General features: G+C 35.6%; 9 protein-coding genes across 9 annotated transcripts; 5 read left to right on the top strand and 4 right to left on the bottom strand.

Moving 5' to 3' along the window:
• The first annotated feature begins 3271 nt into the window (after positions 1-3271).
• Positions 3272-10931, top strand: LOC135128211 (zinc finger protein 239-like). Its single transcript, XM_064055106.1, has 4 exons — positions 3272-3342; positions 3397-3450; positions 3613-3660; positions 10055-10931. Exons 1-4 carry the CDS (start codon positions 3272-3274, stop codon positions 10929-10931), a joined length of 1050 nt encoding a protein of 349 aa, XP_063911176.1.
• Positions 10932-22502: 11571 nt separating this feature from the next.
• Positions 22503-26239, top strand: LOC135128210 (zinc finger protein OZF-like). Its single transcript, XM_064055105.1, has 5 exons — positions 22503-22575; positions 22677-22714; positions 22775-22866; positions 24141-24951; positions 25970-26239. The coding sequence occupies exons 1-5, from the start codon at positions 22503-22505 to the stop codon at positions 26237-26239; spliced, it is 1284 nt and encodes a 427-aa protein (XP_063911175.1).
• Positions 26240-26335: 96 nt separating this feature from the next.
• On the top strand, positions 26336-30888 carry LOC135128209 (zinc finger protein 468-like). The gene is made up of 2 exons (XM_064055104.1): positions 26336-26361; positions 30288-30888. Exons 1-2 carry the CDS (start codon positions 26336-26338, stop codon positions 30886-30888), a joined length of 627 nt encoding a protein of 208 aa, XP_063911174.1.
• Positions 30889-31746: 858 nt separating this feature from the next.
• LOC135128208 (zinc finger protein 664-like) lies at positions 31747-38411 on the top strand. Its single transcript, XM_064055102.1, has 7 exons — positions 31747-31820; positions 31865-32537; positions 34531-34723; positions 34776-34827; positions 34901-34989; positions 38001-38101; positions 38334-38411. Exons 1-7 carry the CDS (start codon positions 31747-31749, stop codon positions 38409-38411), a joined length of 1260 nt encoding a protein of 419 aa, XP_063911172.1.
• Positions 38412-54424: 16013 nt separating this feature from the next.
• LOC135128207 (zinc finger protein 354C-like) lies at positions 54425-56047 on the top strand. Its single transcript, XM_064055101.1, has one exon. The coding sequence runs from the start codon at positions 54425-54427 to the stop codon at positions 56045-56047; it is 1623 nt and encodes a 540-aa protein (XP_063911171.1).
• Positions 56048-56129: 82 nt separating this feature from the next.
• Positions 56130-57726, bottom strand: LOC135127985 (F-box only protein 39-like). The gene is made up of 5 exons (XM_064054741.1): positions 57452-57726; positions 57158-57404; positions 56726-57111; positions 56521-56679; positions 56130-56471 (listed from the first exon to the last, which is right to left on the bottom strand). The coding sequence occupies exons 1-5, from the start codon at positions 57618-57620 to the stop codon at positions 56164-56166; spliced, it is 1269 nt and encodes a 422-aa protein (XP_063910811.1). The 5' UTR covers positions 57621-57726; the 3' UTR covers positions 56130-56163.
• A 45-nt stretch (positions 57727-57771) lies between these two features.
• On the bottom strand, positions 57772-61165 carry LOC135128420 (lysosomal alpha-mannosidase-like). The gene is made up of 9 exons (XM_064055324.1): positions 61013-61165; positions 60140-60963; positions 59850-60087; positions 59603-59799; positions 59360-59550; positions 58820-59312; positions 58378-58766; positions 58071-58330; positions 57772-58022 (listed from the first exon to the last, which is right to left on the bottom strand). Exons 1-9 carry the CDS (start codon positions 61097-61099, stop codon positions 57819-57821), a joined length of 2883 nt encoding a protein of 960 aa, XP_063911394.1. The 5' UTR covers positions 61100-61165; the 3' UTR covers positions 57772-57818.
• Positions 61166-61322: 157 nt separating this feature from the next.
• On the bottom strand, positions 61323-64773 carry LOC135128419 (lysosomal alpha-mannosidase-like). Its single transcript, XM_064055323.1, has 10 exons — positions 64645-64773; positions 63910-64599; positions 63727-63860; positions 63243-63674; positions 63001-63191; positions 62457-62949; positions 62115-62403; positions 61926-62064; positions 61619-61878; positions 61323-61571 (listed from the first exon to the last, which is right to left on the bottom strand). Exons 1-10 carry the CDS (start codon positions 64729-64731, stop codon positions 61368-61370), a joined length of 2919 nt encoding a protein of 972 aa, XP_063911393.1. The 5' UTR covers positions 64732-64773; the 3' UTR covers positions 61323-61367.
• Positions 64774-65057: 284 nt separating this feature from the next.
• On the bottom strand, positions 65058-69433 carry LOC135128417 (lysosomal alpha-mannosidase-like). Its single transcript, XM_064055322.1, has 11 exons — positions 69297-69433; positions 69142-69244; positions 68867-68924; positions 68305-68483; positions 67771-68254; positions 67481-67718; positions 67229-67425; positions 66510-66900; positions 65742-66459; positions 65427-65686; positions 65058-65376 (listed from the first exon to the last, which is right to left on the bottom strand). Exons 1-11 carry the CDS (start codon positions 69387-69389, stop codon positions 65170-65172), a joined length of 2928 nt encoding a protein of 975 aa, XP_063911392.1. The 5' UTR covers positions 69390-69433; the 3' UTR covers positions 65058-65169.
• Between the last annotated feature and the right edge of the window lie 632 nt (positions 69434-70065).

Here is a 70065-nt window from a genome sequence, read left to right as displayed (position 1 = left end):
GTGTGTTCCAAAACTTACGCAACCTGGAGACAATATTCAAGACACATGCTCTACCACAAAGGCAGACGTTTCCCATGTAATTTCTGCGACAAGATGTTTTTCTCGCGGTTCGTTCGAGATCTTCACATTGCCTCACGCCATGAAAACAAGCGCAATTTTCCTTGCAACTTGTGTGACTACAAAGGAAATAGTGCCCATCATCTTAAAGTACATTTTACATACATGCATGTAAAAGACTTTAGTCACAAGTGCGATACATGTGGAAAAGGATTTCGTACCAGATTTGCAGCACTTACGCACCAACAGTCCAAACACGAGGGTATACATTATATATGTGAAATTTGCAAGAGAATGTACAAGTGTGAATCGCACTACAAAACCCACATGAAAAGACATTCTACTGACGCCGGTGAAAATAAATTCGTTTGTGAACTTTGTTCCAGACGGTGTCATGACGAAAGGGACTTAAGACGACATGTGAAATGTCACGTAGACCCTGGAGAACCCAAAGTGTGCGATGTTTGTGGTAAATTTTACAAGTCACTGCAAGCCCATAGACGAACACATAATGGAGAGAAACATCACGTGTGTGATGTGTGCGGGAAGACTTTTGCAAGTAGATATAGCCTACGAATTCACATTCGCATTCATACTAATGAAAAACCGTACAGTTGTCAATTCTGTGGGAAGGCTTTTACACAGCGTAGCCCACTTACAATACATGAAAGGTTGCATACTGGCGAAAAACCGTATAAATGTGACATTTGTAATAAGGGATTTATTTCTAAAAGCGCATTAAAGAGCCACGTTTGTCAGGGTCCTCGTGATTAGTGTAGCCATAGTTGATAGTTGTTGTTACTATTATCCAGTAGTTAGTACCTCTGTGGAAAACTTTTTACGGACTTGTCTTTAATAAAAATCTTACACCTTTATATGTTGCTTAATTCAAAAGTGCTATAGACAGCTTTGCAAAAAGAATTGTGCCTGCTGTTTTAGCTGAAGATAAATATTAATTGATTGTCTTAGGGAGGTAGAAAAATACCAACTATATGTTGTAACATATTGTGAATTTAATTTTGTAATAAATTACTCCCCTATATTTTTTGGGTTAGAAGAAACAGAACTCTGCATTTCTGTGGTAGTGTTTTAACTCTTCATATTTTGCAGATCATCGACCGAAATGAAGTTCAGGTATAGTAACAGCAATCAAACTGGAGAAATTACATTTGTGGCCGTTGATGGTGGATTATCAGACACGGAAGAACAATCGTCTTATGTATTAGCACCGAAAGCACAATCGAAACCTCAGACTCAGAAGTTACCTTCAGTAAAATCAGTATCGAGTTTAAAAGCTTCACCGTTGTTCCTTCAAACAATACAAGTTGTACCATCTCCAAAAATTTCAACAATACCACTACAGGTACAACTACCGCAAGCTACAAAGTTTTTCACATCTCCACAAACACGGCCGCTGGTGCATGTACCAACGTTAGTAAATGCTTCAACGTCATCATTAGCAGCACCGCTACAATCACAACTAGTACAAGGGTTAAACGTAGCACACTTTCAACCAAAATCAACACAATTTTCAAAATTTAGATCGTTAGCAGAAAAACCAAAAGTCTCAATGGCACCATCACAGGTTTCAAAGTTGCTGCAATTCAAAGCCCATCCACTGTCGCAAATGCAAGCAGCACCACTACAAAAAGAACAACCGTCACCAGCGACCTCTCATCTCCCTCAAGGGGCACGAGTGTCATGGGTACCCTTATCAAGCCCACTTAATTCTGAAAATGCGAAGAAAAAATACATTCTCGTATATCGTACGCGAGAAAGTTCTGCTACAATTGATACTACGTTGACCAACGGTGGTACTTACCGGAAACTACCTTCTCCAAAAATAGACGTGAATTATACGACAGATGATTCTTCAGATGTGATTTTACCACAAATAACATCTGTAATAAAAAAGAGCTTTTTAAAAGTCGTCAAATGTAGAACTTGTTCACAGCAGTTTCCATCGAAGATTGGTTTTCAAATTCACAAGAGTCTATTTCACAGAAATAACATTATATCGTCGCTATGTGAAGTTTGCGGTAAACTTTTCCAAAACAAATTCAGTATGGCTTCTTTAAAATCTCACCTACAAACACAACACGGTGGTCCTTTGAAACCTGTTTCCATGAACTGCAATCTTTGCAGTAAGCATTTCACGTCGAGGGGGGGTTTACGAAGACATGTTGAGGTTTTTCATAAGGGTGTTCTACGTCTGTGTGAGATTTGCGGTAAAAAATTTACGTCGCTATCTAGTTTGAAGAGTCATGAACGAAACCATAGAGGGGAGAAACCGTTTCCTTGTAAATATTGTAAGAAACCGTTTGTAGATAAGAAGCTTTTAATAGTGCACGAACGAGTTCATACTAAAGAAAAGCCGTATGTGTGTCAACTGTGTTCAAATAGCTATTCACAGATAACTTCTTTAAAGGTTCATGTTAGTACCGCACATGGTAAGGAAAGACCGTTTGCGTGTCTAGTTTGCTCAAAAAGGTTTGTTATTAAGTCTTTACTTAATTCGCATATGAAGATTCATGCTAATAAATCTGTGTAATTGTTTATTTGTATAAATAATAAAAACTTTTTGACATGTTTGTTGTTTTACTGTTGTTTTGAAAAATAGGCTGTTTTACCTACCTCAGATGACACTTGTGATAACCCAAACCTTCCGCCAAAAATTGTCATGTGAACAAAATTTGAAAAGTGGCCATGAACGATGATCATCTAGTGTGGGGTTTGAAATGGCGGAATGTGTTCCGATACAAATTGACGCAATCCGGAGCGGGAAGAGTGTAGGAAGTCAAAGTCAGCACTGATGGGAAACATCTTTTATTTAAATCGGACAAAGTATTTAGAATGCTAAATGAAGTTAATATATACCACAGCAACAAGCAAATTGCCGAAAAGGTGCTTCCTCCTTTCACAGAAGGGAAAATCTATGAATAGTTCTAGCGGTCCTAGGTTCCTAGCTGCAAAACCCCTGTATCTTTTAATCCAATCAAATCAAGGTTACAAATCCAAATACAAATATTTCAAATACTGTGAGTGACATACAAAAATTAAGTGAGCAAAATCTTAGTTAAGATAAATAGATGGCGATGCCCCGACTATTAAAATGTCGTGGTGGCAAATTTTGTTATTGACAACCGACAAAAAAAAAAATGTAAACCCAGCAATTTAAAAAGTCTCTTTGCACGAACCACAACTACCTATAACCATGCCGCGGTGCCCTCACAAGCTCCCACTGTGTTCGCTGGTACCTGAAGCGGCTGCTTTATGTTTAATTCCGTAACTATACTCCATCCCTCGCCTGAGAAACAGAGTTTGCTCTCCCCCCAGTAGAGTTTCCTTTATCAGCAGGCCATCTTTCAGAAGTGCCCACGTCAGTGGAGTCCGGTATTGCATGCAGTGATGTGTTAGTTTAACAATTCTGCTAAATTTGAGGGATTAATAGAGCTTCATAAGGTTAAAAGTCTTTAATACATTTTTTTTTCGTATTTGCAGTATGCGGCAGTAACTCGTACCGTAATTCGACCAATTTTACTGTGAAAATTGTAGACGTGTGAGGTGGTACATTATCATGATGAAACAGGACTTTACAAGACAGTAAGTCTACATAACACTACCCCGTCATTGTCCTGCCCTTTTCTAAATATTCTGTGAAAATGATACCTTACGAATTCTATAAAAGAGTGGCCATAAGTTTTCAGATCGAAGGAATCGTTTTCGCCTTCTTTGGAACAAGCTCTCCTGGTAAAGTCCGTTGTTTTGACTGTTCCTTCGTTTCTGAAGTGTAATGGTGGATTCAAGTTTTATCAACAGTCACTGATTTTGGCAAATGAGATAGCCTCTAAGAAAAGAGAAGGCGGGTGGGCGGGGCTAGTACCTGCTAAGATAAGAGTGATTTTGGCAAATAATATAGCCTGTAAGAAAAGAGAAGGTGGGTGGGTGGGGCTAGTAGTTGCTAAAATAAGACCGGTTTTGGCAAATGACATACCTTCTAAGAAAAGGGAGGGTGGGTGGGCAGAGATAGTAGGTCCCAAGATAAGACTGATTTTGGCAAATGAGATACCCTCTAAGAAAAGAGAGGGCGGGTGGGCGGGGCTAGTAGTTGCTAAAATAAGACCGATTTTGGCAAATGACACAAAATAAAGAGTAAAGTATGTATCATTTGGCAAAATCAGTCTTATGTTGGCAAGTATTGGTAGAAAAAACTGTTATATCTATAGAAACATAGATAATGCAGTGTCCCTATTGGTGATTGTGTACGTTAACGTAAAATACGTTGTACGGAACGTAATTTCGCTAATTGCCTAAAATAATAATTGTCAACGTAAACGCGCGGCCTTGAGGTTTGCTGCAACTCAAGACACGCACATCTATGACGCCAGGACTCCCCGATGTCTGCGCCCTACTTATGAGATATAACAAAAAAAAATAATAAAAACAAAACAAGTTTTTCCACGACCATGAGTAGAAGTTGGTTTCTATGGTCGCAAAATCATGTCAGAATTATCCATTCACGATCTTTATATAGCAAAGTAAGCTTTGATATTTTTTCTTTAAGTTGGATAAACTGATTGGATGATTTAGTTTTTTGTTTGTCAGTAGTCTGATTGACATTTGCTTTGAGCTGGATTGCCACTTTTCTACTTCATTCATTAGATCAGAATTATTAGACACAATTTGTTAATCAAGCAAACAAATGTTTTAATTTTGTCAACATAGATAATTTGTCATTGTGACAGATTCACAGATCATTGTGACATTATTTAAAAAGAAAATGCCTAAAATAGTTTTACCGCAACAAAAAATAGCAATAAAAAGATGTTTTTTCACTAGCAGCCATGAAGCATGCAAATGTCGACTCATTTAGAGGTAGCAAATTCAACTTTTGCGACCACGGGTTCAAAAAGAAGATTGAGATTATGTACGCAATACTTAATGTGATTATTTCTTAAAAAATGAATAAATGTGTGCTACTAACATTACTTGAGTATCCGCATGGTAGTTGGTAGACGGTAGAAGATAAAATGATTAATTCAGCGACGTGTAAACGGTTTTCTTTGTGTTGAAGATTTAAATTAAGTTTGATTAGAAATCAAAACAAAATCATGTTGCGTCAAAAAATTGAACGTTTATTTTTTCAATTTATTGTCTTATGGTTTCTACTAGTGAAAAAAATAGTATATTAACCACGGTTGTAAAGCCACTTCTAGACCTCGCGCTTCAGAGCCCTCGACGCTGTGCGTCTCGGGTTCCAATTTGCGCTCGGTCTAGAATACTTGGCTTTGCAACCTTGGCTAATAATATACTATTTTTACAATTTCGAAAACACAGGCCCCATTTTTCTTTGAAGAAGTAACTATGAGGGTCTCGAACATATTTTCTGTAATGTAAAAATACGCTGCAAAATATTTTTTAATTTTTTTTCTCATAGGTGGGAACATCAACTGTGGCGAAAATTTTGTCAACAGGGGATCAAAATTTAAAAACATCACTATCTGGCAGGCGAAAACCAACCGATTTATTAATTTATATGTTACGACAAATTTGGCAACTTAATGAAAAAAACGAATATTTCACTGTAGATACTCTTTTGGCATATTCTAGGGAACAGTTGGAATTTAAAGGGGGGCGAACCACATTATACAAAATTCTTAAGTCAATGAGTTATAAACACAGAGAAGTAAATGGTCGCAAAATTCTATGTGAATAAAAAAATGTCGTTGCAGCCAAAATGACTTTTTTCAGAACATATTTACAGCTTCTAAATTCTTGTGAAAATTTGACTTTCGTGTATTTGGATGAAACATGGATCTGTCAAAATGGTTCGTCTATTCGTCGCTGGGTGCACGATAGTGATCTTAAAAGCAATCCCACCAAAATTAAAAGTGAAGGATCAAGGTTTGCTATTCTCCACGCGGGTTGTTCAACGGGGTTCTTGGATGGTTGTAACAATTTTTTAAATTCAAAAAATAACGATAGAGACTATCATAAAACGATGGCCGGGACAATTTTTCAAAATTGGGTGGTTAATCGGCTCATTCCTGCTTTAGCAAAGTTGAACCAAAAATGTGTGGTGGTTTTAGACAATGCACCGTATCATTCGGTTCAGTTGGATAAACCACCCACTTTTTCTAGTAAAAAATGTGAAATGCAGGAATGGCTCTTTAAACATAGTGTTGAATTTGACAAAAAAATTTTGAAAAAACAGTTGTGGGATTTAATTAAACCCTTCAGGAACAATAGAAAAAAAAGATATTTGGTAGACGAGACATTAAAAGAAAGTGTCTATGAAGCTCTTAGATTACCTCCGCATTGTCAATATAATCCAATTGAAGTGGCGTGGGGATTTTGTAAGAACTATTACAACAAGCATATAAATTCTCAACCTTCATTAAAAAATAGGGTGGAGAGTGTATGGCTTGAGGCGCTTTCTAAATGTACTCCAAGCATGTGGCAACATTTTTGTAAACATTCTGAAAAACTTATTTTGGCAGATTGGGAAAAAATATGGGAAATCTTTCGTACGAATCTTTACCTCCTTTCATTATTTCGCTAGATGAATCTGATTCAGAATCTGAATTTGCAAATGACGGTGATGATACAGATTTTCATAGCGAAATAATGGAAATGGAGTGAATTGTAGCTTGTGGGGGGTGATATTTTTACGCATCTTTCGTTCTAAATTTACCAAGGTAGTGTGTGAAAAACTACCTGACGTACAACAAAATAAGTATAATTTTAGTTAGATCATCCACGTTGTTACTTTGCACCAAATTTTAAGCATTTTAATTTTTTTTTTGTAACTGTTCATGAACTTGGAGAAGGTGTATAGTAACGTTCTTATTAATAAGCGTTTGGAAGTACTTAGTAAAAGCAAATAAAGAGCACTTACATAAGCATTAGTAATAGCTATATAGATAAATCATTCAATTTAAGGCCGGAAAAATGTTTCAGAAGAGCTAAACCCATCAAAGCAATAGAGCAAGGTTGTTGTCTTTTACAAACCCTTTTAGTAATCTTAGAAAAGTGAAAAAAGAATTTGGAAGATATGGAAACAGGCTGTTCACAAAGGTCGAAATTTCCATTTCTAAGAAGAGTGGGCGGGCAGAACGAACTGATGATTGAGAATTAAAGATGAGATGCTAAATGTGGCATGCGACAATAGTCGTATGTAGAACCCCCATTCATATAAAAACAATGTTTAAGTGAAATTTAAGTGTTTGTTCCTTACATATGAAATAAACACTTACAAAAAGCCGAATAACTGTTTCAAATAGCGTAAAATTTTATACTTTCTAAGAAATGGATACCGTTAACTTGGTCATTGCTACTGAAAACTGAAAGTATCGGCAACAATGTTTATATTTCTGGCTTTTTTTTTAAGCTTTAACTTAATAAAACATAACCTAACGAAAAAAGTTCAGGGAATTTTTATTCTTCTGCATCGAATACCTACAAACTCACGAGATTTTCATAGCCCACCCTACTATATAAAAATCGTGAACGGATAATACATTTCATCCATAGAGAAAAAAACTCTCTAGGGAGTTTTATTTTTCAGGCAAGAGAAAACATTAACCACCAACTTTAATTCAATTTTTATTAACGTTAATATTAAAAGTAACATGTTTCACAGTGACATTGATGATACACTCGATGAAGCATTTAAATTTCCATCAGAAGAAACTATTCCTTGTAAAACATTGTTGGCAATATTTGTCGAGCAGTACGTTTTCTGAGTAGGTTTTCGCTTTCTTTTTTCTGCACCATTCACTGAAGCGGTTGTACGCTTTGTCGTACAAATCTCGCGATTTCTGAGGCTCTTTCATATCACAAAAACACTTGCTTGAACCGAAACTTGAACTAATTTCTTGAAACAATCACTTTTTTGATAGTAAACAAATTTTGGTTGTCATGGTATGCATTGAATATTTCCAAAACTCCCTAATAAATTTGTGAATGTTAAGCCCTTATTCCGTACAACTTTTAGCTGAATGAAATCTATCGTTTTGGTTCTTGGTTGTGAAAAAAATAGTATATAAACCACGGCAACGAAATGCATTTCGCCCTCAGCGCTTTGTCGCCCTTTGGCGTCAAATTTGCACTTCTGACGAAATCGAACATTTCGACCATTCATTTTTTTTTCGGCCGCTCATATTTTTATTTAATTTAAAAACACTACCAACGCACTTTCCTTAAACCATACACATATCAACAGAAAAATCATAAAGAGCTTGTTTCCGATAGGTGTCCCTATTTAAATAATCTTGTGTTCCTCTGGATGGTCTGCGAACGCTGCTTCGAGATTTTTCTGGAGCCCGGTGTCGAGACTTCCGGCAACCCGCTCCAGGTTTTTCTTTATACGAACGCCGCCCGGCCGCCGTCATCGGTGATAGGTCACCCATCATAGCCGTACATACTAGAAAGCCCTCGACAAAAACCCTTAGACCTCGAACCAGGGCGGCGTATAGGTTTATTAGGTGAAGTGTACACGCCAAATGCAGGAAGTAACCTCTATTTAAGCTTGGGATGGTAGGTGTCATCAATTTGCTTCGAGTAAGCTTCATTATTCGTTGTCAATGACAAGAGTAATGAAGGAGTCAAAGTCTTTATCTCTTGAGCTGATATATGAAATGTGGAGAACATTAATTTCAGTTAAAACCTTGAGAAAATTTGGATAATCCTTCTGACAGGTCCGCATCTTCGGAAAATTTTACAAGGATCTCTTATCACACAATAGATAATGTTATAAAGGTCTAAAACAGGTTTATTCAGATAATTTATCTGACGGTAGACTGGAATTTATAATTATTGCCGTTTGGGCTAGTATAGTTCTGGCAAATAGAAATAGCAACTTTTAAGGCCACAATAAAATTACCATATAATTAAGTAAGAACTTCTGTCGAATAATATTTATTAGGTACCTATTCTTCTACTTATGAATAAACATCTGCATAAGAAAGAAATGAAGATGAATCAAGCGAAGCGGCATTGAAAATAGGGCCGGTCTAGGTAAATGTTGTAATAAAAGGTGAGCTCGAAATACATTACAAATTTATTCATAACAATTACTTGAATATATATTTCAGAATAATTTTTGCAGTAGCAATATGAAGAGATTGCCCATGGCAAGTGTTACACATTGGAAAAAACGTCATCATTGTCAAATCTATACCAAAGCTTTTTCTTATTACCATGTATGATTGCATGTTGTGATGCATTTTCCCTGAGATTATAGCTAGCTAGATTTATTGTGCCTTTTAGTAAAATACTGTAGTCGGCTTGTCAAAAAGTTGGTAGATGGTATGATAATACATAAGACTGTAAGTAAAATAGTTATTACACAAGGATTACCGTAACCGCTAAATTTAGACTTGTTCATACTCACATCAGTAGGAGATGGCAGGTTATTATACGGTGGGGAAATTACTTATGGAATAAACTCAGTAATTGCAAAACTAATGATAATTGTCAAAAATGCCGAAATAGATCAATTTTTATTTATAATTATGCGATTTTTAGATTTATTTATACTTTTGAATGTAGTCCAAAAATAAAAGATATACAAGCTGTTTGATTAAACAAAAAGCTTGAGTGCATTTTCCACTGAGTCTGAAGTGAAAAAAATAGAAAATGTCATACGTAAAGTTCTTCATTGACCATATGCCTACAAAATTTCAAAAATAGCTGTTTCAGTGTCCAATTCCGGCACTTTTTGGGGCACCTGGTTATATACATGTGTATATTTCTTTTCTTTTAAAATTTGTACAATACATCCAATTTTACTGTTGTCTTTCTAACATTAGAAGAAAGTAATAAAGGGTAGGTTTTTCCTTTCGTATTACATAGAGCGCAAGAGGAACTATAAATTCGATCTTTGGGCTTCAATACACGGTTTGAAATTACCATCTGAACCGCATTTTTATATGTGAAGAAACTTTCATGTTTATTAAACAACTGGTATCTAACTTCACCATATTTTTTCTTTCAGATTATTTTTTTTTGAAGACCGGATGAATCAGCCCCCGTTTTTTTGTAAAATATGCCAACAACCCTTCAAAAACCGAAGACGCTTACGATGGCACGTAGTCACACACGGAGAAAAGCAGCATTGCTGCAGTTTATGCAACAAATCCTATTTTCATTTATCTGATCTGAAGAGACATCTTACCAGCCACAACCAAGACGAGAAGATCAACTGCCCCTTATGCGAAAGCGCATTTAGCTCGAAAACATATCTCCGTAACCACATTATTTACATTCACAACAGAAAATTCCCCTACAATTGTGATACATGCGAACAAGGGTACACCTCCAAAGAGAGACTGGAACTTCATCGCAGGACCGAACATGAAGGATTCCGCTTCGTCTGCGACGTGTGCGGGAAGATTTTCAAAGACCAGCGCCAGTTTAACATTCACACGAGGAAACACAATCCCGATCACGTGGAAACTGTGCACAAATGCGAAAAGTGTTTCAAGTTTTTCCACACGTTGGTTGCGTATAAACAGCATTTGAAGAGGCATGAGGGTGGTACTTGGATTTGCGAAGTTTGTGGGAAAACTTTAACTTCTAAAAGTGGTTTGGTTGTTCATAGGCGATTGCATTCCGGAGAAAAACAACATATTTGCCATGTGTGTGGAAAAGCTTTCGCTAAAAGAGAAGCGTTGATCGTGCATATTCGGGTCCATACTAAAGAAAAACCGCATCAGTGTAGCGTATGTGACAAAAGTTTTTCACAAAGAACTACTTTGGTTATCCATATGCGTCGTCATTCTGGAGAGAAGCCGTACAAATGTGATGTTTGTGGTAAAGGATTTGTTATCAAGTCTGGTTTAAATAAACACTCTTGCAAAATTAAGTCATGACTCCGAAAAAAGGAAACATTAGACTTGAATGTACCATTGGGTTTATGATTGTGTGCAATTTTGGTTTCGCTTTTCCATGTAATTTATGTTGATAAGAAAGTTTTACTCCATTGATAACTGGTCTGTTGATGTACTTTATAGCTTCTCAGTGTTCTATGTATTCTGATTCCTAAATAGAATAAAATTAAAAATGTCTGTATACATCGAAACGTGACGGAGTCTCCAAGTCAGTGCTGTGGTTGTTGTTTCGTTGGATATTGAAGAGATAGCGCTGAACAATAATTAGGTAAATGGTTATGTCAAAATTAAAAATTAATGTAATTATGATCATACAAGTTTTGGTTATATTTCGCATGAACGTTGAAAGTTGTGTTATATTTTAGGTTGTACCTAATAAATTCAGTTTTTCTTGAATTTGCAGTTTTGTCATTTATGTTTATGTATTTCTTATGATTGTGTTTGTTTAAAATGTATGAAATAGTCAAGACTTGAACGAGAAAAACAGGGCTATTGGAATGACCTACTTGAGCAGTTACTTAAAGTTTTTAAAATAATTTGCATGAAAATTACTGAGTTTTGCCAAGAATAACCCCATTAAAAAACAAAAGAAATTTCTTAGCAATACCATGATAATTTTCTTGATGCCGAAATTTTTGTGAAACGTAGATGGAAGGATGGCGAGCGAAACAAACGAAACACATTTTACAACTGAAGAATTTTACGGTCTTTTTATAGACATTTCTCAAAAATGTAAATTATACGTTCTAAAACTAGGACAGTATACTTACAGTTCGGTGTAATAAAAAATACGAAATATACAATTTCAATAACCAATTGTATAAAATCTGACTGTGAATAGGTATTTAACATAGAATGCAGCTTTCCATGGAACTAAACACAAATCTAGGCCGTGTGTTCTTATTTTACCATTACTTTTGTTACTAAATTATTCCCTCTTTTAAAAATACCGTCTGAAACTCCAAGTATGATAAAACATGTTCTGGGTACCTGTGTACAATTTTAAAACCTTTTAATTCCTCATTATTTACTTTGAAAAACCGAATTACGTAGAACAAAAGTAATTAATTAAATTCCCTTACATCAGAAAAGTTAGTACAAATACGATGAAATTTATTCCATATCGTAGAATTCTTACAATTTTGGCAAGGTGTTGTAAAACGATATATTCTTGTTTCTGTCTTCGTCTGACACAGTATGTCGGGGGAAAACAGAAACATACCAGATGTCGTTATTAGTTATTAGTTATACAGCACCTTGCGAAAACTAAAGGAAATCTAGTGTTTGTTAGAAATTCAAGTATTCAAACCAAAGAATCTGTAACTCAAAATAAACAATATTTACTTACGTTACCTCCTCCGTCCACTAGACCATTTTTGCAGTCAAACTTCAAGAGAATTTCAACTTTATAGTTATTATATAGTATACCCCGAGAAATTAGTTTCTATTCTAAATTCTAAATTAGGAAAATGTTGCCAGTTTATTGTGATATTAATTAAAACCAAATAACCTTTTAGTTGCTGAAAAACACGAAATAAAACACGAATGGTTGTACTGTAACCTCATTTGACATACACCTGTTAAAACTCTGGCTATTGTAAGCTTTGTGAATCCGAACCGCAAGATTATTACTGTCCATTGTTGGCATAATGTAGCTGTGAACTGAGTTAAGTAGTACAATAGTCAGTTTGACTTATAAGGGTGGTTTGGCGTAAGCCGCTTAGATCATAAAAGTTTTAAAAGGGGTATGTCAAATGAGGTTACTTTAGACAGAAGATTTCGAAGCATTCGGTTTTGCAGTTCTTGATTAAATCAATAAAGTAAATTCACGGATTCATTAATTTTTTTGTGTCACTCTGTATAAACCAATCCAAAAAAATATGAATAGAATGACAAATCCCAGGTACAAATTTTAGACATTTTAGGTAGGATTTATTTCTGCAAAATTTGGAGCTGACGGTAATCAATTTTTGGAGGGTAAGCAAATATATTTTGATTAAAAATTTATCATGCTTATCATAACTTTAAAATATCTGCAAGATTTGAAAGCATTCGGTTTTGCGAATTCAAAACTAAAATGCAAAATGTTCTTTCATAATTTTGATTTTTTTCCCCCAAAAATCTGGACGTTTCGGGTAAAAACTGAACACGACGTCATAAATTGCATGTGTAGGACTATGTTATTTAATACAATTTAAAACACATTTGCTATGTGCAATTTTGGAAGGGACGTCATCACATTCTGGTTAACGTTTTACCATCTACATTGACAACACTTGACCCAGTACTTTAGGTTATTATCTGTCTAATAAAAATCCGGGACGGCAGACAGACGAACAGACAGACAGACGGAAACGGGAGACCTATTTGTTCCTACTCTAGGGGTCATGAAAGGTCGAGTAAACGTAAAATTATAGAGTCGCTTACGCTCGTGAACAAATTCCACAGCGGTTAAAAGAAAATGAAATTAATTGATGTTGGATTGAGGACTGATTAATTATTTAAGCACACAGCATTCGGTTTTGCAATTTCAAAGTTAAATTATTGTAAAGTTTTGTTATGCAATTTTCAACTTTTTCCGAAGTCACATAACGGGAGTATGTGATTATATACAATTTATAGAACATTTATTCGAAAAAATCGCAAAACGGCGTCATCATTGTTTTGGGGGCATAAACTGCAAGATTTCGATTAACGATTTTCTATGTTTACGATAAAACTTCCAAGATTTCAGAGCATTCGATTTTGCAGTTTCAAAATAAAATTAAAATGTTATTATACAGGGTTTCTATAAATGATTATAGGGTCGTAGTAGGTCATGTAAACGTGCCGCCTCTTCGATTTGAACCGTACTAAATGCCCAAGGACGCATGACAAAGACCATACACATCTGTATAATTGGTTGCCTAGATGCTTCATATCTTTTTAAAAAATAAAACTAATTCATTGCAATAAAAAGAAACAAATTTATTGCGGTTAAGCATCACAGTAAATGTTGAAAATGTTCACCATTTTGTTCAAGGCCCATTGTTCAATTTCATGTTGCAACAGAGACTCGTGACTGTAGAGGAAATTTTGTCAAAGATGTTTGCGGATTCTGCTCAAGTTGTCTTAAATCATCAACAACTTCCTCAGATACTCAACGTCTTCCCCGAGATGTCTCTTTGTTGACGCTGCCAGTTCGAACAAATCTGTTGATTACATCTTTAATGTGAGTCTTTAACGATGTTTCTTGAATTATTAAATCTCGGTATTTGGCCAAATATTCTTGCTTACAAGGGGTTACAGAATACACAAACTTTTCGTTTACGAAGTCTCCTAGCACCAAAACAAAATTTTCGTACGCAACCATCAAGAGTTTTGAAAACGACTGTTTTGTTGTTTTGAGCTTCGATCAACGAGAATTACTGTAAATCACACTTGAAAAACTTTAAAACAATAAAAACGCCGACTTTAAATGACAGGTTACAAATGTTATTAATGACAAGTGAGAACGTCATAGTGAGGCATAATTTCGAAATCCATGGCCAACTACGCCCTTAGAATCATTTATAAAAGCCCTGCACAATTTTTTTTTTCCAAAAATCTGGGTGTCTAAGGTCAAAACTCAACACGAATTCATAAACCACAAGTACATCTTACTTTATAAAATCTAAATAACATTTACCAACGTAAATTTTAGAGATGACGTAATCCTATTTTTGGTAGAGATGATTAGCCAAAACTTGATTAGCGTTTTACCATCTAGACGATATTTCTACTAAAAATATAAAATTTCAGAACAATCGGTACAGTAGTTTCAAAGATTAGCTATTCTTTCTTTCGATGATGTAGAGCAATCATAATTAATGAATAGTCAGTCTTCAGGGAGGTATTTTTTTCTGCCAAGTGATTTAGTTTACAATTCAAAATTTACGCTTATTCTAATAAAAAAGATAATTGTAACTAACAAATTATTTTCAAACCGAGTGATATATACTTATTTTAAGTGTAATGATGCAATCGAGTTTACCTATATTTTCTTTTGCAGCTAAACGAAAACGACGATTTCTCTTCATAAATAATAATAATATAAGCGAAACGCAGATTCAACTACTTTGCATTTGATGTCTTAACATATTGTTAAATCTAACACCCCGAGATTTGTTTTGTGGCGCTATTAAAAAAAAAGTAATTTTATGCCTTTCACAAGCATGAGAGATTAACAAATCAAATCCTATTACAGTGTAAACGATTAAATCAAAAAATTTCTTTAATAACAAATATTCATAGTAAGTAAGTTGCGTCTAAGAACTTATAGAGATCGCTTTTGAATCTATCAAATTGTCTCAAATTAACATTGCTTTTTTTTTCCTTCATTAGTTAAACGAAAATGTCAAAACAATTACTTTCCAATTAGTGCCACTACAAAAGGAACAACAAACTGAAAAAATACACGTAATAATATAAGAGCATCTATATGAAAACAAAAAGTTGGTTGTCGATTTCAGAAAAACTTGATATAGTTGTAATTTTTCCCTGCATCAGCGTTCAGTTTACCTGAATTAGGGAGAGGGTGAGGGCCATTTTGCGCCCCGCTCCCCTTCCTATGGGTTTACTTGAGGCATGGCATTATAATCCGAGAGTTGACGACAGCACCAATACGTAACTGCCTACTGGGAATGGACAGTGTACATCCATGTGAAATTAACTCTTCGCAACCATCAGTGATTTTCTGCGTAACATTTTTGGTCCTTCGACCCGGATTTCGGACAACAACAGTGTCGGTGTTTATCGTTGATTATTATACACTCCACGACTAGGATGTGTTTTAGGTAGTATAAAGTTTTCACCACCAAGGCGAATCCCCGACAGCGTGGACATGTGCCATAGGGGTAAGTCCATTTGTTTTCCGAAATGAGCGATACCGTGATTTATACATGTTTATTTATATAATAACTGCACCTGATGTTCGGATACAACCATGCTGAACAAGTACCTGCGACAGAAAATTAAAAACTTGCGCACTTATTCATCTCCATACGAACATGTTGTGAAAACAACTCCTCATTGAAAGCTACATTAGATTTTCGCCTTTTATGACAAAATCTATTGTGTACAGAACAATCACGAAGAAGAAATTTAAAATATATATTTATATTTTATAAATTATTTAAAACTAAATGCGGATTCGTAAACTACAAGTGTAGGAGTATATGATTTAATAAAATTAAAAAAATATTTATTTTTAAACATTTTGGAGGGATGGCATTACGTTGTTGGTGGGAGTGATTAGCCAAACTTTGATTATTAGCGTTTCATGATCTACATGATATTTCGAATGTCCATACAAAATTTGACAACAATCGGTCCAATAGTTTCGGAAATTACGTGTATATTAAAAATGGATACATACACCAGACAGACAGACAGACAAGAGGTCATGAAACGTCAAGAAAACATAAAAGTGGCCATTCGTCCGATGGACTTGATTCCTACTATACTTCCTTAGCTTACGCTCGGGAAGTAAAAAACTGAATAAATAGGTGCGAAAACCAAACTGAACCACCCTATCGACACAATTTTAATATACATTTTTTTAGATCGCTTCCTTCTTGCAATAAGAAACAACCCCCATTCTACTGCAAAATATGTCACAAACCTTACAATGCCCGAAGAAGTCTGCGCCACCACGTAGCCACCCACGGAGAAAAAAAACACAACTGTGATACGTGTAACAAGTCCTATTTTCATTTATTCGATTTGAAGAATCACATCGCCACCCAACACGAAGGACGCAAAATCAAATGCACAATGTGCAATTCCGAGTTTAATTCAAAAGCTAATCTTCGTAGTCACATGGTGTTTGCGCACAGCAGAAATTTTCGCTACAAATGTGACGAATGTGATCAAGGTTACCTCACAAGGGACAAACTAGAATTGCACTGCAAAATCCAACACGAAGGATTCCGATATGTTTGTGAAGTTTGTAAGAAGACTTTCAAAAGCCAGAGTCAGTTCAACGCCCATGTAAAGCAGCATGATCCTGATGGTGAAGAGTACAAGTGTGACAAGTGTGTTAAAATTTTCAGTACGTTAGTTGGGTATAAGAGACATTTGAGGAGACATGAAGTGAGTCTGCGAATCTGTGATGTCTGTGGCAAACATTTTAAGACAGGAAATGGTTTTGCTGCACACATGCGTGCACATACTGGAGAAAAACCGTACGTTTGCCATGTATGTGGAAAAGCGTTTGTGAGTGCAAGTATTTTTACAACACACAAACTTAGTCACGCTGAAGAGAAAGCCCATAAGTGTAGTGTGTGTGAAAGGGGTTTTAATAGGAAGAGATGTTTGGTTAATCATATGCGTCTGCACTCTGGACAGAAGAGATATAAGTGTGATGTTTGCGACAAACGGTTCTTCAGACAAGATCATTTGAAAAAACATAAGTGCAAAGCAGTGTGACTCAAAAAAAAGAGTACAGATTGACTATTGTTTTGTAGATTTTTCTGTCGATGACTAATTTTTATGTAAAAATATAGATTTGTGTTATTTTAACTGTGTTTCTTCTATTGATAGGTATTAGTAAAAATTAAAGACTCTGCAAGTTCTAGTTTAAAATAGACCATTATTGCTAGAAAAAGTTTGCTAAATTTAACTTAGCTACCTTTATTTTTAACGTACCTCCTCAAAAATCCCTTGTTTTTTCCCTAAATGTATCTTCAAGACATTTTACGAAAACTTTTGCCACCAAAAAGGTGTCTGTTTTTTGCGACTTCGTTTAGCCTTGCCATTTGTTTGTGCAGAGGTGCACGTGCGGATTCTTATTGGACAGATAATCTCTAAAACTACCATGTAGATGATAAAACGCCAACCAAAATCGCATAGTGGTTAAAGTAAACAATTACCAACTATATATTGTGTCTATAGTGGTATTTAATTTAATTTTTTTCCTTGTGTAGGGTCTCATCACAAATAAATAAAGCTGTGGTACCATTGTTTCAATCGGACAGTGACAGCAAGAGCAGCGATGAGGAAAAAGAAAAAGAAGTGCCACTAGAAAAAAAGCGCCACTTTTTTTCCTGGATTTTCGTGAAGAAATTCGACAGTGTGATTGAAGCCCAAAAAGCTTTAAGTGAAGAAAATACTTGGTCTGTTCTCTATTCGAATGAATCGGAAGAGGGCAAGAAAACATATTATAGATGTAATAAAGTGAAAAAGCGCGGGCCTCAGTGCTCAGCTAAAAGGCACCTCTTATATGATTCAACCTCAGATGCTGTGTTTATGTATCAAACAGATGCTGATCATGACCACGAAGGTAAAGTTTCGTCAAAGTATGGAATACCTGAAGAAGTGAAACTGGAAATAAACAGATTGTTTGCTCTTCATATGAAACCCAAAGCTATAATGACTGCTCTCCAAAAACTACCGAGTATCCAAGTGCCGAAGATGACTCAATTAAGAAATTACTTAAGCGATCGACGTCGGGTTTTACACAGAAATCACACGATAAATTTGGGGGAATTAGAACGGTGGCTTCAAGATAATTCAGTCTTGCCAGAAAATCCTCACGAGGCATTTGTAATTGTACACGAAATTTCTGAAGATGCCTTTCGCTTTGTTCTCTCTAGCAAATACTTGTTAGAGTTAGCGTGTGATGTAGATATCTTACATGTAGATGCTATCCACAAACTCGTCTGGCAGGGATACCCTGTCCTGATTGTAGGAACCACGGATAAACAACAAAAATTTCATCCTCTATGTCTGACCGTTTCTACGACAGAGCAAAAAGACGACTTTCAACTACTATTCAAGAGCATGAAAGACAAAATCCAGTCTTTGTTCTCAAGTTCTTTCAAACCAACGATTTTGGTTGCGGACGGCGCAAAAAGCATCCAAGATGCTTTTACTGAAGAATTCGAAGATACCACAGTGCGTATGTGTTGGGCCCACGCAAAAAGAAAGATGCAGTCGAGAATTGAAAGCGATGTACAGAAATCTGTCCAAAAACAAATGTTGCAGGATGTAGATACTCTACATTCCATAACAGACAAAGATGTTTTTAATACAGCTTCTGATCTTTTTTTGCAAAAATATGACGACCAAAGTAAGTTCGTGGCGTATTTCAAAGAACAGTGGTTACTGCAAAATCAAAATTGGTATCTGGGTGCAGCTGCAATGTCACCCTCGACAAATAATGCTCTAGAGGCTTTCACCAAAGCCGTCAAAGATAGTAACACTCTTCGAGAACGTTTGCAGCTCTCTCGTTTCCTGGTAGTGGCCAAAGAAATGGTGAACGCGTGGTCTGTCAAATATATTAAACAGCCAGACGAACATTTTATTGCAAAATCTCCTACGATAAGTTTTAAAGAGTGGGCAGACTCGTATAATTGGGCCAAACTGCCGAAGAAGATTCTGGTTGTACCCCGTGATGATAAAAACTTCATCTATTATCAAATCCCAGGTACAGAAGCCAAAGAATGCAAAGTTTTTGATAGCCACCCCGAAAATTTTGACGAGTTCAAAGAACAGTATTTCAGTAAGTGGGAGGTTGCATTGCCGATAAATAAAGAACGATGGGCTCAAGGTACATGTACATGCCCAACATACTTCAAATTATACATGTGTAAACATGTTATTGGGCTGTCAATTCGCCTGGGGTACACCGTTGCACCTGTTGGGGCTAAAACTATCACCCACGGGCAAAAACGGGAAAGGGGCAGACCTTCTAAGGCAAAACCTGCTCTTATTATACAATAAGTTTAACATAGTTTTAAGGTTTGTATGGACCGTTTTGCATATTTTATTGATGAGTTATATCCGAAACTATATGTTGATTTTACAATAAAACAAATTATTTCCGCACCACAATGTTTTCTTGGTCGTTTTCCAGCGTGTGTGAAAAATTTAATTCACGAGCATGGAAAACCACTTTTTGCAATTAAGCTCCTTCCCTTGGCTCACGACGAATAAAAGAATCATCACAATTGAGATAGGGCGGGTGGGCGGGGCTACATTTTGTCTTTTTTTCTTGGTATATGTAGACTTATTTCGACAACAAGAAACTTAAAACATGTCTAAAACGGTAAATTTTTGTAGTAATCAACTTAAGTCCTCCACTTTTCTTCTACAACCCCCGAGATTCTTTCAAGATCGTTGTAAAATAAAAACATTAAAGAGTTTACGGAGATGCTTTCAAATTCGATGTAAAATTAACCATCATGCCACCCCCGAGATTCTTTTAAAGTCGCTATAAATTAAAACACCCAGAAAATCCCCGAGATTCTTTCAAATTCTTTGTAAATTAAGCACCAAGTAGGATTCTGAGATTCTTTCAAATTCTTTGTTTAAAACACCAGGAGGACCTCTAAAATTCTCTTAAATTCGTGGTTAATAGAAACGCCAAGAAGACCCCGAGATTCCAAATTCGTTGAAAATTAAGACATTAGGGACTTCCGAGATTTTTTCAAAATTATTGTAAAATAAAACAATAGGAGCCCCCGAGATTCTTTAAAAATCGTTGTAAAATTAAAACACTAAAAAGTTTACAGAGATGCTTTCAAATTTGATGTAAAATAAAACATCAAGCCTCACGAGATTCTTTTAAAATTGTTATAAATTAAAACACCTAGAAAATCCCAGAGATTCTTTCAAATTCTTTGCTTAAAGCACCAAGGACCTTTACGATTCTTTTAAATTTGTGGTCGTTAAAAACGCCAGGGAGCCCCCGACATTGTTTCAAATTCCTTGTAAAGTAAAAAGTTAGGATTTCCAAGTTCTTTATAAATAAAAACACCACGGGGAAGGGGGGGGGGGGCAAGATTCTTTCAAATACGTTTGAAATCAGAAGGAACACCATGGGGAATTTTTGAAATTCTTTCTTTAAAACACTAACAGCGCCCCCAAAAATCATTTCAAATTCTTTGTAAATTAAAACACGAAAGGGATTCCCAAGATTCATAGACCGAGTGTCTGGGAAATGGCGAATTAACACTCTGCTATGCTTTTATCAATCATCTGTTGAGTCTACGAAAAATAGTAAAAAAATTCCTTTTCACATTTTGGTGGAGTTATAATGATTTTAAAATTAGTTCTTTTCCTAACCGCCCGCCCGCCTTCCCTTTTCTTAGAGCATATCTCATTGCCAGAGTTAAATTTATCTTAGCAGATACTAGCCCCGCCCACCCACCCCCTCTTTTCTTAGATGATATTTCATTTGCCAATATCACTTTTATCTTAGCAGATACTAGCCCCGCCCACCCACCCTCTCTTTTCTTAGAAGATATTTCATTTGCCAAAATCACTTTTATCTTAACAGGTACTAGCCCCGCCCACCCACCCTATAATAAAATTTAAATGAATGGCAAAAATGTGTTTTGCAACGATCCCCCAAGAGACAGATGCGTATTACACAAATAAATAGGTACAAAATTTCACGATTTCAAATAACGAACGTAAAGGTCGTGGGTTTGCATATGAGAATATCGAACAGTACAACTGACAGCTGCTGCGAGCTCTATTTCAAAATTCAAAATTTCATGTGTGTTTAAACAGACAATAAAACATAAACAGTCGTAACGTAAATCTCTGGTTTTTCATAATGCAGTACCCAAATTGAGAATCTCTTTTGAAACAGAATATAATCTAGAAGGATTTTAACATGAAGCAATTGCTTTATTGTTTCGGAAGGCTTAGGAGTACTTGGTTGCAAAGGAAGTTTCGCTACAAATTTTGCTGCTTATGTCTAAAACTGTTCTGTAACCGTAGACAAAATAATGTGTAAAATGAATTTTATTTAGTCGTCGAACTTTAATATCGTGTGACACTGTCCATGACCACTACGGAATGAAAGACGTAATATAATAATATATAATTTAAAATGTCAAAAAGCGAGTATAAAGTATAACAAAAATGTCATAATTTTAAAACTAACAAAAATCAAACAAAATATATATTTTAAGTTTAAATACTACTACTAAGTTCGTAGTCAAAAGTGGTTGATTTTTCTAATTTTAGAAAACAAAATTTTGTTATAATTACCATGTTTATTTGTTACAACTTCTAGGAAAATTTGTTGTGTTTTTGTACGATGTCCACACATCTCCCGTTTTCTATTAATTAAAAGTTATTATGTGGGATCTTAAAAAAAATTATTCAGTCACAGTCTTATATCTCATATAAATTTTATCTTTTTCGTATTAATGTAGTATACTTAGAATTGGTACACTAAACCCATGGTAAATGAAATTCTAAAAATAACTGTATTGTATTCTGAAAATTTTTTGGGAAAATGAAGTAAGTCGTTCCTGATTTAATCAATAACATAAATTGATACATTCATTACTTTTTTTGAATCACCTGTATAAGCAAATCTAAAAAATATGAATGAAATGATAACTCATGATATTTTGCACATTTCGGGTAGATTTAGGAATTTAACTCGTCACTATGGAAATTTGCAATTTAACACCTTTAAATTTCACGAGTTTTTCCAAGATTAATAGGGACAAAATTAGTTTTATCTTAACAAGTACTAGGCCCGCCCACCCGCCGCCTATTTTCTCAGAGGATATGTCATTTGCCGAAATAAGTCTTATCTTATCAAGTACTAGTCCTGCCCACCCATCTTTTACTTTCTTAGAAGGTATATCATTTGCCAAAATCAGTCTTATATGGCAAACATTGAACATCAAAGTTACTATCAACGGAAACTTGGCAACGGAGTTTATAAATGACAATTTTCAGCTCTAAAAGCAACCTCAGCGGAAACAGCAACTGCAACGGTAAGTTTATAAATCCCACTGCTAACGTCATAAAAAAAGATGCTCATGGAATAGTTCCAGATCTACGATGAATTTTCGGTAGAGGACATAATTTTGGAAATGTTACCACTTGGAAGCAGCCAGTATTTCTTCCCACGAAGCGGTTCAGTGGAGTACTTTGGAGCTTTTCAGATTGATCGTAAAATAGGGCTATTCTGAGTGTGTTCCGAGTCTAGCGCTTTGTCTAAGATTTTTTTAACCATTTGCTTCGGTGACTTCATGTGAAAGAAACTTTTCAGAAATTGAATTGATAAAATTATGCTTAAGGTCCAAAATGAGCTAAGCGCGAATAAACAATGTTTCCATTTTATCAACTGAAAAAGAGAGGAAAGTAAATTTTGATGAAGCACGTTTGATATTTCTTGTCTTATTACATGGAGGGGTGCTCTTCCGGCTATTAACTGGTCTAAAATTGGAGAATTTTCTCAAAATGCGAACTCGTGGGGATATCCCCTTAAATTCGCGTATTACGTATGCATTTCCTATTTTTTCCTGTAGCAATTTCTTGAAACTCTGGTTTTGCTCAGCTGATGTACATCCCACGATCATGCCACCTTTTTTTGTACTCTTTAGTTTTTCAAACTGCAGATTGGTATCCAGGGGATTGATATGAGATGTGAGATCTGACTTTGTCTGGACGGAATCATGGTCAGAATTTTTAGATTCAATTAATATCGGGGGTGTAGTTTTCTTTTTCAATATATCTGAGAAGGATGTAACAGGTTTAGGCTCAGGAAGAGTATTTTTAATCTGATTTTCAGCACTTGTTACTAGTTCTATTTTTAGGTCTGAAAACACGTTTTTTAGGCTGCTAACCATCTCATCAAATTTTTTAGCTAAGAAATCGTTCAAAGATTCTGGATCTAGGAACACGCATTTTTAAGAAAGCTTTACAGTCTATGCATTTTAGAACAGTGGTTGCTCTGTCAGTTTTATAATACTTTTTATTACTTGGTAAATCCGTATTTCTAAAGCTGCAAAGTGAGCGTCCAAGCTATAATGTCAAAATTGAACATATGAAGATCTATGAGATGTTTGAAAAGATTGTTGACTGTTCACCTTATATTCTCTGTTTTTGAAATAACTTCCGTACTTTTTAGCGACCCTGTATACTAAGTGACATGGAAATCAGAACACCCGGTAAGAGTAAGAATATTTGAATAATTTTTTGATACATATGTATTAGTGTAAGATAAGTAAACGTAGCATAAACACGACGTCAGTTAGTACTCATTTCAATTGCCGACATCCCTCGACCAATAATATTATGGCTTTAAAAGAGCACGCACTTTTGCAACTCCATCTTTTCGGTAAACGGAGTATAGCATACAACGCTCTTAGAGTAGTTAATTTGTAGATCATTTGTACTAACATGTTGTTCTTTTAGGTTGATTTTTTTCAACGCTGTGAAAAGACTTCCCCGTTTTTGTCTAATATGCCAACAATCTTACAACACCCGAAATAAATGGCAACAGCATCTAGTTCGTCGCCACGGAGAAAAAAAACACCATTGCCATTTATGCAACAAATCTTATTTTTACTCAACCCAGTTAAAGAAACACATTGCTTCGCATAACAACGAGCGCAATTTCCACTGCCTTTCATGCAATTCTGCATTTTTTTCAAAATCGGATCTTACCAAGCACACCATTTCCATACACAGTAAACAGTTCCCGTTCAAATGTGACGTCTGTGATCAAGGTTTCTTTGAGAAAGATAGAGTAGAACTTCACCATAAAATTGAACACGAAGGTCTACGTTTTGTTTGTGCGGTGTGTAAGAAGATTTTCAAAAGCCAGAATAGTTACAAAATGCACATGAAGAGGCACGATCCCGATCATATTCAAACTGTGTACAAGTGTGAACAGTGCCTTAAACTTTTATCTTCACGCTGTGCATATAAAACTCACTTGAAGAGACATGAAGGTGAAACGTGGATTTGTGATATCTGTGGTAAAGCTTTGACTTCAAAAACTGGTTTGATACAGCATAAAAGAGTACATTCTGGGGATAAACGATACGTTTGTCACGTTTGTGGGAAGGGTTTTGTTAGTGCGAGTGGATTAAAAGTACATGTTCGAGTTCACACCAAGGAAAAACCGTATAAATGTAGTATATGCAATAAAGTTTTTACGCAACGTACCAGTTTAATTGTTCATATGAGGGCTCATACGGGGGAAAAACCGTACAAATGCAATGTTTGTAACAAAGGATATATTACCAAGACTATTTTAAAAAATCATAAGTGTGTGGTTAAATCATGATCTAAAAAATTTCCGACTTGTTTTTTGGAAATTACCAGAAATACTAAACTATTAAGATAGGTAGGAAAAGTGATGATCCACTTTTATTATTGTGTTAGTAAGTACCTTCCACCTTTAATTGTTATTTGTTTGTTTTATCTTTTAGTCTTTTTAGAGTCTGATACATAAATTTTACAACAAAAATAATTTTGTTTTTTATTTAGAAATGGTTTCTTGTTTTCTAAGCCAACAGTTATATTTTTATTATTCATTGTTTTTTTTTATTCACGTATGAGTGATTGTCTTTTTATTGCAAAATTAGTTTTGAGTTTAAGTTTTCTACATCTTGAATTTGTATTGTACGTTTAGTGAGACGAATAAAGTCTAAAAAAATTTAAATGAATTTTTACACCAAACTTTTATGATAAGTGACTCGGAGAGTGTGGCCTCAGATATAGAAGAACCTGTGACCAGTGTTCTATCTGCGTTATTACTAGCAAAATCAAAACTGAAGTATGAAAAAAGTATCTGAAATGGTGTAACCAATGAGAAGGTTGTGCTGGCGTACTTCGACAATCTGTTGAAAAAGTAGAAATCCTCCAGAGTTTGGGCTTTCTGTTTAATGCTGAGGGCACGATTTCTACGAAAAACAATGTTGATATAAGAAAATGCAAACAGTTGATTATATTTTTAAAAATGCAGTGAGAAGGGTACAAATCCAAGAAGTCAAAAATATTTACGAAAGATGAGATTGGAAAGTTCCTGAAAGAAGCTGACGGAAAGCAGTTTTTGCTTACTAAGGTAAGATATGCCTAAAATGTCTTCAAATTATTTTAATTCATATTTGTCCCAGGTTGCATTGATAATTGGCATCCAGAAATGAACAGCTCATTAACTTGTTCTTAGAAAATGTTAAGAATGAATCGTTTGTTTCCCATATACAAATCCCGAACACTAAAACCAAAATTTCCAGAGAAATTTTGTAACGGTTGGTGGCATCCAGGAATTTGGATATGGAAATAATAAAATTAGGAAATATTTGGCAATACGTCCTCAACATACCAACCATGAAAGACTTTTTGTTGAATATGGGAAAGGTTTTTGTAGAATACAACCTGTAGGCATTAATACGTTTGGCAAAATGTCAAAAAACATCGCCACATTTTTGAATTTATCAGATCCTAAAGAGTACACTGAGCATTGCTTCACTTCGATTCCTGCAGACTCTGGAGCAGACTCTTGACAGTAAAACGCCATGAAGGCTGAAAATCGAATACAGTGGTGGAGGGGTACAATAGGGCTTGCAAACTGAATGTAGGTGGCGTTGCGAAAAACCAACATGGATGATGTAAACGGGATAAACAAGTGAGCTCCCATTCAGTGCTTGTGTTGCGATTGTTTAGTGTTTTTTATCATTTTGTAAAGTTTATTTTGTTCGTTTCGGAACATTTTGTGTTTTTTGGTTTGTGTCTAGATTGAAAATGTAAGTTTATTTCGTTTGAGTTTCATTTCCGGGCGTTTTGTGTTTGTTTCTTTTGAGGTTATGGATATGTTGCTTCTGGTAAATTAACACTGAGAATTGTAGTTTTTTTAAATTTGTGTTTCTTTATAGCACACGCTATAAAGTTTTAAAGAGACAAATTAAGGTTATGCAAACTGTTATGGAGAGATTAAACTCACCTCTGTTAAAGAAAAAATCTTCAGAGATAAAGTGTTTGCTACACACCGTCATGGATGGAGATACTTCTTTGCCTATTTTTAAAGCGTGAATCCTTTTGCCGCAGTATTTTGTTGGACTTGGAAAGTGGTGCAAAAAAATATTTCCAGAATAGTAACTTTTACAATGCGGCACGTCGCAATAGTTGTTACACTTGGAGCGTTTTTCTTCAGCTATGGTAGAGAAGAGAGTCAAATACGTATTTTGACACAATAAATGGCCAATAACTCAGCAAGAAGTGAATTTACTGTAATTTGTTGTCTTCGAATAATGAACCAAATGAACTTCCACATGAATTAATCCCGCTTGTGACAGTTGGCGTTTTGTCCGCCAGAACGCGCATCGATCTCTCGGGCTGTCGTATGTGTCGTATTGTGATAAAGGTAGATTATGTAATGTACCAACTGTCTACCAGAGGGCCCTGCCTAACTTTCAAACGTTTTTTGATAGAAGATATTGATATCAGTATTTTCGGTTACAATACCGTTTCATTAGTGTCGTTTTAATGCCGATTTCTAATTTCCTCTCGGACCGTTAGAGTGGACTTTCCTAAAGTGCTAAAATTGGCGCGCAGAATATGAGGAAAATTACCGGCCTATTTCTGGTGTCATTAATTTTTCTAAAGTTTTTGATTCAATTATACTCGCAAGAATTAGTAAATCCCTTGATATCTGACTCACTGATAATCAGCTTTGTACATCCATTCAAATAGACATTCATTATATTGATTTGGAACAAGGTTCTGACAGATTAGATCATAAAACGTGAAATTTAAAATGTGTTTCTCATCTAGTCATCTGCACCAATTTTATTTAGAGTACCTGTTTGAAAAATTGGATTTTCTTTACTATTTTCATCTAGTAAATGACTGTTTCATCCAGAAGTTTATTAAAATTTTTGAAATAATGAGGTTTGAAAATTAATTTTAAACCGTCTCCACCATTTTTGTAAAAAAAATAGTTTGTCAGATTAATCTAAAAATAGGCCACTTTTGTCATATCCCTTCAAATAATGGAAAGACAAATCTTATGCTAATTTTAAAGCTGTTTTTTTGGGAAAGCTTGAATTGTATTCAAAATAACAGCACTCTAACGACACTTGAAAATTATGTTAAGCACATTTTTTACTTTTTTGTGGGGAGTGTTGTGGTGGATCTAGTCAGAAAAAGGTAAAAATTACGAAACAATGAACACCATAGTTTATCAAAATGATAATCCGATTGCAGTTTTTAAATTTTACATATGGTGTGCTGAAATAATTCAAATGTAACAATAATTTTCTGGTGAAGCTTGAATTATATCTTGTTGGTTTGTTCTTCTGCTTGCTTCCAGAAGAGTTTCCAGAAAAAATCTAAGTTAAAGACGTTTGAAAACGATGTAAAGCACTTTTTTTCTGTTTTGTGGGAAGTATTGTGGTGGATCAGGCATAAAAATGATAAAAATGAGCAAATAATGGGTGACATTTTTCACCAAAATACTAACCCGAGTTTCTAAAGTGAAATTAAGCAAAAAAATTGTCTGTTTGCTCTATTATTTTAATCAGAATAAAATTAATTGTTATACAATCGGATCCAGCATTTTTTTGCAGACTAAAAATATTTGTGAAATATTTATTCCGAAGTGCATAATTTCATGCAGTAATTTATGTATGTTTGAAAAAATTTGATTTAAAATCAATTTATCAGTTTTATACAAAAATTAGGTTTTTCAAATTCGTTCAGAAACTAACCAATTCTATTTAAAACTTTCTCAGGATCGCAAATCTGTGCGTATTTTCACTATATCTCTTCAAATAAACGAAGAACAGATTTTATACTAATTTTTTTATGCTCTTTAAATTAGTCTGGAATAAGTCAATTGACCCTGTAATTTCTTGCAAGTCCTTTTACACAGAAGTTTGTACAAATTCTACTTCTTTTACCTCAAGATTCTTAAGAAATTGCTACAACAATATTTATATTTCAGAAAGAATTATATATTTCTTCACATAATACCCTGATGTTTCAAAGAATTACTAAACACTTCCTTTCTTATCTGGAGGGACATGATGAAATAGTTACAGATTCGTGAAAATTTCGGAAAAGAATAACCTATTAACACTCAAATTCTTACAACTTTAATATTTAGAGTAAATTTAGATCAGGCACCGGGAAAACACATATTGGAAAAAAAACATTTACTTCAGGATTCTTAAGAATTTTCTACAAAAAACTAATTTTACAAAACGTGCGCCAAAATTTTAACGAAAAAATTAGTTTCTGGAAAAGCTTGAATTTTATTTTCTTAACTTGTTCTTTGCTTGCTTCCAGAAAAATATACCACGCCTATTATCTATCAAATCGCTTTCAGTACGTTAAATGCTGTCGTCATACTTAAAACTACTATCATCAAAAATCTGGCATTCCTCAAGGGTCTCTCTTGGGGCCCCTATTCCTTAATATATTTATAAGTGACGCCGACACAGGGATCGATGTTGACGATTTACAACTATTCAGCGAAATACATACAAAAGTTTTTCAGTGGTGTTCTGACAATAACATGCAAATCAATGGACGAAAATATCGTATAATGAGCTTTTCTAAGAAAAAACTGGACCTAATTGTAGATATAGAGTTGGATTGCATGTGATTGAAAGACCAGTGTTTGTTGATGATCTTGAGGTGACTTTTGATAAATCATTGACATTTAATAAGCATATTGATAATACTATCCTAAAACTGACGGGACACGTCAAAGCGTTTTTCAAATAACGAGACAACCCTTTATTTGTTGCGAAAATAAAAAGATGCTTCCTTAAATGTCTTGAATATCGTTTAGATGATCCAATACGTGGTTTTGCGCAGGGAAAACTTGCGAACAGATTTGTGTTACACTCTTTAGAATCTCATAGGAAAAGAAGAGGGATTCTGTTTTTGTGATCACTAGTTAATGATATAAATTTTAGTCCAAACTTGTGGCATAGGTCACTTTTCAAGTGACGAATGGATAAATGATGAGTAGTTACACAGGTCTCTTGAGAATGGCGTGAGATTAGCGAATAACAGCAGATGAAAAGCTAAAAAAAAACCTGGATCGCGGCACATCTAGAAGGAAGTATGGGTTTAAATAAAGGTCACTGTCGGGAACGATTATTATTCAGTTAACGAGTCGAGTCCAGTCAAGTTATGACGGAATTATTTTGTACATAAACGCTGTGTAATCAGTCGTGTAAATTTGAATTATTAAGAAATAAATTGTTGAGTTTTACCCACGCCGATTTTTAATCACTGATCGTCGTAACAACAGGTTACATTAATATGAATTTCTTTCAGGTGCAACGATGAGAAAGACCCTCCCCATTTTTGTAAAATATGCCAACAGTCTTTCAACACTCTACAAAAATGGCGACACCATATAGCTCGCCATGGAGAGAGAAAACTCCAATGTCATTTATGCAAGAAATCTTATTTTCGCTCAGCTGTATTAAAGAAACACATTGCTACCCACAGCCAAGAGCGCAATTTTCCCTGCCCTTTATGCAATTCTGCATTTTTTTCAAAATCTCATCTTGACATACACACTATTTACACACACAGTAAAAAGTTCCCATTCAAATGTGACGTCTGCGACCGAGGTTTCATTGCTGAAGGTAAACTAGAACTCCACCGTAAAGTTGAACATGAAGGTCTGCGTTTTGTTTGTGAGGTGTGTCAGAAGATTTTTAAGAGCCACAGTAATTACAAAAGGCATACGAAGAAGCACGATCCTGATCATATTGAAACTGTGGACAAGTGTGAAAAATGCCTTAAACTTTTCTCTTCGCCGTATGCGTATAAAAAGCACTTGAAGAGACATGAAGCTCCTGCATGGATTTGTGATATTTGCGGTAAAGCTTTGAAGTCAAATAATGGTTTACTTAAGCATAAAAGAGTACATTCTGGGGTAAGACGCTACGTTTGTCACGTTTGCGGGAAGGCTTTTTCAAGCACGGGTGGATTACAAATGCATGTTCGAGTTCATACCAAGGAAAAACCGTATAAGTGTAATTTATGCGGTAAATTTTATACACAGCGCGGCAGTTTAGTTATTCATATGAGGTTTCATACGGGGGAAAAACCGTACAAATGCAATGTTTGTAACAAAGGATTTGTTACTAAGACTGTTTTAAGAAATCATGGGTGTATGGTTAAATCATGATGCCCCAATGTGTTTTTTTGTAATAGGAAAAGTTTACGTTATCCACTTTCATTATTGTGTTAGTAAGTTCCTCTTTAAACTATTGTTTTGTTTTATCTTTTGGTCAATGTAAAGTTTGGTACATAATAAATCTTTTTCAACTAGTTTTGTTTTTTAGTCAGATGTTAGTAGGTATTTTTGACCTAATATGTGAACATTTTTTGATCATTGACCATTGCGATGACTTGTTTATGTGTATATATTTTTTTATATTATCTACTCAGGAGATACATACTTTGACTGAACTTTAATTTATATTGTTGTAAACTTTCTCCATATTTTATTCTTTGGTCGATTTTATTTATTAAATTTCAGGTTTGTTTTAAAATTTTAGTTACGAATTGCTTAGATTATTATAATTTGCTAATGTTGCTCTTAAGCAAATAGTTACAAAAAAAATTATGAAACTTTTCAGCTCATTTGTCGTCCTATCTTATCCTATTGGAGTCTACTATTGGAGATTTCGTATGACCATACCGGTTCAAAAAAGAAAAACTAAAGACTTGAAGGTACATGGAACGAAAACTAAACTGACAGTAATTTCTTTTGTAAAGCTAGTTCAAAAATATGCAGGGTGAGTAACTAAGATCGCAATTGTCGATATCTCATTAATTATTATTATTATTATTTAGTAGGGTAAGTAAAAAAAATGATAAGACTAAAATTGTATGGTTCTTCGTGTAGCACATATAAAAATCCCGCACTTTTACAATTCCATCTGTTCAGTAAACGCAGTGTATCAAACAACACTATTAGAGTAGTTAATTTTTAGATCATTTATATTAATATGAACTTCTTTCAGGTGGATTTTTTGCAACGATGGGACAGGATTCCCCCGTTTTTGTAAAATCTGCCAACAATCTTTCGACACCCGACAAAAATGGCGACACCATGTAATTCGCCATGGAGGGAAAAATCACAAATGTCATTTGTGCAGCAAATCTTATTTTTACTCATTTGAATTAAAGAAACACATTGCTTCACATAGCAACGAGCGGAATTTCCACTGCCAATCATGCAGTTCTGCATTTTTTTCCAAACCTGATCTTGCCAAACACATTATTTGGCTACACAGTAAACAGTTCCCACACAAATGTGATATCTGTGATCAAGGCTTCGTTGCGAAAGCTAAACTAGAACTTCACCGTAAAGTTGAACATGAAGGTGTACGTTTTGTTTGTGAGGTGTGTAAAAAAAAATTTAAATGTCACGGTAGTTACAAAATGCACATGAAGAAGCACGATCCTGATCATGTTCAACTTGTGTACAAGTGTGAACACTGCCTTAAACTTTTCTGTTCGCCGTATCAGTATAAGAAGCATTTGAGGAGACATGAAGGTGATGCGTGGATTTGTGATACTTGTGGTAAAGCTTTGACTTCAAAAAATGGTTTAGTTCAGCATAAAATGGTACATTCTGGGGAAAAACGATACGTTTGTCACGTTTGCGGGAAGGGTTTTGTTAGGGCCGATGCATTAAAAGTACACGTTCGGGTTCATACCAAGAAAAAACCGTATAAATGTAGTTTATGCGAGAAGTCTTTTACGCAACGTACCAGTTTAGTTATTCATATGCGGGTTCATACGGGAGAAAAGCCATACAGTTGCGATGTTTGTAACAAGGGGTTTATTACTAAGACTATTTTAAAAAATCATAGGTGTATGGTCAAATCATAATCTCGAAAAATCTCCGATTTGTTTTTTTTCTTCTTTTTTGTAAATTACAAAAAATATGTAAACTATTAAGACAGGAAAAATTTAAATAAAGCATTTTCATTATTGTGTTAGTAAGTACCTTCTACTTTTAACCATTGTTCATTTTGTTTTATATTTTCATCTTTGTAAAGTTTGAACCATAATAAATTAAAAAAAAAGTTTTGTTTTTTATTCAGAGATGGTTTCTCCTCTTCAGACTTCGAAGATTAAATACGGAAGCATAGATTAATGGTTTATTTTTTTTTCTTAAACAACTTGATGACTAACCATTGTCTACCCCCATTGAGACTTTTATTTATTAAAAGATTCTCAGATTCCTAGTTAGGGAGGGGGAAAGGAAGTCGCTCCGTCCCTAATGAAGCTTCATATCCTTTCTTTTCTATTCTATTCTATGGTTTCCTATTTCGCTAGAAGTCTTGAAGTTGTATGATGGGTGTCAGTCTTCCAGTAAGGTAGAACATTTTTTCACATTGGGCTGTTTTATTCTTATATGAAGGATGGTTTAACATGGAAATCAGTTGATTGAAGAACCTAATGAATGTACTTATAATATACATATACCAGTATATTGTTACGTTGGACGGGTATAAAAATCGGCGTGGGTAAAACTCAAAAATTTATCTCGCGGTAATTCGAAACTGCACGAGAATACAGCGATTATGTAGAGAATAATTCCGACTGGAATGGATTTGACTAAACGCGACTTCCGCTTCCAGGGAGATTAGTCACCCATCATCGTCGCACATACTAGAAAACCCATAGGCGTCGTACCGGGGCGGCGTATGGGTTTATTTCGTAACAGTATTTTACGATATTTTGAATTTGAAAAAACTTAATTTGTCTAATATGATTGTTTATTGGGCTGTAAAGAAGTCACAAAAGAAATTGTCATAGCTATATTTTGCATAACTGTGCCAAATACGCGTGCATGTAAACTGCTAAAGTTTCATGTAAAAAATTTAATTCTAAAAATCTGTGGCGAATTTTCTATAACTGCAAAGACAACAGAAAATCTTAAAGAATGTTTTGACAATGTAGAATTAAATTATGAAAAAAAATTAAGACATGTGCCAATAGTTATTAATGTACCTATGAATGTTTGGATAGAATATTTTATACAGATGGGTTTTTCTTAAAAGTCAAGGGAACGAATTAACCAATGATCTCTCAAGTGAGTTAACACAACAGGAATATTATGTACTTGTATTTTATATACTACTTCATGAACATTTTTCATAAGAATATACCGAGGTTAAAGCTACTAAGAGATATTATTGGTTCTCAACTTGACAGTTTAATGGTCTTCTAAAGAACAGCGAAGAAACCAAGATATGTTTTTTGGTCTTAAAACAAATGAAGTTTTGCATAATCTAAGTTCTTATGGAAAAAAGGCTGTGAACATGAATTTTGTGCTCTACAATATATGAAAGACTGGTACAATTTTGAAACTCCCCGTTTAAAAATTGTGATATACTTAATCTTTAACACTGAATCAATTTAGAGCTCTGTCAGAACAACTATTTTCTGATGTTGAAAATTTAGTTAGTTTGTGTAATGAAATTGAATTTCAATGAAACTCTTTCTGCTCTAAAGGATTTGGAATGTGGAATCGATAAAATTGACGTTACTTTAAAAAAATTATTTTGTCCTAATCTTTTTAAGACAGTCGAAGCTGCTTTAAAAATTTCAGTTAGTACTGCAAATGCTGAGCTCGTTTTTTCTATGATGAACCAGTCGTGGTGACGTTAGGAATACTATGGACAATATTTAATAAAGAGTGAATTTTGCTTGAAAGTAAAGTATGATCTCTCTAGAACTTGGCTTCTAGTCAAAAAAAGGATGACTGTTTAGTTATTGGAGTTTTAACTCCTTTCTTTTCGTATTATAGAACAAGTATGCCTCGCGCGCGGAAATGTCGGGTTCGAGCTACGGGCTCGGTGTTGGTGTCGGTGTCGGTGTCACTGTCGAGGTCACCGAGACCGGTCTGAACTTCAGGGGGCAGAAGTGGTGTACAGATAACTCTCGGAACTCTAAGTGCAGAAGTTGCTTGACGAATGATTCTTGCATCCAGGTGTATTGCGGTGAGGCGATTAGTATACGTAGGAGTTGACAAGCAGCGCCTCTTGTTTGCAGCGGTAGTAATTGTGATCGAGAGGGCGCTACAACTATTTAATAAAATGTGTTCGTTTGACTGTTCCAACGACTGATTTAAGTACAACAACTGATGCCGTTTTCACACGCTTTATTACTCATTTAAGAATTGATATTTATATCACTAATTTTAGTCACCATAGGCCACTAATAACGGAATTAAATGATAGGGATAAAGATACCGAAGGCGATAACGGTATGTTTGAACAGTAATTTGCAGTGTTGGGTAGTATCTAAATGCTTGTATCTCAATAAAGTATCTAGATACATTTTTGGGTATCTAGTATCTATATCTAGATAAAAGCGAATTTAAGCACAAAATATCTGTATCTATATACAAAATTAATGGCGCAGATACAGATACATTTCTTTCTTTCACTTTTTTTTCAGTAGTTATTAGTTGTATTATACTAGTAGTAATTTTTGATATTTCATGTTGGTGATTTTGGTCACATAAACAAAAATAGAGGTAAGAGGTCCACTAATAGTGTTCTGTCACGGAAATTTTCGTATTTTAAATACCATCATTTCCTGCATTGTAGCCTTCAGTACTTATACATCTTGAAATATAATCCTGAGGGGTAATAAATCTAAGCCATGGTAAGATGGTATTTTAAAAACCATAAACCACAATTCACTATTCACTGCGTTTTACGCTTGTCGGGGAAATGCATTTTATTTGTGTACCTGAGCAACCCGGGTCCGGTAGGCCCGCTGGTTGTACTTGTGTTATTAAATAAGAGTAATTTTAATAGTAAAAATATTTGTTTAAGGTATGTTATTATTTTTAGAAAATAATAATTGCGTGTTACATAATGATTAATTTTTTCAATTAGCACAAATTAGTCTTGTAATCGACTAATCGAAAGTTCGATACATACATTTCTCTCGCATAAATCGCATATTTGTTACTGTTTTATATCTTAATTTTTCACACAAATGTAGCATCTTTTCCTGTTGCCACATGATCATTTCTTCACTTTTTCATTGTTTGACCTAACGCGAAGCGGGCTTGGCAGGTCCGTTTTGCCCTAGAATGTGCCGATTATCTTTAAACCCTCGGTAGAATAATTTATCGTGATATATTCTCGGAAATCGTGAAACGAGATTAAAATAAAATGAGTTTCAACAAAAATCTGAAAATTTAAAGTTGTACTCTGGTGATTCCGGCCTGCCAGGCAGCCTTTGATCCTATAAGGGGTTTAAATACCTTTCTAAGAAATTGTACTTATTTTGCTTTAAACGGAACCAGGAATTCTTCCTAAAATGTATATACCTGCCGCACTGGGATTACCGGACATGGTCATAAAAGCATTGTGAGCCGATATTGAAGAATAATAATTTATGACAGGTTGCCGACAACAGACCTTCAGCACAGAATAATCATTTCCCGTATTCTTTTGAAATATTAATTTTAATGCTGGAGATAATTGTTAGATATACTCAAACACAATTTGGACACTGTAGTGTTGGAATAAAAACAAAAAAAAAATATTCTTTTTAAGCGTACGTAATAAACATTGCACAATTTGTGGCACATCAAACAGCGAAGCGATGGCCTATTTGCAGGAAAAAAGCAAATATTTTTCAGTCTTGAATAACTACGCTACGGTAAAATGTTTATTTTTTAAATTTAATACAACAATCCCTTCTTCTGCACCTGTGAAACGGGTGTTTAGTAGCGGAAACCAAATTCTGACACCAAGAAGAAATAATTTAGGTGACAATACGTTCGAAATGTTGTTAATTTTAAAAAAATCATTAAACAATACATACAAAAATACATAAACATGTTTTCAGTTATTTTATTCGCCAAAGCTTCAAAAAGTATCTGTTTTCTGGTATGTGTATCTAGATACATTTCGAAAAAATCGAAAACAATCTGTATCTAGACACTTTTAAAAGTATCTGTCCTCAACACTGGTAATTTGTATTTTAAATCGAATAAGTTTTAAATACTGCGCTAGCATTTGTAAATATTTATTTGTTACTTTAGTTGGTAAATTATACATTGTACTTTAAATTTTTTTATGCAATATTATGATAATTAATTATGATATTTCTATATGATAAATAAATAAAAAAAGGATATTTTATAATAAACAACAATTGACAATACATGGATATTTACTTCAATTAACCCAATCATCATCATTAACCATCATTTTGTCAAAAATACAAATGCTACGTATACGTGTTTAATTTATATCAATTGACAACATAGAGTTAAAAATCCAACCGTGCGTCCCTGGGTCGACGCACTCTTTTTTTATTACCTATGTATTTTATGTTTATGTTTTAGTTTTTTTAATAAAGAATGTTTCAGTTTTCTTAATAATAATTTTCTCAATTTAAAATACATTCTATGTTCGTTACATTTGTGACTATATGTAAAGTTCGACAATTCACATTATTACGTCGATTTTTTTTAATTAATTGACGTAGATAAGTTATTGCATATTTTGACGATCCATTGCATCTTTTGTCGGTTTGAGGACTTGTATCCCCATTTATGTATGTTTTACTTTGTCAGTTGAAAAAAAATCGTAACTGATTCTTCGTAAAATACTCATAAAATCCAAAATAAAGCCTGCTATTGTCATAGTCAACTTACAACAAAATTTATTTATGATTTCCGTTTAGCGAAATTCTAAGAACGATTCTGTAAATAAAAAAGTAAATGAGGTAATTAATAAAACTACCGGTTACAAACTCCTAGAACACATCAGTTTAATTTTAAGTCGCGAATCACTAGATATTAATATAGAATTAGGTGCAGACATTATAAGTATACACCAATTACATCTGTTGACGTAGAAAGAAGTTTTTCTTCATACAAAATATGAATTGTATCAGCAAAAAAAATATGTATGTTTTTGTAAAAATACGTATACCTTATTATAGGTAATAACATATATAAGGTTACAGATATTTCTCGTGTTTTTTGGTTATAGTTTATTGTTCTTTCTTTCCGGGTAAAAAAGGTTAAAAGGTAAAGCAAAAATTGTGCATATTTCGAAGAAATTTTGTGCATACCTACGTATGCGCACATTTTGATAATTACATCTCCGTATAAATCCGCTCTTTAAATTAGTAGTTGGGCACTTTATTTACTTCGGTCCGTGATTCCATGGTCCAGCCATAACCGGGCTTGCTGTATTGCATAGCCGAACCCAGATTTATGATTCGTTTGTATCTTGAATGAAGGAGGGGACCACGACACCGCAGCGCAGCAGCAGAAAATTACGTTCACCGAGAACGATGACGCAAGGCAAGAGTCCGTGACAGGAGCACATGAGAAAAAAAAGGTATCCGTCTTTCGATAGTCTTGATTGCTTGCTGGAAACGATTTGAAGACCATTATTCTGGAAAGGAGGGACCCTCTTGAAACAAAGAATATTTGTCGAAATAAAATATTGTTAAAAAGTAGATATAAGTATTATGGTAAAATGTGATAATTCCAGCAAATTTTTAATTTTCACAAATTAAAATCCATCAGGAAATGCGTCCAACAAATTTAATAAAATTAAATTATCTTAGGTCAGTCGAGCAGACGAACTGACAAATGAAGGTTGGTCAGCAGAATCCCGTGTCGAGCAGTTAGGTGCATCGGTCTAGTTCCCTCCCCGGTACTCTAATAAAAGTGACCCTTTTCACAAAAAAAACAAATTTAATGGAAATCATTCATGCTTAGCGGAACATACAGGTGGTACCAAACGAATTTTTGCTTCGCTATAATTGTGTGCAAAATGAACAGGTACCTATATTTTTGTTAAAATGAAAAACATTAACCTTGCAATAAACTAGTTTTCACAACGAATATGTTGTACAGCTGTATTAATTTCTTCTTTTTCAGGGGCCTCAAGTTTTATCTGGTGGTCAACGACGGTTCAACGGAGTACTACTGCACCTTATGTAAAGACGTTTTTCACCATATAAGACAAGTTCTGTATCACAGAAAAGTACACCATTCAGCGCGATATGTTGTGATAGTGAAAGCAAAAGTAGTAGCAACTGTAAATAACGCGTAGGTGTTAGTACTCTGCATATTATTCTCTCTACATATTTTCTTTTTTACAGCGGAAGTGAGAATGATCAAGATGAGAAAAACCAAAAATCACTTTCATGTCTGTGTGGACAACAATTCGCAACAGACAATGAATATCACGAGCATCGGTCTTCGTGCGAATCTATCATGTGCCAGTATTGCGGAATTACATGTAACGAATACGATATGTATGGACACATGCTGTTTAAGCATAAAGAGATTAAGACTTTTAAGTGCCACTTGTGTGGCTATACTGTGAACAGTTCTATGAAATATGTGAACCATTTAAATCTACGACATGAAAAACATAATAATGTCTTCAAATGTTCCGAAGATAATGAATGTTCACAAAGTAATGAAACAAGGAACGACGTAGACGTTTTCTCCACAGAAATAGAGCAACTGAGTTGGACTTTTCCTACCAAAAAAGTATTCAAAAAGTATAAAAAGAATCAGAAATATCCGAATACTTTTCAGAGAAATACTAGTAATGAACACTTAGATTTGTTAGAAGATACTTCAGCCCATTCTAAATGTATACAAACTACCGATGAAGCCACTAATAACATTAATAATACAGCAATTAATCCTGGAAATGATTCGTCGTCCTGCAGCAAAAATGACACTCTTGCTCTTGATAACATCCACAACGAAAATTTGGAAGAAGTTGACAAACTTGATTCTGATTTACCGATGCCTAAAAACGCCAAGAAAAAAAATAACGTCACTTGTATTTGTTACACGTGTGGAAAAATATTTACGCGCTGGATATATTTGACACGTCACCTTAAAATACATCAAGGTGTGAGAAATTTTTTGTGTTATAAATGTGGGAAACGATTCACGACCAACTTGTATTTGAAGAGACATTTACTGATAGTCCATTCTAATCATAGACGCTACAAATGTCACATTTGCGAAATGAATTTTAAGACATCTTTTCAACTGAAGAGGCATGTGATGTGGCACACAGGACAGAAACCATATAAGTGTCAATTTTGCAACAAACAGTGTATACAAAAGTGTAATTTGGAGAGACATGTCTGTAAGCCGCCAAAGTAGTCTGTTTTGGTTCAGAAAATGATGAAATATTTTTTCTGGATTAAAAAACAAAACTGCTATTTCAACTTTATATAATATACCCACAATAATATATTGCTCTAGTAATCTCATTTAAATGTACATAATTTCTTGAAATTATTTTTTTAAAGATTTGTGTCATACTTTCTAAAATGTTACCCATGCACCAATTAGTTAACTATTATGTCTCCTAAGATTATGTAATGAATGAGTAGTTACAAAAGTAACGAAATTCTATTAGACAGTGTCAAAATTACTTTTCGAATAAATAAATCCAACAGATGAAAAATTAACATTATTTTTTATTTTTGTTTTAATTTTGTACTTATCGGAAAATACTCGAGGTATCTACGTTGTGAATATAGAAAACTGTGAAACTAAAAATATCGATTTTACATCGTTCGGAAAAAATAACAGGTATTACTAACGGTTTCGATACTCAAGAATTGTGTTAGATAGGCTCTTTTGAGTAGTGTTTCTTATATACCCAAAACAAGGCAGATTCATAAATCACAAGTACGTGTCTAAAACATAGGCACATTCACAAAAAATTAAACAGCATTATGGATTACGACGTGCATCACATAACTAAAACATTTTTTTTTCAGGAATCTCAAGATTTATGTAGTCCTCAATGGTCCTACCACAGAGTATCACTGCACTTTATGTGCAAGAATTTTTCAGGATGTGAATCAGGTCATATTTCACAAAAAGCAGCATAGTTCAACGCGACATATTGTAATAGTGAGACATAAACCGGCAGCAGTACGAAACAATACGTTAGTATTAATGTTTTTAATATTATTATCTGTGTTCATTCGGTGTTTGTTTACAGGGACGACTCACTGACTTGTCTCTGTGCCCAAAGTTTCTCAAATGAAAACAAATATCGGTCCCATCGTACATCCTGTAAATCTATTAAATGCTATTATTGCGGAATTATATGTCACAAAGTTGAGCTACTTGGACACATGTTATTCAAGCATAGAAACATAAAGATTTTTCATTGTCACCTATGCGACTATTCTGCAAATAGTTGCATGAGATATGTGAATCACTTAAATGTGCGGCATGTGAAACATAATAACACTCAAATAGGGAGTGAAAATCATACAGAAGGTGATAAAATCAATAAAGAGGTAGATAATTTCTCCACAGAAATAGAACAGTTGAGTTTATCTTTTGAAAACTCAAAAGTATCCAAGAGGTATAAGGACACAAAAAACTCCCAGAAATGTTTACGTATTTATAGCAGAAATGATAATAATTTGAAGATGTCAAAAGAGTCCCTTGATTCTACTAAATGCACAAAATCAACTAATGCTGTGTACATCAGAGAAGCCAATTCTCAAAGCGCTAGCAACGTAATGACTCCTGCTGGATGCGATCCTCTGTCTTTCAACGAAGGTACTGATGTCAATAAAGATATCAGCAGCGAGAAGTCGAAGGAACACGAAACCTCTGATCCTCCTTTTAATTTTTCTGAGTTGCATGAGAAGGAATACAGTTCGGAAGAAAAATTTGATCTCCATTCTGAGATTGAAGATTTAGATATTAAACAAGATCCACTTGATTTTGAAGAATCTACAAAAAGAGATGGTGTGGTTTCTGCAGACGGCTCAAATTCTTCACCCTTGTCACACGCTTCGCTTGATCCTACTAACGCGACAAAAATAACAAATGTTATACCTATCAATGAAGTCAATAATGTCAGTGATGACATAGCGATTTCTCTGGTAGATAATCATCCGTCTTACAACAAGAATCTTGTTGCAATTAAAAATATTAAAAAATCTAAGACATCTAAACAAAAAATGCATGTCTGCGGTCAATGTAACAAGCAGTTCAAATCAGAAAAGAGATTCGATTCTCATTTCAAGACATGTCAAAAGCAACATGAAAAAGGTGTATCTAGTAAACCAGAAAGATGTAGGAATGTGGATTCAAATAAGCCGCAAAATTCACTTGATTCTACTGAAACTGCAAAAAAAACTGAAGTCAATTCTCATCGCAGTGACAGTGAGGATCTTCAGTTATGCGTCGCCAAAAATTCGAAGCAAAATGAGAAATTTAGTTCCCCTAAGGCCTGCCGTTTCTGTTCTAAGAAATTCAAGTTGAAAGAGGGGTTTGCTTCCCATTTAGAAAATTGTAAAAGACTTAACAGCGGTACACACATTTGTGACATATGTGGAAAAACCTTCCCGCGTTGGCTGTATTTAAGACGTCATTTAAAAATCCATCAAGGTACGAACCAATTGTTGTGTCATATATGTGGAAACAAAGTTCGTGGCACCAGAGGTTTGAAGAAACATTTGTTGGCAGTCCACGAAAATTACCGAGGATACAGATGCTGCGTTTGTGGTGTACGTTTCAGCTCGTCGGGTAAACTGAAAAGACACATGATGTGGCACACGGGGGAGAAACCATATAAATGTGAACTTTGTAATAAACAGTGCATTCAAAGGTGTAACTTGCAAAGACATGTATGTAGGCCGCCGACATAACGTGTTATTTATAATATTAGATAAGTTTTTAGCATATTTAGATTTTGTTGCGAGATCGACCATTATTGGGTTATTTTAATTAGGTGTTAAGTACTTTAATTGAAACATTCTTAATCAAGTGAACTACTTAAAATATTTGTCTTTTGCTTTTCTTTCTTGTAATATAAGTTTATATGATTATATGAACTGCTTCCACTATGTAATAACATTTTTAGTAATTTAGTAATAAAAAAAAAAGAGACGAAGAGCATCTGGTTTATTTTAAAAATTCATTGCGCCGTGAATGTTAACATAGTATTCCTAGCCTATTTAAAGGTTAAAAATACTTATTATTCCTCGTGTTCTCGTCCAAACACTCTTTTTTTATGTAACTAGGTAGTAACGCTACGTACTCGTTTCCACGCGCAGGATATGACAAGTGGTAGGTTGGGGCGACTTCTGTTAACAAATAGGAGATAACATTGTTGTTCAGAGGATGTGATCGCTTAAAAAATTGTGCGTGGAAACGAGTACGTGGCGGTACTACTTAGCTGGAAACAGAGTGTTCGGACGAGAAGACTAGCACAATCAAAGTCGAGCAGCATAGAATCGTTTGACCTGTCTAATTATTCTAAACATAAATTTCATGTTTCCATATCACTGCGTCGTTTATCTTAACTTAAAATAAACACAGAATAAACTCTTAATTACTGTTTTTAGTAGATAGTATAATGTGGTCAGTTTGCAAATTGCTACATAATGGTTATCTAACAACTGTTTTTGAAAAATCGAAGTTTTATAAGGACGTTTTAAACATGTGAAAAATACGTATCTTCCATAAATTAGTAGTACCTCCAAAAATTACAAGAATTCCTTATTCCCCAGAAGGCGTAATTTTCTTCCTCTGTTATAGATAAAAATCAAGAATAAATAATTGGTCTAAGGTTATTTATACAAAACCTTCCTCGTCCCTGAAGTAGTCAAACAAATACAGCTTCTTCGAAAAATTACAAACTTGTATTATAACCCTATAAGTGAAAATAAAAGATAGATGTCTGTTTTAAACAAAAACAAGGTAGATGTATAAATCACAAGTAGGTATCTAAAACATAGACAAATGGACAAAAAAATTAGACAGCATTATGGATTACGACTTGCATCACATAACTAAAATAACTTTTTTTTCAGGAATCTCAAGATTTATTTAGTCCTCAATGGTCCTACCACGGAGTATCACTGCACTTTATGTAAAGAAATTTTGCAGGATGTGAATCAGGTCATATTTCACAAAAAACAGCATAGTTCAACGCGACATATTGTAATAGTGAGACAAAAAGTGCCAGTAGTGGAAAACAATAGGTTAGTATTAATGTTATAAACATTATTATCTGTGTTCATTCGGTGTTTGTTTACAGGGGCGACTCACTGACTTGTCTCTGTGAGCAAAGTTTCTCAAATGAAAATAAGTATCAGTCCCATCGTACAACCTGTAAATCTATTAAATGCAATTACTGCGGAATTATATGTCACAAAGTTAGGCTGCTTGGACACTTGTTATTTAAGCATAGAAACTTAAAGATTTTTCATTGTCAGATTTGCGACTTTTCTGCAAAAAGTTGCATGAGATATGTGAACCACTTAAATGTGCGGCATGGTAAACATAATAACACACATATAGATGGAGAGAATCATACAGAAGGCGATGAAACCACTAAAGATCTAGGTAATTTCTCCACAGAAATAGAACAGTTGAGTTCAGGTTTTGAAAACTCGAAAATTTCCAAGAGATATAAGGACACAGATAATTCCCAGAAACGTTTACGTGTTTATGGCAGAAATGGTCATAATTTGGAGATGTCAAAAGAACCACTTGATTCTACTAAATTTACAAAGATAACTAATGCTGTGTACATCAGAGAAGTCAATTCTCAAAGCGCTAGCAACGTAATGCCTCCTGCTGGATGCGATCCTCTGTCTTTCAACGAAGATACTGATGTCACTGAAGATATCTACAAGGAACACGAAACCTCTGATCCTCTTTTTAATTTCTCTGAGTTGCATGAGAAGAAGTATAGTTCGGAAGAAAAATTTGATCTCCATTTTGGGATTGAAGATTTAAAGATGAGACAAGATCCACTTGATTTTGAGGAATCTACAAAAGGAGATGGTGTTGTTTCCACAGACGGCTTAAATTCTTCACCTTTGTCACATGCTTCCCTTGATTCTACTAACGCGACAAGAATAACAAATGTTATACCTATCAATGAAGTTAATAATGGAGCGATTACTTTGGTTCATAATCCTCCATCTTACAACAAAGATTGTGTTCCAACTAAAAATATTAAAAAATGTAAGACGTCTAAAGAAAAAATGCATACCTGCGGGCAATGTAACAAGAAGTTCAAATCAGAAAAACGATTCGTTTCTCATTCTGAGACATGTCAAAAGAAACATGAAAAAGGTTTACCTACTAAACCAGAAATATGTAACAATGTGGATTTAAATTTGTCGCAAAGTTCACTTGATTCTACTGAAACTGCAAAAAAAACTAAAGTGAATTCTCATGGCACTGACGGTGAGGACATTCAGTTATGCGTCCCCGAAAATTCGACGCAAAGTGAGAAATTTAATTTCCCTAAGACCTGTCGTTTTTGTGATAAGAAATTCAAGTTGAAACAGGAGTTTGCCTCCCATTTAGAAACGTGTAAAAGTCTTAATAGCGGTACACACATTTGTGACATATGTGGAAAAATCTTCCCGCGTTGGCTGTATTTAAAACGTCATTTAAACATTCATCAAAGTACGAACCAATTTTTGTGTCACATATGTGGAAAACAAATTCGTGGCAGCAGTGGTAGCAGAGGTTTGAAGAAACATTTGTTGGCAGTCCACGAAAATTACCGAGAATACAAATGCCGCGTTTGTGGTGTACGTTTCAGCTCTTCGAGTAAAGTGAAAAGACACATGATGTGGCACACGGGGGAGAAACCATATAAATGTGAACTTTGTAACAAACAGTGTATTCAAAAGTGTAACTTGCAAAGACATGTATGTAGGCCACCGACATAACGTGTTATTTATAATATCAGATGAGTTTTTAGCATCTTTAGTTTTTGTTGTGAGATCGACCGTTAATGGACTATTTTAACTAGGTATTAAGTACTTTAATTCAATCATTCTTAATTCAGTGAACTATTGAAAATATTTGTGTTTTGTTTTTCTTTCTTTCTTCCTAAAATAAGTTTATATGATTTTACAAGAACTGCTTCCAACATGTAATAACATTTTTAATAATTTAGTAATAAAAAAAGAACATTTGGTTTATTTTAATTCATTTCTTTAGCTAACTAGGCGGTAAAGCTACGTACTCCACGCACAGTATATGACAACTGGTGGGTTGGGGCGACTTCTGTTGACAAATAGGAGATGACATTGCTGTTTAGAGGATGTGATCGCTTAAAAAATTGTGCGTGGAAACGAGTACGTGGTGTTACTACGTAGCTAGATGAAAAAGAGTGTTCGGACGAGAAGACTAGCACAATCAAAGTCGAGCATCATAAACTCGTTTGACCTGCCTAATTATTCTAAACATAAATTTCATGTTTCCATATTACTGCGTTTGTTTATCTTAACTTAAAATAAACCCTTAATTACTTTTTTTAGTAATTAATTTATTTAAACGTATTTTTTTTTGAAAAGTGGCGGGAAGACGTTCTTTCATACAAGTGAGCATACACTGCGTGTGAGTCAAGAGCGCAAGAAATAATAGACAAAATTTTCACCCCCAAAAACCCCCTATCGCATATTCACGGACATATTACATTTCAAATGAAACACCTTCAAAATATGAAAGAAAAGACACTCGCGAATTGACCGACATACACATATGAAAACCAAACAAGTACAAAAACCCTACGTTTATGTTTTGAATCAATGCAAATTTTTGAACATCACAAATTTAATAAAAACAAAGCAAAATCTGAATTCAAGTAACTGGATGCAAATACACAAGTTATTACGGGCGTGTGGCGTAAAATTTAAAGTTACGGCAGTTAACAGGAACACAACAAAAGTACCCCTGGGGCGTTGTAGCACAAGCGGAGTTTGGGGCTCCCGGTCCGGGTTGGTTTCCCCCGCGACGGTTATTCTATCTATCGGCAAGCCTACCGCACCGGACATCTCCATGACGAACACGCCGTCCAGACCGTTCCTACTGAATCTATTTAAAGCCTGCAACCCTTGTGCAGATGGCGCGATACATTCCGCTAGCCCCGCTAGGAGCCGCCCCCGCCACTTCTACTACGTGTTTCGGTGTTATTTAATCTCAATTCCATTTTAAATGTTCAATCTCTTATCACTCTGGTACTAACAACAACTGAACAAGTGTTCAAGCTTCAAAGAGCAATAAACAACATTTAAATTCGCCATACAATCTTGTGAAATTTTAAACAACAAATAATTCTTATGTGAGATTGAAATTGGACATAACATAATTTATACGATAGACACAGTTATCAACAAAATATTTATAAAACAAAAACTAGCAAAAATTTCTAAAAACAATAGATCTGGAGTGAAATAAACTCGTGCGAATTAAATATTATGTGAGGTTAAAACTGCAGAGCATGAAATTTACGTTCAATTAAAATTATACAACAAAGAAAATTTGGGATAGAGAAATATTGTATGAGGTGAAAATTTGCAAAGTTAACAAAATTTACATGAGATTAATCTTTGCCACACTTCATCAACGATTCAAACAAAGAGTTTACATTATGTTAAATTATGTCATAATCCAAGTGATTGGTTACTTAAAAAAAACAATTTACTTTGAGAGTTTAGAATACCGCGAACTGGTTACCCCAACAAGAGACATAATAAATAAACACAAAAATATCCAATCATCGTCTGGGTGATGTAATTTTTTTTATCGTTGCGAGGGAATACTTCGATGGTGTTATTAATCTCTAGCGTTGCGAGGACATGCCTCGATGAAGTAATCAATTTGTAGCGTTGTGAGGGCAAGCCTCGATGATGTAATCAATCTTTAGCGTTGCGAGGACATGCCTCAGGGATGTAATCATGATAACGACGATAATAACGATGATGACCGCCTAAGGGAAGAAATTATTTTGACTCCCTGCCAGTTCGCGGCATGAATTAGTTAATTTAACTGCCGTAACTGAACTATTAGCAATCTTGTGTGAAGAATTAAGAAGTGTTATAATGTAACACTTATGTATATCCATCCAGAAACCTATTCGTAATTAAACAACAAAGGTGTTTTCCTGACTAAGTGAATTTCATGAAATCTTCTAGCAAGTGTTTTATTTAAATAATCCTGAGAGTTAAATTGTTTTAGCACTAGCTGACGATTAAGAAAAACTATCTAAATTACGATTGATTATCGTTAAACAAAGGCTTCCTCCCTTTTATTAACTACCAGACCAACTAATTTAAACTAGCTCTTATCACGTGTTTATCTTCACAAAAACACATTCTCTTATCACTTGTTTATATTCACAAAAACACATTCAGACTGACGCTCCGCCATGTCGCCCTCTGTCTAACAACCAACCCTCTAACTAAAATCCCCTAGCGCTACTAATTGTCCAACTATCCAGTAAGCGTTAACGTGCACCTGATTGCCTATGTTTAACGATTTCTTTTTTTTGTGACTGAAATTTTTTTCTCTTGAAATTCAAATTATTCAAATATGATTTCACACCACTGTTAATTAATTTCCGCGCGAGAATTTTGATTTAAATTCGGTCACCACAGCATTTTCGTTTAAGAAGTTTAACCCTTCAAAGCCAGAATTTCGTGAAATGGTATTCGTTCTGGAGAAAATTTTCTACTCTACGTTACCTTAATTATTGTAAATTTAAGTATTACAAATTACAGTTGTTTTAGCAAAAAAATCAGAGATTTCAAAACAATTTTCTACGACAAGGTAGAAACTAAATAAATATAAGAAACGTGTTTTTGTGCCACAATGGGCATAACTAAAATTGATTGAAAATTTGTAGCATGCGCATTATTATTATGTTAAAAAGCACTATGAAGCAACTTTTAATGCAGACTGGTTTACGTGTGTTTTAGGTACCTAAACCTACCTACCTGGTTCTACAAACATAGCATCCTCTTGCACACTGTGTCTGAAACTCTACCACACTCAAAGAACGTTGCGTGAACAAAATCGTGAAAATCTCCGCCAACGTAATGAAGCGAAGTTCCATTGCCATTTGTGTGAAAAAGCATTTATTGCACCGTATTCTCTCCTGCTACATGTTGCTGCAGGTCAGGAGACTAGACCAACTTTTGCATGTAACTTGTGCATACCTACAGGGGAAATTCTGAATACTTCCTCCGAAGGCATTTTGCTAACATGCATATTTAATACAACGTGCTTAGCAAGTGTAGTAAGGTGTTTGGGGATTTTCTTATTAATCAATTAGTCTAGGAAATGGGTTAATTAAAACACAATTGTCCTTAAAGTGCGTGTATTAAAAATGCGATCCGTTCGTTCTTAAAGCCTATTACGAACTAACTTTTAAGATCACAAATACGCATATATAAAATATAAAATTCAAACTGAAGTACTCAGCGTTTCTCGGGCGTCTTACATTTATCGCCCTTTATAAACAAATACTTAACAGTAAGCTAAACAGAGAATGTATGGGATATGGTCATAATAATTTTTGCCTTAATTAATATATTGAATTACAACACTCCCACTCAAAAATTGAAACGACGAAGTAAATACAGGTATCTTGATTTGGTTACCAAGTATAGAGCTTAAGATAATTATTCTTAACTACAAAAGCGTCCCTATTGTAAGCCAATGTTATTTCTCATTGCTTTAAATTTTGCAACAGGTACCGCTTTGGTGAAGATGTCAGCTTGTTGTTCACCTGTGGAGACATATTTAATGGTTACGTTGCCATTTTCAAGTGGCTCTCTCGTAAAATGATATTTAATGTCTATATGTTTTGACCTTTTGTGATTTGTGGGGTTATTTGCAATGTTTATGCACCCGGTGTTGTCTTCAAAAATGACAACTGGATTTAGAGCCCTTATACCGATACTAGTTAACAAAGACTTAAGCCACATAGCTTCTTTTACACTTTCAAATAATGCTATGTATTCAGCTTCAGTTGTTGAAACTGCAACTGTTTGTTGTTTTCTAGTATTCCAGGTTATAGTACAAGTAGTGAATAATTTGTAAAGATAGCCACTTGTACTTTTCCGGTCAATGTCATTGCTTCCCCAATCTGAATTCACATAGCCAATTAAAATGTTATTAATGTCACCTTTTGTATATACATGGCCGACTAGTATAAAGATCATGGCCTGTCCAAAGGAATGCCAAAGGTACCATACGTGCTGCCATCTATTAATAATTCAAAAGCGACAAAAGAATTATTAACACTTTTTGAAAGGCACAAAGGCATTCATACCGAAACAAACCACCATTACACGTTTTGAAGTCCCATAATGTCAAGTCAAATTAAAATTTGGCTAAATTATTAAGTGTAATTATTAATAGATGGCAGCACGTATCGTACCTCTTGGACAGGCCATAATCTTTATACTAGTCGGCCATGGTATATATTAATTCTAAATCAAGAGTTCCTTTGACATATCGTAATACCCTCTTTAAATATTGCCATAAAGTTTGATTATTTTTTTTTTTGTTTGATATCGACTTAAGATGTTAACTACATATGACAAATCAGGACGTGTGCAAACCATTGCGTACATTAAACATCCAATCAGATTTTTACAAGGTGCGTTATAACCTTCATCTGAATTTAAGCCTACATAATCGATTTTTTTTTTTGGCAAGGGCGTTTTAGTAGACTTGCAGTCACTCATATTAAATTTTTGTAACACACCGTTCAAGTAGGACTTTTGGTTTAAAGAAATTCTAGTGTTTTCTCTTTTAATTTCTATTCCTAAAAAGAATCGAACCTCATTTAGATCTCTCATTTCAAAACATGTCATGAAATATTTTTTACAGGAGAACATTTTGTGTTTATCCTGTGCGGCAATTATTAAATCATCTACATATAATACAATATAAATATTTTTACTAACGTGTCCTTTATTTAAGTAGTAAAGGCAATGATCGACTGTTGAATTTTGAAAACCTTTTGCTTTAATTATGGAGTCAAAATGTTCAAACCACCGTCTTGACGCCTGTTTAGACCACATAACGCTTTATTTAATTTGCACACCTGATTGTTTGCAGTTTTAACACCGTCCGGAACTTGCATATAAATTTCTTCATTTAATGTTCCGTTTAAGAAAGCCGTTTTTACGTCCATGTGATGGACTAACAAATTAAACTGATTGGCAATTGCTAACAGTAGCCTGAAAGTGGAAATCCTTGCGACTGGTGCAAAAGTCTCTGTATAATCAGCTGGATAAGTTTGACTGAAATCCCGTGTTACCAGTCGCGCTTTGTACCTTTGTGGATTTCCCTGAACATCTGTTTTAATAGTAAAAATCCATTTACAGCTAACTATGTTTTTATTTAGAGGTTTAGGTACGATTGTCCAGGTATTATTTGCTCGAAGTGAATCCAATTCGTCTTTAATAGCAAGCTCCCACTGCTTCTTATCTGGCCTTGTTTTAATGTCGTCATATGTTAAGGGTAACGACCCTACTTCAGCTTGAGCTGATGCAGCGTAATTTAGGAGTTCATTATGATGATTTTCATCATATGACAGAGGTGGACGAATTTTTAACCGTTCACTTCTGCGTAATGAAATCTCTTGTTTTGGTTCCTCAGTTGATTTTATGACTTTTGGTGACTCACCTTTATTGATAGGAAGTTCATTGTGATTAGGAGATTTAAAACTTTCAAGATCTCCTTCTAGTTCTCTTGGTCTTAAGACTTTAAAATTTATTTCGTCCGCGACCACATCGCGAGCAATTATAAATTTTTTACCATGAACATCCCATATTTATTTTATGGTTCATAGCCTACAAGAATTACTTTTATTGATTTATTATCAAATTTATGTTTTCTTGTTTTTAAATGATTATTTGCTGTTGAACCAAACACCTTTAAATGATTTAATTGTGGCTTTCGATTGTGCCACATTTCATATGGCGTTTTATTTGTGTTGAGCGCTTTTGTCGGGGTTCTGTTGATAAGATATGTAGCAGTTTGAACTGCTTCACCCCAAAATGACTTATCAAGATCTGCAGAACTTAACATTGATCGTACTTTTTCGGTTATTGTACGATTCATACGTTCTGTTACGCCATTTTGTTGTGGTGTATGAGGAACCGTTAAATGGAATGCTATTCCTTTTTCTAAACAAAATTCCTTTACTTCGTTAGATAAATATTTACCTCCATTGTCGCAGTGGAGGTTTTCTAATTTGAGAGAGAAATGAGTCTCACTTTTAGCTACAAAGTCTTTAAAAACTTTACATAATTCTGACTTATACTTTAATAAATATGTAACTGTATAGTGAGTGTAATCATCAATAAAGGAAACAAAATAATTTTGACAACTTAATGTTGATGGTGTAATTGGGCCGCATATATCCGAATGGACAATATATAGGGGGCTTTTCACATGACTTTTATTTTTATTTTTGTTAAATGGAAGTCTTGCTTGTTTTCCATATAGACAAGCTTCACAAAGGTCATTAGTGGGCATGATTTTATTTAAATCAGACATATTATCAGCCATTTGACAACGTTTTAATTGTTGAAATTTGCCGTTGCTAATATGGCCTAAACGTTCATGCCATAAACGAAAATTGTCGCTATTTCTGACCATTAATGTACTTCCACTCTCGGTCATGTTTTTACTAATTCTAAACTTCACACCAAATAAACCATTATATCTTACCTTTTAATATTGTTTTACCCGTCTTATCTTGTACTTGAACACCCTGATCGAATACCACTTTCATACCACTCTCTTGAATTCGACGAATGGATAGTAAGTTGGTTGTAGCCTGGGGTGTAAATAACACATCTTGCAAGGTTCCAGTAAAACCCAACGTGGTGGTAACGTGGATTAGACCACGCTTTGTCGCCGTCATGAATTCGCCGGTTTTCGCAACAGCAACCTGCAGTGGCGGTGACAAAACAGACCAGGAGGTAAAAACTTCATCTCTGTTGACCATATGGTCCGTGGCTCCCAAATCGAGAATGAAAACGACGCTGTCAGGGGTGTCGTTTTGTAGATTTTCATCACAGCTAGTCATCATGAAGGCAAAGTGGTCGGTGTTCGCAAGCTTTGATTGTGGTGGTTGTTTATCAATTGGATTTTGTTCTTGCTTTGTCAACATCTGTTTATAATAATAACAGTCACCCTTTTGATGATTGCGTCGGCCACAGTGTTCACATTTCATATGTGATAATTTATAGTAAGATTTCGAAGAGGATGTTTGTCAAAATTTTTGTGCCCTTCTTTTGAAAAATGTCTTCGTATTTCGTACGCTTTTGAAGTTATCTTGACTCCCACTGGGTCTCTGCGATGAATAAGAACTGCTCGTTCTTAAGGCGAGGCTTAAATTGTTCGCTCCCAGGGTTTCTAATGCAGTTATTACTCCGTTGTAAGAGGACGGTAACGTCAAGAGTAGATGAGGCACTTTGTCCATCTCTTCTAACACGGCTCCGACTGCAACTAAATCTGCAATGATGACATCGAAGCGGGTGAAGTGTTGGAATAAGGTGTTATCGCCTTGGAGTTTCAGGCTTACCTAATAGTTGTTTTCTTAACGCCAACTGAGTTGCCAAACTTCTTCTTGCGTAGATATTGTCTAGTTTGGATAGTATCTCTCGTGCTTGTTCATTCTCTTTCGCAAAACCAAGAAACGAGTCGTGGAGATATTCTACGATGACATTTTTCGCTGTTAAATCTTGTTTCTTCCACTCATTTGTAATCTCTGGTGGTACGGCACTGTCTATGACATGTAGCACTTCCAACTCAGCCAACAATGCCCGAATTCTAAATTTCCACACACTATACTTTTCACCCTTAAACGGTTGTTTATTTCGCTTTACACGTGTGTTATCCACTTTCAGTTTATTTCGTTTGTCGCGCCGGCACGTAACACGATATACACACACTTTACGCGTAGACTGGGCCCATAACCTCTAGGAAATGGGTTAATTAAAACACAATTGTCCTTAAAGTGCGTGTATTAAAAATGCGATCCGTTCGTTCTTAAAGCCTATTACGAACTAACTTTTAAGATCACAAATACGCATATATAAAATATAAAATTCAAACTGAAGTACTCAGCGTTTCTCGGGCGTCTTACATTTATCGCCCTTTATAAACAAATACTTAACAGTAAGCTAAACAGAGAATGTATGGGATATGGTCATAATAATTTTTGCCTTAATTAATATATTGAATTACAACAATTAGTGTGTATGTTTATTGACAAATGAAAATTTTGTATAGCTTTATGAGGTTCATATTTTCGATCTAGATCATTTTTTTCAACAAATGAGCACCATCCTCGTATCTAAAACATAAACAAATTCACAAAAAATTAGACAGCATTATGGATTACGACTTACATCACAAACTAAAACAGCTTTTCTTTTCAGGAATCTCAAGATTTATGTAGTCCTCAATGGTCCCACCACAGAGTATCACTGCACTTTATGTGAAGAAATTTTGCAGGATGTGAATCAGGTCAGGATTCACAAAAAACAGCATAGTTCAACCCGACATATTGTCATAGTGAGACCAAAAGTGCCAGCAGTGGAAAACAATAGGTTAGTATTAGTGTTATAAATGTTATTATCTGTGTTCATTCGGTGTTTACAGGAGCCACTCACTGACTTGTCTCTGTGCTCAAAGTTTCTCAAATGAAAATAAGTATCAGTCCCATCGTACATTCTGTAAATCTACCCAATGCTATTACTGCGGAATTATATGTCACAAAGTTGAGCTGCTTGGGCACATATTATTTAAGCATAGAAACTTAAAGACTTTTCATTGTCACCTTTGCGACTTTTCTGCAAATAGTTGCATGAGATATGTGAACCACTTAAATGATGTCCGGCATGAAAAACATAATAACACACATATAAATGGAAACAATCATAAAGAAGGCGATGAAACCACTAAAGAGCTAGATATTTTCTCCACAAAAATAAAACACTTGAGTTTAGGTTTTGAAAACTCGAAAGTTTCCAAGAGATATAAGGACACAGATAACTCCCAGAAACGTTTACGTATTTATGGCAGAAATGGTCATAATGTGGAGATTTCAAAAGAGCCACTTCATTCTACTAAATTCACAAAGACAACTAATGCTGTGTACATCAGAGAAGTCAATTGTCAAAGCGCTAGCAACGTAATGACTCCTGCTGGATGCGATCCTCTGTCTTTCAACGAAGATACTGATGTTACTGAAGATATCTGCAACGAGAAGTCCAAGGAACACGAAACCTCTGATCCTCTTTTTAATTTCTCTGAGTTGCATGAGAAGAAGTATAGTTCGGAAGAAAAATTTGATCTCCATTTTGAGATTGAAGATTTAAATATGAAACAAGATCCACTTAATTTTGAGGAATCTACAAGAGGAGATGATGTTGTTTCTACAGACGGCTTAAATTCTTCACCTTTGTCACATGCTTCGCTTGATTCTACCAACGCGGCAAGAATAACAAATGTTATACCCATCAATGCAGTTAATAATGTCAGTGATGACGTAGCAATTACTCTGGTTCATAATCCTCCATCTCACAACAAAAATTTTCTTCCAGCTAAAAATATTAAAAAAATAAAATATCCTACAAAGAAATCATACACTTGCACTGTGTGTTTCAAATCCTACCCCACTCAGATAAAATACAATCAACATATCCGTTACCACCAAGAAAAAAAATTCTTCTGCACACTGTGCGAAAAAGCATTTTTTACACCATATGCTCGCTCGCTACATGTTTCTCAACGTCATGAGAATAAACGAAATTTTGCATGTAACTTATGCAGCTATAAGGGAAATTCTGACTACTACCTCCAAAAACATTTTGCTAACATGCATAACAAAGACGTACTTCCCAAATGTAACACATGTGGTAAAGGATTTGCTTCAAAATCAGCTGTTATTAGACATCAACTTGCTCGACACGATGGCGTCTACTTCATCTGTCAAATCTGCAAGAAAATGTATAAAGCCGAAACTGACTTAAAACTACACTTGAGAACACATTCTGCTGACTGCGAACAATTTTTATGCAACCTTTGTTCTAAGGTGTTTTATGATAAAAGGAAGTTCAAAACGCACGTAAAACGCCACGTTGAACCAAAGAAATCACAGGTTTGTGATGTTTGTGGTAAGATGTGCAAGAATTTGAACCAACATAGAAAGAAGCATGATGGGGAGAAGAGCAGTGTTTGTTATTTCTGTGGAAAAAGGTTTTATAATACACACAATTTAAAGATTCACTTGAGAATTCATACTGGAGAAAAACCATACAAGTGTGATGTGTGTGAGAAGGTATTTTCGCAAAAAAGTAGCCTAACTGTACACAGGAGGATGCATACTGGAGAAAGACCATATAAATGTGGGAGATGTGGCAAGGGATTTGCCTCCAAAGGTGCCTTGACACATCATTTGTGTCGTGGTCGTACAGATTTAGTCTAGTTGTGTTGTTAAGTATTCATAATTAGGTAAAGTTCTCTATATTTTTGTGTAGTTTAAATCACCATAATGTGGGTGAGTACATGAAAGGACAATAAAATTTGTAAGACGTAATCACTTTAATTTAAGACCAGCAAAGAACAAATTATAGAATGGTTACGTTTTAGCATTGTAAGCTGGACGCGTTTGTGTTTCATGTCGTTGACCTCCTCATCCACAATCTTATTAAAAATAAGGTGTTTCTCTGCATGTCCATTCGGTACCATACAGAAATACGTTATGTCATTGAACATGTTTCTGAGAACGTTAGGGTTCTCGAGATACCCATTGAACACTAAACTTTTTAATTTTGAACATCTTCTAATTGTCATCAGCAGGATGTCGTCCAGAATTTCTGCCTCATTCTTGATATGTAGATCCATTGTTTCTGGAAATTACGTCGTTATATTTTAGAATGTCATTCTATGAATCACAACCAAGCGTCCGATGGTAGTTTGTAACTAACAAATTTAGGGTTTTTCGAAAGTTGCATCTGCCCCCTTTGTCCAAAACCCTAGGCAGCACGAGTGATAACGATACTATCGGTATAGACTGTTTAAGATATAGTCTCAGCTCACCGTAGTGGTAGACATTTCCTTGAAGAGAACAATCTTTGACATGGACAGATCAGTGGAGACTTACTTATGATTAATGTAACTTTAAGATTGGGACATGCACTACATAGTAGGCACCATTGTTCATCGTCAATGATGTGGTCATTCCACGATGTTTCTTTGAGAATAATTTCCAAATTTTCCAGATATCGGTTTCTGCTGGTTAGGATCGAATCTATCAGCTGGCACGATAGAATAAAGTAATCCAATTTAAATGTTTTCAAATAGGAAAGTTGCTCGATACAGCTCCTAAAATAGATGGAATCAAAGGAAGATTGACAGTAGTAGCAACTACGAATGTCAAGATTGATAATGGAAGATCTGGAACCCAGACACGAAGTCAACAACTTCATGTAATTAGCACTATGCATGCTAATATTGTCGAAAATTATCTTCTTAAGATTCACTTGATTCCTAAAATATTGCACTTAAATAGAGCCTTTTAGTTGATAGTACCCACTTGAGAAATCTCGATAGGTGATAGGTGACTTTTTGAAAGGAAATGAAATCAAACCAGTTGAAAATCCTCAAGCAAGTGATCTGGGTGAAGTTATCGTACAGAATAAGAAAAAATCTCACAGCTCTTTTAGTCAACTCTTTATACTTGGCGGGGGTCCATTTATGGTTCCTGTGGGGAACGGCCCACCCAAATTCTAGATTCTTGATATGCTTGCAATAATCCCTCAACAAAAGCACCGTGCTGGGTTCTGCAATCTTTCCGTTAGAGTTTTCGTGCTACATAAAAGGCTACTACCCATCAGGTCGGTATCTATGTGAACTATCATCGTTTTCCACAACATCACGTGGTCTAACCCGTCCCTCCAGCTGCTGCAAACCAGGGAACAGGAGAGGCGGTCTCTCCTCGATAGGTATGAGTATAAATGGGCCAGCAACTCCATAGGTAGACTTTCCCAATCTCCCATTTCGTCCGGACCGTAGAATAGGGTCTGGCATCGTCTGCTTTATCTATTTTGGGCTATGGGGGCTCCCTTAATCCTACGTTAATTTTATTTGTCAAATGCCAAAGCGCTTAAGTCTACTTTGATTGACATACGTTGCCAGGGATAGAAAAAATCAAAGAAAATACCTTTATTTAAAACATTTTACATTTACAACTATTACTAATTGTAAGTAACCGTTGCCAAAAATGTACGAATCTGCATGGGTGACAGGGTCACTTGTAGATCGGCGCCGACATCGCGGCGGACCTTCGGAGTGTCATTGGTGCTTCCTGGCCAGTGTAGCGGTTCGTACTCATCAATGGGGATATTTCCCGCCAATGTTGTTTCTGCTAGCTCGCTTATAGTAAAAGCGACGAACAAATCCTGCAATCGTTTTTTAGATAAATAAATTCATACTAAGTGTGTATTTACAGAAAGGTCGACAGTAACGTCCACAGATAAATTAGGATCGTCGTCTTTTTCCAGAACGTGCTCCAAACGAAGCAGAATTGTATTGTCTTTCCATGGTTCCAAAGTCAAAAGCTGTACATTGTCAGGCAGCGATGTTTTCAAATTGCTGAACTGGAGATTTACAAGTTGGTCTGAAACATCTTGGTTTGTAACGAAAACCCACGGCTGCAGAAACTTCCTTTGGACAACGTCGCGTTCAATTGCCGCCAACGATTTTTCACCTACAATTTTCTAAATTAATAGACACCCTTCAAGACTATAAACCCACCATTTCCGCTGCTGGGGCCCACTACTAGATAGTGTTTTCCACGTATCACAATTCCATGGTCATATTCTTGTTCATCCAGACCGAAAGCGTCACTGGTACTAATTGCCCTATGAACCATCAATTCTAGTTGTCCGTCTTCAATACTCGACCCTCCTTGTGACCGATCATTTAAAACAGCCACCTCCAAACCGCTGTCTTCATCTTTAATAGCAAGTTTGGACGTGATTGGGTAGTAATTTCCAGAAACAGGTTGTTCGTCGGTGTATTCGTAATCCGGACGATAGTTCCTAACTCGTTTCAAGGTTTCACGACCATTTGAATCAGTGTAAAAGGCGCCTTCAGTATTTAAAGATGTGGTAAATCTTGAAATTACCTCCTTGCCACCGTCACTAAAAAAATTTGACCAGGGTTAGACATTCCTCGTTACAATTGAACTTTGTACTTAATATCTAGAGGTCCTATTATGTAGTCGAATTCTATGTGGCTGCTGTCGTGTTTATAAACTTTGATGGTTTGGTGTGCCCAGTCGCTAAATTCTTGCACTACTGCGGAGTAGATGTCGCCTTCCACAACTGAAGTGGTGACAGTGGAAGCGATTGTTTGAGGGTCGTTCGAAGCCGGAGTGAAAACATACGCTTGAGAGCCACCTCCACTCGTGTAATATAGGAAGTCTTGAGATATATCCAAGGTCACTCCATTCATCGTTACAGATGTTAATAACCCGGTGGTTTCATCGACTTCAAAAGAAGTGTCTTCATTTCCCACAGTCACTGATTTTATTTTTGCGGATTCTGTTTTTGCGAAAGTGTAAACTTTGTAGCCGAACGGTGGAAGATCTGTAGCTACAAATTCTAGGAAGAATGGCGACACAGCCTCGGGTATTATTTCACTGAAATCGATAACGGTGGGTTCCACTTGATAAATTACTTCTTGTCCTAGAACAGAAATATTTGCTTCTGTTTCTGTACAAGTGAACACTTACCTTCAGGGTCTACGATGCTCCAGGTTTCGGTATCTACAGGTACACTAATGGGGCTAGAGACAACTCTGCTTAGTGGATTATAAACGACAAGGGTGAACTGATCGGATTTTGTTTCAGGACAATAGCTAACATTAGCCAAAAGACACGATTTAAACTGTAGGTCGTTATCACCACTTCCAGTAATCAAATTTCTGGTGGAACATAAAATTAATCGGGTTAGATTTAGTCGAAATACAAGCTTACGACAAAATGGGGTCAACTGCGTCTGAAGTGTCACTTATGCCTTTATGGAGTAGACGATGGTAGTCGTGCGTGACGTCAATGAGTTCGGTCCCAGTGATTGCGTCATGATGTTGGAGAACGCCCATAGCTTCCTTCAGAGAATTAATTTCGACGTTGTCGTAGGGCACGTTTACCGCAGCTGCTAATTGTTTGGCAGTCTAAGTAATAACAATTCTAAGAAGGTTATCACGTAAGGTTAAATTATTACTTGTAGTAGAATATTTCCATCACGCACAAATCGTTTCGAGGCAGGTCTAGACGTAAAGTATCCTACAACCAAGTTACCCACTCCATCAGCATACGGGAAAAAGTCATCAGTTTTGATTTCTAGATTGTAGTCATTGGTTATAGCATAGTCATTTACTGCTTTAGCGTAACATGACGGTGTTGAATAGAACACTTTGATAGTCTTTCCTTGGAAAGTCTGCGGGAACAAATCAAAACCCCTAAAACGACAACCTTACTAATTTTAACTTTGCAACAAAACTGAGAACATACGCAATGAGTCTATCCGTATTAATATACGAATTCAAAGCAGCTTGATACCTGAAATCGTCACCCATAACCACTATAATATTGTTAGTAGGATATTTAGAAGCTTGTTCTCTAACAAAATTGGCAAAAGTTTCCACCCGGTTTTGATAATTGTAGTCCGGGCTCTCCGGGTCGTCAATAATAGGATCGTCATCGCAAACAATATCAAAGCAAAAACCTGGAGGAGCGCTGTAATGATTGTACAACACGGAAGTAAAAATATCTGCAGCATTCCCCAAACTGCTGCTGCCTCGCCAAAGTAGATCCCCTGATTTCTTACTCAGTCTGTTAATCTTATCTCTGTAATCCAACCGGGCGAAGTAAAGACTGTCAAAACCTAACTGTGCTGAAATGGATGCTTGCTCACGACTGTGACCAAACGGATCGATTTGCCAACCAACTCGCGGTCTGGAACACTTCCCTAAACGATCTTCCAAGTAGCGCAGTCCGAGCGTGTACTGGTCTATCGTGTACTGATAATTCACAGCAGCTTCGTCATTCATGCTCCAGGCGCCATTGATGATTTCGAACTGTCCATTGTTGACGAGATTTATAACGTCTTGTCGGACGGAGTCTTTCTGCTGGTCCCACCATTTCTTGAAGAAGGCGGTTTCGACTTGCACGAAACGTCGTTCTGGGTTGAGTTTGAGGGCCACAATGACTGAACTTATTACGTTTTGGACATCTTGAAAATAGTACTGGTCAAAAGTTTTGAGCCAACCGACATCGTCGTGGGAATGAGGGACTACGTGCACGTTTAAAGTGGCGGGGTCTGAGAGTGGACAAGCCTAAACGAAGGGTTAATTTAGCGGATAACACTAAAGGTAAGTAGCTTACGTCGTAACCACAAGTGGGTTCGTCATCCACAGGCTTTGACAGAACGCCCGATGCCACCAAGAAAAAGCACAATGTTGCAACCCACATCTTTTACTTGTCTGAATTAGAACTCGTAGTGTATAGGTAGATATAAACACTTAGTAACAATTTTTTGTTTGTTTATCAACAATACGTGTTGACCAGGTTCAAGTGTTTTGATTGAGACAAGTGAATTTTAAGACCTTAGTTTCAGTAGTTGGTAACAAGATTAAACAACACTTGAAACAAATTTAGAAATGAGTTTGATCATTCACCAATTGAAAGATAAGTATGAAGTGCTTTGATGCTTGTAGAAACTTTATTTATTACTGTTTATTTACAATATGCGGTTGACAACAATTTTAGCCAAAAATGTTCTTATTTGCATGGGTGTCAAAACGACCTTGAAATCGTCAACATCTGTCACTGTAGCAACGTTATCGGCACCTGGCCATTCCATTCTAACGTGTTCATCTAATAAAATGTTGCCGCCCAAAGTTGTTTCCACGAGTTCAGTTATAGTGAAAGTTGTAAATAAGTCCTAAAATTTCTCCATTAAATTTGTTCTTAAATCACATCCAAACTTACCGAAAGATCAACAGTAACTTCCTGGGACAGCGTTTCATCTTCACCTTTTTCAAAAATGTGTTCTAGACGTAAAAGTACCACGTCATCGTTCCATGGTTCCAGCGTTAGAATCTGCACGTTGTCACTTAGTGGCTGTTTTAAGGCGCTGAATTGTAGATTTTTCAGACGTGAAGATACTTCCTGATTTGTAACGAATGGCCAAGGAGCCAAAAGTTTCCTCTGAGCAACATCTCGTTGGACTGCAGCTAGAGATCTTTCTCCTACAAAATTCATACAGAACAAATCTTCAAAATTAGTTTGATGGTACCATCTCCAGTGGTGGGACCTAGAACTAAGTAATGTTTGCCACGTATTATTACCCCTTGGCCATATTCTTGATCATTAATGCTGTCACCAACGTTGCGATGACTTCTTTTGAAATCGTTATGAGGACACGCTCTTTGAATCTAAAGTAAAATCTTAGATAAAGTAGGTAAATAATTTTAGATAGTATTACCATTATTTCTACTTGTCCATCTTCCAAACTGGTACCTCCTTGTGACCGGTCGGTCAAAATAGCAAGTTCTAAACCTTGTTCTTCATCTTTGAGTACTATTCTAGAAGTGACGGGGTGGTAATTACCGGCAATCGGTTCTTCGTTGGTGTAGTCAAATGTCGGTCTGTAGTTTCTTGTGCGTTTTAACATTTCACGACCATTAGAGTCTGTGTAAAAGTTACCGTCGGTTTGGAGTGGCGTTGTAAATAACGAAACCACTTCTTTACCCACTTCTTCGCCTGTTTCGTCTCTACAAATAGTTTGTTTTGATAGATTTACACCCCTTTACAAATTTGTGAGTACCTGACATCTATGGGACCAACAATCCATTCCACTTCAATATGGCTATTGTCATTGTTATAAACCTTGATGATTTGTTTGGCCCAACTTGCGAACTCTTGGATTACACCCTGATAAACGCTCCCTGAAATTGGGGTAATCTTGACACTATTTGCAGTAACCCTATATTTTTCGTTCACTAATGGAACAAAAATGTAAGCGCCTGAGTAGCTTCCACTTTTGTAATAGTACAGATCTTGGGAAATTTCCATGGTGACTCCATTCATAGTAATGGACTTAAGCAAGCCTGAAGCTTCGTCAATTTCAAAGCTGGTATTTTCATTTCCATAAAATAATGTAGAAGGCTTTACTGCAGTTTGTTCGAATGTATAGATCTTAAATCCTAAAGGAGGCAAGTCTTCTGCTATGAAACTCAAAGTGTATGGAGACGTAGGTACGTTAGTTACGTAACTGAAGTCGATTATGGTCGGCTCAACTTGGTAATCAATTTGGTTTCCTAATATGAGTATTTACAAAAAGTGTGTCAAATTAGCCAAAATAGTGTTACCATTGGGGTCTAGGATGGTCCACGACTGGGCACTTACGGGTAAGTCAATGGGACTCGATACAACCCGACTTAATGGATTGTAAACTGCAACCGTGAACCGAATGGATCTTGACGCGCTGCAAGAACTAATGTTAGACAGCAGACACGTTTCGAACTGAAAACTGTCGTCGGGGATGCCACTGATCAAGGTGCTAAAAATTATAAATTAAATCGCGAGAACTAAAACCGTCTGATTTACTTACGACAAGAGTGGATCGATTGCTTTATTTGCTTTTTCTAGCGAATCATAAAGCATCCGATGGTAATCTTTGAGAACATCTTGTTTCTCAGTGCCGGTTATAGCATCATGGTGCTGTATAATTCCCATGGCTTCTTTCAAAGGAGTAATATCGTTTTCATAGGGCTGGTTACTAACAGCCGCCAGTTGTTTAGAAAGTTGAAGAAAATTGTTGCCTTGACGTTCAAATCTTTTCGTCGAGGGTCTAGAAGTATAAAATCCACTCCAGTAACCGTAACCGTCTGTGGCATAAGGAAGAAAATCGTCGGTTTTGACATCCAAGTAATAGTTGTTGTTGTTAGCAAATTCGTTTACAGCTTTGGTGTAACACGACGGTGTTGAATAGAAAACTTTAATTGTTTTTCCGTCGACGGTTTGTGGAAATCGTTCAAATCCTCTGAAAAATGTATGATTGTGCATATAATTAGAACAAAGGTTTGTTGTCTTACTGGATGAGTCTGTCGATGTTAATGTAATTGGTAAAGGCCGCCTGATACCGAACATCGTCTCCCATGGGTACTAAAATGTTATTACTAGGAAAACCGGATGCTTGCCCGCGTACATATTCGGCAAACTCGTTGACCTGTAACACCTCTAATTACAAACAAATTGCTATCTTTATCAAAATTTACCCTTCTCTCCAAATTATAGTCTGGGCTCTCTTCGTCGTCAATGATCGGCTCATCTTGACAAACAATATCGAAACAAAAACCAGAGGGAAAACTGTACGTATCTCGATAGAACACGGATGTGAAGATGTATGAGGAATCTAAACTCTGACTACCTTTCCACAACAAATCGGCAGTTTTGTCATTAAGCCTCTTCTGCCTGTCACGATAGTCCAATCGCATGAAAAACAAGCTATCAAACCCTAATTGTGCAGAAATAGACGCCTGTTCACGACTGTGACCAAACGTATCTATTTGCCATCCAACCCTGGGTCGTGCGCAAGCACCCAGCGTATCTTCCAAGAACCTCAAACCGAGTGTGTATTGGTCTATGGTAGATTGATAGTTAACGGCAGCTTCGTCATTCATGCTCCACCCTCCGTTAATAATCTCGAACTGTCCACTATTCAGCAGTTCGAGGACATCTTGTTTCGTTGAATCAGACTGTTTATCCCACCACCGTTTGAAGTAAGCAGTTTCTACTTGGATAAAAGTACGGTTCGTGTTTTGTTTCAAAGCACCAATGACTGAACCGATGACATTTTGTACGTCTTCAAAGTAATACTTGTCGACGGTTTTAAGCCAGCCGAGATCGTCATGGGAGTGTGGTATAAGGTGGACATTGAGGGAGTCTGCATCGGCTTGAGGACATGACTAAAAAAAAATTATAATGGAAGTTTTAAGGAAATTTATACGTACTGTGTAGCCACAAGAAGGTTCATCAAAATGTAACGGGGTAGAGGACACCCTCAAAACCAAAAAAACGAAAAGGAATAGTGAGCGCATTCTTGATTCACCGATAAAGTTATTTACACAGTGAAAAGTGCGCCTAAACAATCATACTTAAAAACTAACCTTATCAGTATGATTACGATCGGACTGTCTGAGTTGTTTACTAACTTTAAATAAATAGAGAGAATCTGCTTAGTAATAATTTCATTCACATAAAAAAAAAACTTCGTACAACTTGTGAAAAAAAAAATAAAAAGAAGTATTTGCAGACCCAAGTGATACAATCACTAGAGGACCAAAAATGTACATGAAAAGAAACAAATGTCTGGCACCATGGAAACGAGGAAAATCTGATTATTTTTTTGCAAAAAGACAATTGATTGATTTATATACAAATTTTTATTCAGCTATTATTAGATTATTGTTGTACTAAAAAAAATCATTCTGTTAGTCAATATTTTATTGGTATGACAAGCTATGGCACACAAGTTATTATGTGTAGGTTATTTTGGCCAAAAAGGTTCGAATCTGCATCGGCGCCAAAGTTATGGTCAGGTCAGCAACATCCCGTTTGATTGGAGATACCTTATCATTAGAAGCACTTCCAGGCCACTGCAATCTCACATTTTCTTCGAGCAGCATATTAGCTCCTAATGTTGTTTCTTGTAATTCTGTTATGGTGAATAGCGTAAACAGCTCCTGCAGAATACAAACATCAAAGATTGTCATTAATATATAAAAATAATTACCGAAACATCTACAGTCACTTCTTGGGACAAGTTTTCATCTTCACCCTTCTCTAAAGTGTGCTCCAGTCTCAACAGCACAGTTCCATCATCCCACGGTTCCAAAGTCAAAATGTTGACGTTATCAGGCACGTCACTTCTCAATCCACTAAATTGTAGCGTGTTGAGGCTTCCAGATACATCTTTACTAGTGACGAAAGACCACGCTTGCACACTCTTTCGCTGGGCTACGTCTCTTTCAATAGCAGCCAATGATTTCTCTCCTTAAAATTTAACCAAAAATGTTACGCAAATATGATAAACAAGATCAAAAATTACCGTTTCCAGAAGTAGGGCCAACGACCAAGAAATGTTTACCCCTGATTCGGTTACCAGTTCCGTATTCTTGTTCATTCAAATTTTCTCCTACACCTCTGCCATCGTCGTGTTGACAAGCTCGGTGTACCATGAGTTCAATTTCGCCATCGTTGATGCTAGCACCTCCTTCCGACCGGTCTGTTATAATAGCCAATTCTATGTCTTGGCTGGCATCCCGTACAACGATTCTAGTGGTTACAGGGTAATAATTACCGGAAATTGGCTCTTGATCGCTATAGTCGTAGTCGGGTCGTGAGTTTCTTGTTCTTTTCAAGAGTTCGCGACCGTTTGAGTCGGTATAGAATTCTCCGTTAGTCGCCAAGGAAGTGGTGAATTTACTGATCACCTCTTTTCCAACTCCATCACTTATATCTAGCGGACCAATTATCCAGTCAAACTCGATGAAACTTCTGTCGTCGTTGTAAACTTTAATAAATTGCTTTCCCCAACTACCAAAGTCTTGTAAGACTCCTTGTGAAACACTACCGGTTACAAGAGTTGTACTGATGGGTCCGTTTGCAATTCTTGATATTTGATCATGTACTGGGACAAAAATGTAAGCACCTGAACTATCCTGACTCGAATAGTATTGAAAATCTTGCGTTATTTCTAATCTCACACCGTTCATAGTCACAGCTTGTAATAAACCTGTTTCCTCACTAATTTCAAAACTGGTGTCCTTGAAAAAACAAACTTGAAGTGTCACATTTTTAGGTTTTGTATACTTACATCGTACCCCACCAACACGCGTGGATTAGGCGGTTTTTTAATTTTGTGTTGTAAAGCATTCGCTTCTACCCGGTAGACTTTGAAACCCATTGCTGGTACGTCTTTTGCACTAAACTGAATAGTAGTTTTTGAAGTTTGAGCGTCATCCACGTAACTGAAATCAGTTAGTGAATTTTCAATTTGGTAATCAACTGTGTTGTCATCCGGGTCCAAAATGTGCCAGTTTGTCTTGTCGTATGTTGGAAGGCTAATGGGAGCCGTCACTTTGTGGCTCAAGGGGTTGTAAACTACCACAGTAAACTTGTCGCCTTGAGTTTGACTGCAAGCGCTTACATTGGCCGTGAGGCAAGAGTCAAATTCGAAGTTCTCGTCGGTTCCACTAATCAAAGTTCTGAAAAATAAAGTTATATTTGTAATGGTTACAACCTGACTGAACAACTGCGATAAATAAGTTGAAAATTCATTTGTAAACAAGGCCACGGCTTTTCTATAACTCTTAAAATAATGGCAGATGTTCTACTTTGGCGACTAAATAGAAAGCAGTGGCATTTTTCCTAAATACCTATAGTTTATCGTACAGCGAGCTCGTTTGTGTGACGTAGCGCAGCTACTTTTTTGTGTGACAGAGATGGCTACCGAACAAGAGACTGTTTAGTGGGTTCTATATTTGTTTCTCTTAGTAGAATTTAGCCGTTATTATGTAAAGTAGTAATACTTACGACAAAATTTGTCCAGCTTCATCATTGACATTTTTTACTGCCTTACTTAGAAGGAAATGATAGTTATTGGCCACATGCTGTTTTTCGGTGCCTGTAATGGCATCATGATGTTGCATAACACCCATGATTTCCTTCAAAGAATTTATAGCTGCATTATCGTATGATTCTTGTGCATCAACAGCCAGTTGTTTTGCAACCTATAAATCATTAGGAATCATTTATTGGCAATTTATACATCGTAAAACATAATACTTGTAATAAAGTGTTCCCTTGACGTTCGAAGTGTTTAGAAGCCGCTCTTGAGGTGAAGTATCCAGTCCAGTAGGTATTAGGATTGTCAGCATAAGGAAAAAAGTCGTCAGTTTTCAATTCTAGATTGGAATTATTAGCAATCACATAGTCGTTTACAGCTTTAGTATAACATGATGGCGTGGAATAAAACAATTTGATCCGTTTGTCTTGATAAGTGTGTTCGAACTCCTCAAAACCCCTACAATTTAACCAAACCCATAACAAACATTACAACATAAAACAAACCTTACTTGATAAGCAAATCAAGATTCATATATTGGATCATTGCTGCCTGGTAGCGGAAATCATCCCCCATAGTAACTAAAATATTATTAGTGGGATAGTACTTAGCTTGAGTTTTTAAGTAATTGGCTAGATTTTTTACTCGAGTTTCTAAGTTATAGTCAGGGCTTTCTTCATCATCGATGATAACTTGATCGTTGCATGCGATATCGAAACAAAAACCTCCTGGGTTACTATAGCGATTGTATAAAACCGAAGTGAAGATGTCTGACGCGTTACCCAAGTTCGCACTTCCTCTCCATAGCAACTCCATTGCTTTGTCATGCAGTCGACGGTTGTGGTCTCTGAAGTCTAAGCGGCCGAAGAACATACTGTCGAAGCCCATTTGTGCAGAAATGGATGCTTGTTCCCGACTGTGACCGAAGGGATCGATTTGCCACGCAACTTTGGGGCGGGCGCATTTTCCTAAGTTGTCTTGTATGAAACGGAGACCTACATTGGTGTGAAGTAAGTAAAAACAAAAATAATGAACAAGTTCTTACCAAGAGTAAATTGGTCGATGGTCGACTGGTAGTGGACAGCCGCTTCGTCGTTCATACTCCATGCAGCGTTGATGAATTCCAGTTGACCGTTGTTTACCAAGTTCTGGACAGTTTGTTTGACGCGGTCGCTTTGTTGTACCCACCATTTTTTGAAGAAAGCTGTTTCTACTTGGACGAATCTAAAGACGAATTATATTACAGACGGATAGTGTAGTAGGTACACAATAAATCTGTTTATAATTCAAGAATAAGCCCCTTTTTAATTTGGTGTGTAAAAAAAGTGGTGAATTTCTGTATTTCATTAACGACTAGAAGAAGGTGTAAGTATGTAAGACGTCGGATTAAGCCCGGATTTTTGAAAGAGAACGTGGGTTCGAATCCCACACCTGACAGATTTTTTCCCAGGTCTAGACGCATGTCAGCAGCCATATTTTGCTTAGATCATGCCGCCTGCGAATTTTTTTAGGGTCATTCTTGATTGCAAAATTTGTGAAATAAAATTCTATTTAATGGGTTTATAAACAAGAATTCATTCAAATTCAATCGCACATATCATTCTTACCTTCTGTCAGGATTTTGGTTCAAGGCATTAACCACAGAACTAAGTATGTTCTGTACATCTGAAATTGAACACAAAGAAAAATGTAAAAATAATGTGTTTTAACTATTACCACTAAAACTTTTAAGATTTTCTCGTGATTAAAAATTTATAAAAGAAAAAACCAGAAGAAGATAACAAAACAATTGTGTCATGTTCTGTTTATCACAATTCTATCAAATTTTTCAATGACTCTTCTTTTTTCATGATAAAATTTCAATTAAAAAAAATTCTAATACCTTGGAAATAATATTCGTCTACAGTTTTGAGCCATCCAACGTCATCGTGCGAATGAGAAATAAGGTGCACATTCAAAGTATCCACTCCTACAATCGGACAAGCCTGTCAAAGCGGTAGAAAATTTTCGAAGGTAGTTTCAACATTGTATATTTACCTCATAGCCGCACACTGGATCCTCGTCAACTACAGGTTTACCACCAGCGTTTAACACACAAACGGTGCAAATTAAGAGCACCGCCAACATCATTTTGCAACAATAAAACAACCAATTTTTTGTAGGTTTATTGTTAAAACTTTACACCTAGTAACAATTTAGATATCTCTAGCTTATCGCTTAAAGTATGCATGTTCAAGTGTACACAAACAATTAATTCTTTTGGATCTCTATCAACAAGTTCGGATTTAAAAAAATGAAAATTGTGAAAATCAACGAGGCTAGCAACACAATTACAACACAGGTTGTCTGTTGGTACAAAGGTTTTTTGTTAAGTAAATATATCCGATACGAAAATATGAGTTCAATTGAAATAGAAACAGAAAAACTAAATTTGATTTTTGAATGCCACTGTTCTGCTGCAAGAAATCTGAACAAAATGGTACCGACTAAGTAATCGTAGTCGAGTCCATCGGAAGAATGGCCATTTTTATGTTTTCTCGACGTTTCATGACCCCTAGAGTACGAAAAAAGTGGTTTCACATTTCCATTTGTTTGTCTGTCTGGCGTCTGTATCCATTTTTATTAGACACGTAATCTGCGAAACTACCGGACCGATTGTTGTCAAATTTTGTGTGATTGTATATAACCAATATATATATTTTATTAATTGCGCTTGTGCGGACCACGATACCTTGCAATTTGTGTGTATATACAGGTTATCGCAAAACAAAAATCACAAAATCAAATTTTATAATCTTTCAGTGAG

Source organism: Zophobas morio, unplaced genomic scaffold (assembly GCF_036711695.1).
Source record: "Zophobas morio isolate AGI-343-1 ecotype UQ-CSIRO unplaced genomic scaffold, CSIRO_AGI_Zmor_V1 ptg000012l, whole genome shotgun sequence".
NCBI classification, from domain to species: domain Eukaryota; kingdom Metazoa; phylum Arthropoda; class Insecta; order Coleoptera; family Tenebrionidae; genus Zophobas; species Zophobas morio.
The sequence above is the reverse complement of the archived record's forward strand: the minus strand, read 5'-3'. Positions and strand labels throughout refer to the sequence as shown.

Bases quoted from the DNA above. Each gene is read 5' to 3' on its own strand.
- LOC135128211 (XM_064055106.1), top strand. From the start codon at position 3,272: ATGCCGCGGTGCCCTCACAAGCTCCCACTGTGTTCGCTGGTACCTGAA. The intron at 3,451-3,612 runs GTATTGCATGCA...TGAAAATTGTAG, and splicing joins GCCCACGTCAGTGGAGTCCG to ACGTGTGAGGTGGTACATTA. The intron at 3,661-10,054 runs GTAAGTCTACAT...TTTTTCTTTCAG, and splicing joins AAACAGGACTTTACAAGACA to ATTATTTTTTTTTGAAGACC.
- LOC135128210 (XM_064055105.1), top strand. From the start codon at position 22,503: ATGTCATTTGCCGAAATAAGTCTTATCTTATCAAGTACTAGTCCTGCC. The intron at 22,715-22,774 runs GTAAGTTTATAA...GAATAGTTCCAG, and splicing joins CGGAAACAGCAACTGCAACG to ATCTACGATGAATTTTCGGT. The intron at 24,952-25,969 runs GTTTGTAACAAA...CAAAATTTCCAG, and splicing joins AAAAACCGTACAAATGCAAT to AGAAATTTTGTAACGGTTGG.
- LOC135128209 (XM_064055104.1), top strand. From the start codon at position 26,336: ATGGATGATGTAAACGGGATAAACAA. The intron at 26,362-30,287 runs GTGAGCTCCCAT...TTACACACACAG, and splicing joins GATGTAAACGGGATAAACAA to TAAAAAGTTCCCATTCAAAT.
- LOC135128208 (XM_064055102.1), top strand. From the start codon at position 31,747: ATGGGACAGGATTCCCCCGTTTTTGTAAAATCTGCCAACAATCTTTCG. The intron at 31,821-31,864 runs GTAATTCGCCAT...TCATTTGTGCAG, and splicing joins GACAAAAATGGCGACACCAT to CAAATCTTATTTTTACTCAT. The intron at 34,990-38,000 runs GTATGTTTGAAC...TCTTGAATGAAG, and splicing joins AGATACCGAAGGCGATAACG to GAGGGGACCACGACACCGCA.
- LOC135128207 (XM_064055101.1), top strand. From the start codon at position 54,425: ATGAGATATGTGAACCACTTAAATGATGTCCGGCATGAAAAACATAAT.
- LOC135127985 (XM_064054741.1), bottom strand. From the start codon at position 57,620: ATGGGAGATTGGGAAAGTCTACCTATGGAGTTGCTGGCCCATTTATAC. The intron at 56,680-56,725 runs GTAAGTCTCCAC...GTTCTCTTCAAG, and splicing joins TAAAGTTACATTAATCATAA to GAAATGTCTACCACTACGGT. The intron at 56,472-56,520 runs GTTGTGATTCAT...CGTAATTTCCAG, and splicing joins AAACTACCATCGGACGCTTG to AAACAATGGATCTACATATC.
- LOC135128420 (XM_064055324.1), bottom strand. From the start codon at position 61,099: ATGTGGGTTGCAACATTGTGCTTTTTCTTGGTGGCATCGGGCGTTCTG. The intron at 60,088-60,139 runs GTATGTTCTCAG...TTGTCGTTTTAG, and splicing joins AATACGGATAGACTCATTGC to GGGTTTTGATTTGTTCCCGC. The intron at 59,800-59,849 runs GTAATAATTTAA...GTTATTACTTAG, and splicing joins ATGGAAATATTCTACTACAA to ACTGCCAAACAATTAGCAGC.
- LOC135128419 (XM_064055323.1), bottom strand. From the start codon at position 64,731: ATGCGCTCACTATTCCTTTTCGTTTTTTTGGTTTTGAGGGTGTCCTCT. The intron at 62,065-62,114 runs GTAATACTATCT...ATTTTACTTTAG, and splicing joins ATGGACAAGTAGAAATAATG to ATTCAAAGAGCGTGTCCTCA. The intron at 61,879-61,925 runs GTACCATCAAAC...TGAATTTTGTAG, and splicing joins AGGTCCCACCACTGGAGATG to GAGAAAGATCTCTAGCTGCA.
- LOC135128417 (XM_064055322.1), bottom strand. From the start codon at position 69,389: ATGATGTTGGCGGTGCTCTTAATTTGCACCGTTTGTGTGTTAAACGCT. The intron at 66,901-67,228 runs GTAAGTATTACT...TTTATTTTTCAG, and splicing joins GAAGCTGGACAAATTTTGTC to AACTTTGATTAGTGGAACCG. The intron at 65,687-65,741 runs GTAATTTTTGAT...TTAAATTTTAAG, and splicing joins TGGCCCTACTTCTGGAAACG to GAGAGAAATCATTGGCTGCT.